General features: G+C 43.3%; 1 protein-coding gene across 1 annotated transcript; it reads left to right on the top strand.

The window, feature by feature from the left end:
• Positions 1–20,374: 20,374 nt before the first annotated feature.
• Positions 20,375–71,666, top strand: LOC122735415 (cysteine and histidine-rich protein 1-like). The gene is given in 6 exon segments (XM_043976957.1): positions 20,375–20,706; positions 20,708–20,798; positions 20,800–21,036; positions 57,915–58,153; positions 61,437–61,648; positions 64,774–71,666. Coding segments are annotated over 6 exon segments (1,212 nt in total). The 5' UTR covers positions 20,375–20,665; the 3' UTR covers positions 65,166–71,666.
• The last annotated feature ends 423 nt before the right edge of the window (positions 71,667–72,089 follow it).

The following is a 72,089-nucleotide window of genomic DNA, read 5'->3' as shown; positions in this document are numbered from 1 at the left end:
ATACAACGGTATAAGAAAGTTCCAAAGGACTCATGATAGAAAAGATTCTCCAAATCCAGAAAGAAAAAAAAAGAACTGTGGGATATAGATGCTGATTGAAACATACTATTTTTTTTTCTTTTTTTTTTTTGGCCAGGCAATGGGGGTTAAGTGACTTGCCCAGGGTCATACAGCTAGTAAGTGTCAAGTGTCTGAGGCTGGATTTGAACTCAGGTACTCCTGAATCCAGGGCCGGTGCTTTATCCACTGTGCCACCTAGCCGCCCCCTATTTTTCTATTTTGAGGTTTTTCCTTATTGCTCTGATTCTTCTCTTATAACATGACTAAAGCAGAAATATGTTTAATGTTATTATATATATATATATACACATAAAAAACCTATATTAAATTACCTGCTGTCTAGGGGAGGGGGGAGAGAGGGAGAAAAATTTGAAATTGGAAATCTTATGTAAACAAATGTTGAAAACTATCTTTACATGTAACTGGAAAAAAATAAAATACTTTTATTTAAAAAAAGGTTATGTATTCCTATTTTATATACCTATATACCCAGGGTTGGGTAAAAATTTCTCTGGTGATAAGAGGTTGTGAACATTACTAATGCAGAAATATTTTTAATGTGATTGAACATCTATAACCTATGTCAGATTGCTTTCTGTCTTGGGGAGGAGGGAGGGAAGGAAGGGAAGGAGAAAAATTTGGAACTAAAAATCTTATGAAAAGAAATGTTGAAAACTATCTTGACATATAACTGGAAATAATAAAATACTTTTATAATTAAAAAATAATAATAAAAAGTCTTACACAATTAAAAAAAAAAAAAAAGAGGTCGTGAGTAGAAAAAGTTTAAGAATCTCTGCTCTATTCCAGTCATGAACTATTGATGGCACCATCATCCATCAGATCACATAGGTTTGACATCTTAGTGTCTTGACTGTACTTGCTTCATCCATATATCCAATCAGTTGCAAATCTCGTAATTTCTTTCTCTACATTTCTTTTTTCTTTTTGGTGAGGCAACTGGGGTTAAGTGACTTGCCCAGGGTCACATAGCTAGTAAGTGTTAAGCGTCTGAGGTCAGATTTGAACTCAGGTCCTCCTGACTTCAGGGCCGATGCTCTATCCACTGTGCCACCTAGCTGGCCCTTCTACATTTCTTATATATGTTCTCTCCATTCATACAGCTACTTCTTTTATTCAGGCTTTCTCACATGGATTATTTATTTATTTATTTATTTATTCATTCATTCATTCATTGAGGGGGCAGCTAGGTGGCGCAGTGGATAAAGCATCAGTCCTGGAGTCAGGAGGGCCTGAGTTCAAATCCGACCTCAGATACTTGATACTTACTAGCTGTGTGACCCTGGGCAAGTCACTTAACCTTCCATGCCCCACAAAAGAAAAAAAAAGAATCTTCATTCATTTATTTTTTTTTTTTTGCAGGGCAGTGAGGGTTAAGTAACTTGCCCAGGGTCACACAGCTAGTAAGTGTCAAGTGTCTGAGGCTGGATTTGAACTCAGGTCCTCCTGAATCCAGAACTGGTGCTTTATTCACTGTGCCACCTTGCTGCCTCCTCACATGGACTATTTAGTTCTTGAATTGTTCTCCCTGCTCAAAGTCTCTTCCCAGTTTAATCCACGTTCCATTTAGCTGCCAAAGTTATTTTAAACCTTAGGTCCCTTCTTTCCCTTCAATAAACTCCAGTGGGTTCATATTGTCTCTAGGATTAAATATTTGCTATAACCAATGGTTCCACATATGAAAGTATAGTATTGGCTAGTGGAGAACCTCTGTTTTTTTGGTGTTACTCTTCAGACCAAAATTAGTACAAGTGGCAGAGAGTCAATCCATATTCTGTTGCATCTCAATTCTCAGAGGCTGCATTGAGTCTATAATCATTTGTGAACAAAAAGTCATGTGCCAACTTTCCTTTTTTTTTATTAAATTTTTTTTTTTTTAGTGAGGCAATTGGGTTTAAGTGACTTGCCCAGAGTCACACAGCTAGTAAGTGTTAAGTCAAATCTGAGGCCAGATTTGAACTCAGGTACTCCTGAATCCAGGGTCAGTGCTCTATCCACTGCACCACCTAGCTGCCCCACTAACTTTCCTTTTGCTATAGTCTTGGCTTATAGCCTTTTCAAGTTAAATAATTTCATCACTATGGTAACTGATCATAATGCCACTTTTGTCCTTAATGAAGGCATCTGACAACATTGCTGAAAACATCATGCTAAAAAGCATAGGAGCTCATAGCCCTGTTTCACTCCACTGGTAACAGGGAAACTGCAAGAGTAGCTTTCTAGGGATGGATGTATAGATGTTGAGGTTGATGTACACAATTGCTAGAGCTAGCTTAGTGTGTGGTAGGCTCTGAAAGAAAGTGTGGGAAAGAAGAGGTATTTAGGCTGCCTACCAAAGTGAAGGTCTACAGAGCTGTTGTGCTGACCTCAATGTTGTATCCTTGTGAAACCTGGACAGTAACCAGCACCTTGCCAGGAAACTGAATTGCTTCCATTTGAATTGTCTTAGGAAGATTCTGAAGATCACCTGACAAGATAAGGTACCAGACACTGAGGTCTTCTCTCTAGTTGAACTGCCAAGTATTCAAACTCTACTACAGAGAGTGCAACTCTGATGGGCTGTGCACCTTGTTCAAATGCCAAAAGTACCTTTGCCTAAAAGACTATTTTATGGAGAACTCACACAAAGCAAGTGTTCATGGAAAGGTCAGAAGAAATGATACAAGCACACTATATCCCTCTGAAGAACTTTGGAATTTTTTATGAGACATGGGAGACACTGGCACAGGACCATCCATCATGGCTTGTCCTACATCAGAGAAGGTATGATAGGTCAAAAGAAACGTGAGATGTAAAAATTTAGAGATGTCTCCCTCCCAAAAGAAGATACAGGCTATTTGTGACAGACCTGTAGTCGAACCTTCTGAGCTCATACTGTTTCTGATCAGCCACAACTGGACACACCGTACGTTGACCCTGAGATAGTGATATCATTTTGGTCTTCTTTGTGAGAAAGACAACAACCAGCATTAAATATAAACAACTTAGTATGGCATTAAAAATTTGTGACAGCCTGGCCCCTTTCTACCTTTTTTGTCTTTTTATACAATATTCCCCTCCATATTCTATACTCTCTTCCTAAAACATAATACTCCCTCTCCAACATCTGGCTTTGCACTGCAGGACACCATGATGCATGTTCTTCTTCCTCATTGCTACCTCTTTGAATCCCTGGCTTCCAATTTGGAACTATGCCCAAAGGGTTATAAAACTGTGCCTGCCCTTTGATTTAAGAAGGGGGGGGCAGGAACCTTTTTGTACAAACAAATTTATAGTAGCTCTTTTTGTGGTGGCTAAGAACTGTGAATCGAGGGAATGCCCATCAATTGGGGAATAGCCAAACAAGTTGTGGCATATGACTGTAATTTTATTGTTCTATAAGAAATGACAAACAGGGTCATTTCAGAAAACACCTGGAAAGGCTTACATGAACTGATGCAAAGTGAAGTGAGCAAAACTAGAAGAACATTGTATACAGTAACAGTAATATTTGATGAACAACTGTGAATGACTTAACTATAGTTATTCTGAGCAATACAATGATGCAAGACAATCCCAAAAGACTCCTGATGAAAGATGCTATCTGCCTCCAGAGAAAGAACTAATGGCCTCTGAATAGACTGAAGAATACTATTTTTTGTTTGTTTGTTTTTTAATTTTGTGGGGCAATGGGGGTTAAGTGACTTGTCCAAGGTCACACAGCTAGTAAGTGTCAAGTGTCTGAGGCCGGATTTGAACTCAGGTACTCCTGAATCCAGGGCTGTTGCTTTATCCACTGCGCCATCTAGCTGCCCCAGGATACTATTTTTCACTTTCTTTCCTTCCTTCTTCTTTCTTTCTTATTTTCACCCACAAAATGACTAATATGGAAATGTGTTTTATATGATTGCAAAACCAAACCAAATGTTAAAAAATTGTTTTTACATGTAATTGGGGGGGGGAATATCATTGGGGGAAAAAAAGAATCCCAGGCTTCTTTCAGGACTTAGCTCAAATGCCATCTTCTATAGAGGAACTTTCCTTGACACTCCACCCACCCATCCACCCTTGCCCCCAATTTTACACTTGAGGAAATTGAATGAAGGTTAAATCACTTACCTAGGGTCACATTGCTAGTAAGTGTTTGAGGTTGGATTTGAACTAAGTTCTTCCCATCTCTAGGCCCAGTACTCTCTATACACTGTGACACTAGCTGCTTCCTATAATTATAGCATGGAATTAAAAAAAAAAAAGGATAATGCCTCATGACTTCAGATGAGATGAAAACATAAAAAGTGGTTGCCAACCTTAGTGGAAAAGCTCAAGCTTTTTCAGGCTTTGATTACTCTCATATGTGATATCTTATAGCATATGTGTAGCCCATGTGGAAAGAACAGCAGGAGTGGAGTCCTAATAGGTAACCAACTCAAATACTGTATGCTGAGTTACTCCAAACTCCTTTATTGGATTATTTTTTTGGGGGGGTGGGCGATAAGGGTTAAGTGACTTGCCCAGGGTCACACAGCTAGTAAGTGTCAAGTGTCTGAGGCTGGATTTGAACTCAGGTCCTCCTGAATCCAGGGCCTGTGCTCTATCCACTGCACCACCTAGCTGCCCTAAAGACATGAAACATGCAGCCCACTTTTTTTTTTTTGGTGGGGCAATGAGGGTTAAGTGACTACCCCAGGGTCACACAGCTAGTAAGTGTCAAGTGTCTGAGGATGGATTTGAACTCAAGTCTTCCTGAATCCAGGGCTGGTGCTTTATCCACTGCACACCTAGTCTGCCTCTATTTAAGCAGCCATCTTGGCCAGCAGTGTGAATAAAGTTCTTTCAATGATAGAGTATACCATGAAGCTTGGGGTCATAGTGTTATGGGGAAATAGGTGGGGGGTTTGGGGTAGGGGTCCTTAGGAATTCCTCTTTAAAGAATTATACCCTCTTGCACACAAATCCAATTAGAATAAAATAATAGTTTATTTAGGGTGCTAGGGAAAGGAAACCAAGAGAGAAATCCTTGGACTTTTTCTCATGGGGAGAAGGCATGGCACAGAGGGGTGCCTCTGAGATACCTATCTCCTCCAGCAGGAGACAGGCAGATACTTTTATAGAGGACTGATGGGGGTGATCATCTGACTGTGGAAAATTCTCTTATTGGGGGAGGATCATTCCCCACTGGTGGTGGCTGGGGGAGTTGGGTGGGGGATGGCTTCGGATCTCTCAAGCCATCTCTCTCCTCCTCATGCCACAAAGGCAGCAGCCACACCTGTTCTTATCTCCCCAGGGGTGGGGGAGACTGGAATGAAGGGTGGTGGTCCTGGAGCTAGCTCAGTCCTGATACAGTGCCACTTATCTCTTTAGGTGTGTCTGTCCTTTAGTTTAATTTATCAAGAAGGTTCCTTGATGTACCCCAGAAAACTTCTGGGGTGCTCTGGGACCATAACAATAGGAAGTCTAGGAACAGAGAAAGTCATTAGGAACTACGAAAAGATACCCAGGCCTGATTTTCAAGTGGCATACCAAGAGAGGTAGTCACCTTAGATGGCGGTGTAATAGTCATCTAATTGGTCTTCCTGCCTTGTCTTTTCTAATTCCACTCTATCCTCATTTAATCACTAAAGATATTTTCGTAAAGTATAGGTCTGTCCATGTCACTTTTTCTAGTCAGTAAACTCCAGTGGCTCCCTAAATACTTTCAGAAGAAAATATAAATATCCTTTGGCATTCAAAGCTCTTTATAGTCTGGCCCTCCCTACAATCTGGCTTTTTAGTCTTCTTACATTTTATCTCCTACACACTCTATGATCCAACAACTTTGGCCTATTTATTGTTCCTTGCACTTCATCTCCCATCTCCATATCTTTGCAATGACTGTCCTACATATGTGGAATGTTCTCTCTCCTAGTTTAGTCATTTTAAGTCATGTCTGACTCTTTGTGACCCCATTTGGAGTTTTCTTACCAAAGACATGGGAGAAGTTTGCCATTTCCTTCTCCATTTCATTTTATAGATGAGGAAACAGAGACAAACAGGGCTAAGTGACTTGTCCTGGTTGCAGAGCTAGTTAAATGTCTGAGGCCAGATTTGAACACCAGAAGATGAGCCTTGCTGACTCCAGGCCTGTTACTCTGACCACTGTGCCACCTAGCTGCACCCCCCTCTCTCCCTTTCTCCTTTTCCCTCTCTCTCCCTCCCTCCCTTCTCTCTTCTCTCTCTCTCTCTTCCTCCTTCCCTTCCCTCCTTCCCTCCCCTTCCCTCTGTCTCTTACTTTCCCTGCCTACCTTCACAACTCAATTCATATTCCATTCTGTAGTAGGTCTTTCCCAGTCTCCTCTCTATCTTATATGCACCTGTTCATCTCAACATTGAATCCCCCTCTTGAAGGCAGGCACTCTTTTTGCCTTTCTTTGTATCTTATACAAAATTCTTCTGGCACAGAAGAACTGCTTAATAAAATTTTTCCCCCATAAAACACATGTTCTTATATTTATTGAGGTATTAAGAAATTATTAATTTCTAAGGATGTAATGAATATCCCCTCAAAAAAACATTGTAACATTAAAATGTTACAAAATCATATATTTCTTCTACTTTTAATAAATCATTATTATTTTTTTGGTTGTTGTTGTTGTTCTTTTGGTGAGGCAATTGGGGTTAAGTGACTTGCCCAGGGTCACACAGCTAGTAAGTGTTAAGTGTCTGAGGCTGGATTTGAACTCAGGTACTCCTGACTCCAGGGCTGGTGCTCTATCTACTGCACCATCTAGCTGCCGCATAACCAACACTTTATTAGTGCATCTATTTTCCCTCAATTCCTCCAGCATTTTTTCATTTTTGAGTTCATACTCAGTTGTTTAATTTGCATTTTTCTAATCAGTAGTGATTTAGAATATTTTTATATGACTATAAATAACTTTGATTTCTTCTTCTGAACACTGCTTGTTCATATCCTTTGACCATTTATAAATTGGGAAATTTGTGTTTAGGCAAATGTAAAGCAGTTTTGGTGATAAGAAGGTCATAAGATGGATAAGTCTTCAGTAGTAAGTGACTGTTGCTGTTGTTTCTGACTCCATTCCTCCCAAGGACTCCCTGCCATGTCTATTAGTCTGTGCCTACTCTTGAATTAAAGTCACCCAGGATTAAAAGCTTGTACTCTTTCAGCACATTGATGATGAATGGCCTGACGGGTCTTCATTAAATTTTTCATTGACTTCATCAGGGTTCATCATGGTGGGAGTATATGCACTGTTGATAGTGGCATGATGCTTTCCTGCAAGTAAGTGACAATTGCATTGTTATGAGCCTGTCATTCACTCATTTTAGTAGGCATACAAGCTTGTTGACTAGATTAGTTTAAAAAATTTTTTTTTAATTCTAACAAACATTTTATTTAAAGTTTTTCGTTCCAAATTCTATCCCTCCTTCCCTTCCTCCCCTCTTCCCTGCCAAGGTGGTAAGCAATCAGAAATAGGTTATGCATGTGCAACTATGTAAAATATTACTATATTAATAATTTTATATAAGAAAACTAGAATAAAATAAAAAGATGAAAGAAAGTGAAAAATACCATGCTTCAGTCTGTGTTCAATCAATATCAGTTCTTTCTTTGGAGATGGCTCCTGTACTTCATCATTAGTCCTTTGGGATTATCCTGGATCATCCATCGTATCGCTGAAAATAGTTGTCATTTACAATTCTTCAAACAATATTGCTGTGTTACTGTGAATAATGTTCTCTTGGTTCTGTTCACTTCACTATACTGTTATATTCTGTTTGTCTTTCCAGGTTTTTCTGAAATCATCCTGCTTGTCATTTTTAAAGCTCAAAAATATTCCATCATAATCATATACCACAGTTTGTTTAGCCATTCCCCAACTGATGGGCATTCCTTTGATTTCCAATTCTTAGCCACCACAAAAAGAACTGTTATAAGTATTTTTTAAACAAATAGGTCTTTTTTTCTTTTTGGGGATGTCTTTGGGATATAAACCTAGCAGTGGTATTTCTGGATCAAAGGGTATGTACAGTTTTATAGCCTTTTGGGCATAGTTCCAAATTGCTCTCCAGAATGGTTGGATCAGTTCACAACTCCACCAACAGTAGATTAGTGTCCAGTTTTCCCACATCCCCTCCAACATCCAACATTTTCCTTTTTTGTCATAGTAGCCACTCTTATAGGTGTGAGGTGGTACCTCACAGTTGTTTTAATTTGCATTTCTTTGATCAATAGTTACTTAGAACATTTTTTCATATGACTATGGATAGCTTTGATTTCTTTGTCTGACAACTTCCTGTTCGTATCCTTTGACCATTTATCAAGTGGGTAAGACTAAATTAGTTCTGATTGCAAAACCAGTTTGTGGTACTCTCATTCATTGGTCACTCCAGAAAAATGTGTATCCAGCTTGACTTTGCTAAGCTGGCTTTCATTTGCCAGTCTTGTTTCATTCAGTGCTGCTATTTTGATGTGATACTTACTGAGTTCTCTTTCAACAAGAGCTGTTTGTTTTTTCTGGTCAACTGGATTTCATGTTGTCCATAACTGTGCACACATTCCATGCACTGATGGTGAGTAGGATCATCTATGCAAAATTTTTTGTACCTTTTTTTGTGTTTTGACCATAGGGTGGTATCTCTGCTTGTTATAGTAAGCAGAACATGGATGGATAAAGCAGACAATTTTGAGGGCACCTTTTCTAGCCCCTTCCTCATGCCAGCATGTAAGCAGTGTGTTCCTTCAAAAAAGCTTCTTAGTTAGCCAGGGGGCTACCAAATCCAACTGCTGCTTCAGTCCAGTGAGAAGACCAAAGGGTTGTAGAGGGTTGTGACTACAGTTTCCAGTGTTACCTCACATGATGTTTTTGTCACTTGCCTACTGCCGCAGGGATCTGAAATAGGTGAAAATGGTTAAATGGTATAGGTATCTTTTCACTCATGGCCGAATTGGATTTAATGAGGCAGAGTTGCACAAAGTCATTGGCTTTACTCTCTTCCAGTCATTGGAGTCCAGTAGCAAAATTAAATCAAGATAACTGGTGTTAGCTCAGAATGCAGTGGATGACCTTAGCATCTTTAAAGTCTAACCAAGCTCCAAGATCTAAGCACTCCACAGTGCCTGTTTCAGCAGCCTTCATAGCTGTTGGAACAAACTGTTCTCATCTGCCCATTCTGCCAGGGGAAGTCTTCATATTTGGGGGGTATACCCCGCCAACTCACCAAAGTGTCTGAAACCCCTTAGTTGTCCTCAATCTGGTTGAGCCCCTCTGCCAAAATGGTTTATTGGGTTGAGGCCGCTATGCATGCTACAGTTTCTTGGAGCCATGGGTGAAAGTTGAGTGAATCAGATGGACACCAAAGGTAGAAAGCAGTGCTGAAAAGTGTTTAGTAATCCTCCCACCAAAGGTACTAGTCTTCCCTGAACACACACTACACTGCTCCTATTTCCCTATTGAGTCAGAATGATTTCTATACCCAACTAAGTGTGATATATAGTCTTCCCTCTTTAAACCAATTCTGATGAGAATGAAGTTGAGCATTGTTCCCTGCCCCTCATTTTCCCCTCTACTGTAAAAGTTCTTCCTTGCATTTCTCTTTTATGTGAGAAAATTTCCCCATTTTACCATTCCCTTCTTCCTTTTCCCCATACATTCCTCTTTTTCATTCATATTTTCGGGTGGGTGGGAATTATTCCAACATAATCAACTCACATTCATGCCTTCTGTCTATGGAGATCCCTAATAATGCTAAAGTTCTTAGTAATTGTATGTAAACAGTTTAGAGATATTAAATCCCTATGATTTCTCTTTTATGTTTACCTTTTTATGTGTAAGGGCCTAAAATTCTAGCTGTGTTGTCTAAAATTTAATGAGTGGTCACCTTAAATTAGAAGCTTTAGGAAGAGTTTAGCCTTTTAAGTATTTATTAAAGTTCATTAGAAGTTAGTGAAGAGAGAGAGAGAGAGGTAAAAATCAAACTTCATCTAACTAAGAGAGCCCAGCATCTGTCCTCCTGCCAAGCCGAGGTCTTGAAATGAAAGGGCCTGCTCCTCAGTGGCTTTTCCCAGAAGCCTCCTGTGAAACAGGAAACAGGGCCATACACACACACACACACACACACACACACACACAAACAGAGCTCCAAGCTAATTGGCTGGTAACACTGATTGACAGGACTCATGGGCAGCAGACATCACTTCTGGATGCCAAAGTCACATGGTTTCTTTTCAGGCCAAAGCTCCCAATGTCCCCCCCAGCAGGGGGTGTCATTCCAATTCTCACATATGCTTCCCTTGAGTCTTGTTTTTGAAAATCTAAATTTCAATTCAGCTCTGGTTTTTTCATCAGGAATGTTTGAAAGTCCTCTATTTCATTAAATGTCCATTCCTTTGAAGAATTTTACTGTTTTGCTGGACAGATTATTCTTGCTTGTAATTCTAGTTCCTTTGCCTTCCAGAAAATCATATTCCAAGCCTTCCATTCCTTTAACATGGTAACTGATAAATCTTGTATGATCTCGACTGTGGCTCCACAATATTTGATGCTTTCTTTATGGCTGCTAGCAATATTTTCTTTGACCTGGGAGCTCTAGAGTCTGGTTATAATATTCCTGGGAGTTTTCATTTTGGGATTTCCTTCAGGTATTGATTTGTGGGTTCTTTTAACTTCTATTTTACCCTCTTGATTTAAGATAGCAGGGAAGTGTTCCTCTATAATTTCTTTCTTTCTTTCTTTTTTCTTTTTTTCTAAGGCAATTGGGGTTAAGTGACTTGCCCAGGGTCACACAGCTAGTAAGTGTCAAGTGTCTGAGGCCGGATTTGAACTCAGGTCTTCCTGAATCCAGGGCCAGTGCTCTATCCACTGCACCACCTAGCTGCCCCTACTGCATTGTCTTAAGCCACTAAAGGATATCATATAATATCTATGCTCTGTACTATATTATTATTACTTGAACATGAGTAAATCACCATTTGTAGTCTATTATACTGAATTAAATCACTTATATCTAAGGGTTGGGAAAATCTCACTCACAGTACTATCTCAAGTTTCAGGCTTTTTCGCACTGTTCTTTTTAGAACTAATTCTGAGGCTTTGGAAGTTTTCAGTGTTTCCAGGGTGGTATGATCTGGGAAGAGGTGTGTTCACTGTTCTCTTGTTCTACACTCTGGTTTTCACCCAGGAAGGGTCCCGATTCCTTGATATTGCAATTGGTACTGAACCTCAGGGTTTCTCCTCCCTTGGGCCCAGAAATAATATTATTCTTTAGAGTCTCTTATCTCTTGGGACAAGAAGTGATACAGTGCTTCAGGGCTTCCACTCCCTCTAACTGCAAGTGCTCCTCTCTGCCCTTAAAATCTGCCACAGAAGTAGGTATAGGCAATGGAGTTGTCAAACATTGTCCAGTCCTTCATTCATTGCAAGTGCAGGATTCCCCAGTAATCTCTTTCTGATTAATTACTGGGTCCTCTTACAATCATTGGCTTTAGAGCTCCTGCTGCTTCTGTCACTACCACATAGTCTCACCACCACTAGTGTTTCATCCACATGGGTTCCAGCCAGCTTCCACCTGTGTCACAGATCTGTCTTTCTATATTGTTTTGGGCTAGAAGAATGTCTCATTCTATCAGCTCTACCACTTCAGAATTCAATTTGAGGCATTATTTTAACATTTTTTTTTGAGGGGAATTTTGATAGATTTCAGCTGAATACTTTCTTTACTCCACCATCTTGGCTCTTCCCTTGCGAGTGTCTCATTCCTTTCCCCAGTTTTTCCTTGACTGTTCTTATCTCTTTAACTCTCCCAGGAATTCTTTTTTTTGTTGTTGTTTTGTTTTTTGATGAGGCAATTGGAGTTAAGTGACTTGTCCAGGGTCACACAGCTAGTAAGTGTCAAGTGTCTGAGGCCAGATTTGAACTCAGGTCCTCCTGACTCCAGGGCCAGTGCTTTATGTACTGTGCCATCTAGCTGCCCCTACTGCATTGTCTTAAGTCACTAAAGGATATCATATAATATCTATGCTCTGTACTATATTATTATTACTTGAACATGAGTAAATCACCATTTGTAGTCTATTATACTGAATTAAATCACTTATATCTAAGGGTTGGGAGCTTAGCAGCTTTTTATGGTCGGGTTTTTTTTTCTGTTTTCTCATTTTTCTAGCCTATTTCCTGACTTTGAACTTTTTATAAAAGTTGGGCTCTGCTCACCTGGTGGTGAGGAGGCACTGTGTTAAGCTTCAGGCTTTTTCATGCTATTGTTTTCTGAGCTAGTTCTGGGGTCTGCAAGTTTTTGGTGCTTCCAAGGTAATGTGATGTGGTGAAAGGTATGGTCACTGCTTTTCTGGTAAGCACTTTGATCTTTCCACAGGGAAGGCTCCTGCTCCCCTGCAGCTGCAAATGCTAGTGCTCCTTTCTGCTTTGGATCTCTAACCAAGGTCACTGCTCCCTTGTGATTGATCAGCCCTGAAACTATGATTCAGAACTGCTAACTGGCAATAGAGTTGCCAATCAGCATCAGTTGCACCCACTACTAGCAAAGGAACCTTTATAATCTCTGTCAGGTTCTTCTACTCCCTTACCATTGCTGGGCTGAAAGTTCCTGAAGCAGCTGCTATTGCTGCTACTACCTCTAAGGCCTACTGCTGATGCTGCAGTAATTGTATCCTTCCCCCACCCATTTTGTGATTGAAGTGTTAATTTTTTTAAATAAACATTTTTTTTTTGTTTTGAGTTCCAAATTCTATCCCTCCCTCCCTCTGTCCCCTCCTCCCTCCCTGAAGTTGTAGGCAATCAGATATAGACTATATATGTGCAATTATGGAAAACATTTCCATGCTTCAGTCATTGTGCATGGCCTCTGGACAGGCTTCCACTCCAGTGTCACAGACTTCTACCAACCTCCTAAGTTGTCTTAGTCGAGAAAAATGTCTCACCCTGATCTTTTGTTAGCTCTACTGCTCCAAACTTTGAGTCATTATTTTAAAGTTGTTTGGAGGGGAATGTTAGAAGAGTTCAGCTGGGTTGTGGCTTCTAATCCACCATTTTAACTCTGTCCCTCTCCATATTTTATCACTTGGGATAATATGGGAGTGATCTGGTTAGAGATATTTTAAGTGTCTCTTTTTTGAAGAGGTGGGGCCATGAGGGCTATGTGACTTGCCCAGGGTCACACAGCTAGTCAGTGTCAAGTGTCTGAGGTCAGATTTGAACTCAGGTCCTCCTGACACCAAAGCCAGTGCTTTATCCACTGCACCACCCAGCTGCCCCCGATATATATCTTGACACTGGACCCAGATGGCTCTGGAGGAGAGAGTGAGGTTTGGTGACTTTACATAGCCCTCCCTCCTTTAAACAAAATTAGCTGCAAGTCAGGACATTACTTCCTGTTGCCATGGTCCTCTTTGGGAAAGAACAATAAGGTAAAGGGGTTGAGGGATGAGTAAAGGATGAATCCAAAGTTGGGAACCTGGGACATTGGAAGAGCATTATAGTGTCTTCAACAAAAATAAGGATGTTTGGAGAAGGGATGGGTTTGGTTTAAATTATATTGTGGACATGCTGAATTTTCTTTTTTCTTTCTTTTTTTTTTTTGCAGGGCAGTGAGGGTTAAGTGACTTGCCCAGGGTCACACAGCTAGTGTCAAGTGTCTGAGGCTGGATTTGAACTCAGGTTCTCCTGAATCCAAGGCTAGTGCTTTATCCACTGAGCCACCTAGTTGCCCCCCATGCTGAATTGTCAATAATTTCAGTAGAGATCTATCTGCTACAATGGTGGGGGACAATTAAAGTAGAAAGGTGATTTTGCTGGGAAATTTTGAGAAATAGAAGAGAGATGAGGGAAATTCTAATGTCTGGTATGAAAATCTCAGTCTTTTTTTTCTTTTTATTTTTTTTCCAATTACATGTAAAGATATTTTTCTGAGTTCCAAATTTTTCTCCCATCTTCCCTCCCTTCCCTCCCCTCTCCCACGGCCAGCAAGCAATCTGATGTAAGTTATACATTACAATCATGTTAAACATATTTCCACATTAGTCATGCTGTAAGAGGATCAGAAGGGGAAAAAAATCGCAAGAAAAAATAAACAAGATTAACAACAACAACAACAAAAAAGAAAATAATATGCTTCAATCTGCATAAAGTTTCCACAGTTCTTTTTCTGGATTTGGAGAGCATTTTCTACCATGTCTTTTGGTAGTGTATTGCTTCGAAGAGTCAAGTCTATCATAGCTGATCACACAATGTTGTTGATACTGTGTACAATGTTCTCCTGGTTCTGCTCATTTCAGTCAGCATCACTTCATGTCTTCTCCAGGTTGAAAACCTCAGTCTTGTAATCTTGAATTTCTTGGACAAGTTCCCTCCTGCATTCCACCTTTCAGCTCCTCCCCTAGGACATCCTGTCAGTCTATCTTCACAGAGGCTCCCTTCCCCTCCAAACACGGGGGGGCGATGATGCGTCGGAACCGAGTCTATGGTTCCTTTTAACCCTCTGTTCTTCGTTTTTTCCTGGCCGGGACCGGCTTCCAGGCGTGCTATGGTAACAGAAGGGCAGGGCCTTCCCGGGAGGTGGAGCTGAGCTAGCTGCCCCCGCCCCAGCTGTCCTTTGGAACTGGGCCTAGGCCGGCAGGTGTTTCCAACTGGGCCGGATTCCCGCGCTTGCTCCCTCTCTCCCAGTGGCCTGAGTTCCTCCCTGTGCTCACTCAGCCCCCATCTAGTTCCTCCAGGCCCCGTCCCAGCACACCTACGCCACCCGGGCAGCCTGCCTGGGACCGCCTACCCCAGCAGCTGGACAGCGCCCGTCCTCTGCCTCCCAGGCTGCTCGCTTCAGCCGGGGCCTGGCTTTTCCAATACCCGCCCCACCCCCCACGGTCCTTTTGGCTCCCTTCCTCCTCTCCCCACGGCACGAGCTGAGGTCGTGTCCAGCATCCTCCAAGCCCCACCACCTGCACATCCATCCTTCTTCCTTGAGCTTCACCAAAGGTAATTTCTGGCTCTGCTTCATTTTTTTCCAAACCCGGTGCTCCCCCATCTAACAACGCTAAGCTTTTTGCTTGCCATTAACATCCCCACCCTGCTTCCTGTATAGCTCGATCTCCTTGGACCAACTACACCCTGCAACCTCCTAGATGTTCCTTATTAGTGTCAACCCCACTTCCTGCCCAGATGTGGCTTCTCCCAGTTTGGCTCATGTTCACTCTTTTCTACTATACACCTTGCTTAGATCACAGATTCTCCCTTAGATTGCTTTGGGACCTAGGTTTCCTTCTTTTCCTTTGAAGGTTGGGCAGAAGGCCCCTTCCTCACCTTCCTTTTCTCTGGCTTCCATGGCAGACAAGCCTGAGGTATGGAGCACGCAGCTCTCCTACCTTGTTCTAGGAGCAGTTTCTCTACACTCTGCTGTGCACACTGCCAGGGTGAGTGGCCCACTATGTGGGGGGTGGAATTTTGAGGAGTTATATCCTTTTACATCATTGGAGGTTATAGAATGCCTTAATGGGAGTACTTGGAAACTAGAGGCTGGGTGGTGGGAGGGCCAAGCGCAATTTCTCTTGACCTTCCAGGCTACAGAGATGTTTGGATCATGTATAGGTTACTCAGCTCCATTTTGGTTTGGCAGTTTAAGTGTGTGAAGAGGATGTGTGACTCGATGTCGATTCTAGTGGAGAAAATTGTCTAAATGATGGTGGATGGGAATAGACAGGAAGTTGAATATAGAGGACCAGCTTCTGGCTCTGCGGCTGCTATATGGCCCTTTCATGTCCCAGTGACCTAATTTTCCCTTTCCTATGTTGCCAGGTGAACCGAGGGGCTGCAGCAGGTTTCCTACCTTCAAGCCCTAGCTGCAGCTGCTGCATTGATCCCAGGCCCCCAGGCAGTACCGATAACCAGACAGGAACCTGGGTGGCCACAGTCATCGGCCTTCCTCTCTTGGCCTTTGATTTCCATTGGGTGAATGGAGATCGTTCTACAGCCAATCTGCTTCTGGGGGGTGGGATGGTCCTGGCCGTGGCTGGGGACTATCTGGGAACAGAAACCCGAGCTGTGGCTGGTCAAGCTGTGGCCACTGGTGGCTGCAGTCACGATCCTCATTGTGTCTGTTTTCACTGTCAATACTTATGGAATGGGTGGGGGTGTGGCCCTAGGCACAGCCAGCCTCATGAGTCGGCTGGAGGAGGAGACTCTGCTGCTATTCCTCCATAAGGAAGATGCGTGCAGATGGGCCCTGGCCGTGGGGAGTTGGGCTTATCGATGGGCTCTGCACACTCAGCACTTGGAGTTGGACTGACCGCTGCCTGGGGCAGATGCAGACAAGACCCCTTCAGCTGCAGATGATTCCTATGGGCACAAACTCTATTCTGAGGATCCCAGTGAGGCTACCTGGACAGGGGCTGGATCCTGTGGGACTTATGCTGGAGGGAAAAAAGTGTGTGGTGGGGGCTACTTGTTCCAGTTAACTCTTGCACTGTGCTCTCATCCACAGCTCTGGGGGCTTGTATGACCAGAAACTCTTGACTAAGTCAGGGAAGTGAGAGAGATTTTTCTCATTATCTGTTGTCATTACTTTCTGGCTGCCTCCTTCCTCCTGTATTTTCTTGCTCTATCCCTCATTGGTTAGGACCTTCTTTTGGGGTTAGCTGCCTAGGTTTCTTCTTTACTGAAGAAATATAGCCCCTATGATTGCTGGAATGTGGCAAGGGATTGGCACACCCTGGACAAGGAAGGAGCCTTTGGAGATGGAGTAGGTGTCCTGCTAGTGAGGGGCTCTGCCCATACTGGGTTTTCTAGAACTATCTTCCTCACACTCTTTTCCTTGGGGCCCCAAGACTTCAGTACTTCCCTATACCAGGGATTGCTGCTTCATTTGGTTGGGGGGGGAGTGGGGAGGGAATGTTGCAACTCTTGGGACCTACCTTCTCATTTTCCTCTTACCAAGGATGGAACATCGGGGACATGAGCTTTATCCAGAGGACACTGTTTTTGGATGGACCTGTATGTGGGGCAGGAAAGGAATCTGCCCCTCTGCCTTTCAGTGACATTTTACTAAATATTGCGCTATTATTAGGGAAATATGAATCTGCCTGTTCTGAAGGTAACCTGGCCCTTCCTGTCCCATTACTCAATCCCCAAATAGATAAGGCCTAACTTCAAACCTGAGGTCAGGGGCAGATAGACTCTAGTCTCTTTTTTTTTGGGGGGGAAGTGAGGGTTAAGTGATTTGCCAGAGTCACACAGCTAGTGTCACGTGTCTGAGGCCGGATTTGAACTCAGGTCCTCCTGAATCCGGGGCCTCAGTGCTTTATCCACTGTGCCACCCCTTAACTGCCCCGCCTCTAGTCTCAACCTGCCTTAGCAGGTGGGGGTGGGAGGGAAGAGAAACATTGGATTTAGAGTGCCCAATCTCCTTCAATAAGAAATCCTTCCTTAGGTGGCCTGAAGCCCCACATTTCCCAGCAGTTCACCACTTAAACACTTGAGGTAAATAGGTTCCCAGTATTGGCATCTATGCCCATTCCAGCAAGGGAACCTACCATATGCCTACTTTGTGAAGGGCCCTCTATTAGGTGGGGAGGTAAAGAGAGAGAAATTGGAGACACTGGTTCTGTCTCCCTGCTCCCTTTCTCTCCTCCCCCAATCCCTGTACTCTCAGCTTATAGCCTAGAAGTGGATGTAAGACATGGATGCACATAACATATCATGCCTTGTGATTAAGGTCTAACCACATCATTCCTCTGCTTGAGAGTGTTCAGTGGGTAAAGACTGCCCGTAAGATAAAATACAAACTCCTTAATTTCTGGCATTATTTCACACTATATGCCTTCATGGATTCTACACTCCAGTCAAATTAGACCCCAAATTCCCATTCCTATTGCATTCCCATAAAGTTCATCTCATGCCAGAAACATCTTCTCAAATCTCCCTGTTGAAGCCCAGGTCACATACCACCTCCCTTATGAAGTCCTGTACCTCAAATTTTCTTGGATACTTTGTCAGGACCTCTCTTCTGTCTCTTTCAAATTCTACATGGCATCACTTATTTGTGTATATGGCACATTCTCCATAGTAGATCTTAAGCTTTTTGAGGGTAAGCTTCCTTTTCCACATTCATCTTTGTACCCCCAATGCCAAGCACTTAAATAGACATTTACTACATTAAAAAAAAATAAAATTAAAGCCTAGAGAAGTGGTATAGACATTAAATTCTATAGGAATAGAGAGAATGGAGGGATTCTTATAGGCTGAAGTATTTAGAGAAGGCTACATGGAGAATTAGGCATTTGAGCTGGGCCTTGAAGAATGGACGGGATTTCACTAGATGATTCCAGACAGAAAGAATGGCAATGAGTAAAGACAAGGAAAACAGGAAAGGGTTTGGAGGGGTGATGTGCAAGACAGTTTGGCTGGAAGGTAGATTAGGATGATTGGTATTTGGGATGAGATTGTGGTGGGCTTTGTAATAGCTCAGGCAGGATATAAGTCCTATTCAGGAACTGGAGACCTTAATGGGGAAGTAGACCCCCCCCCACTTCCTACAGCAGGATTCTTATTCCATCAGTTCACAGAGCACTTTATCCTGTACCTTTTCAATGTACTTCTGTAATACTGTATATTACAATTATAAGTATGATTGTAGGGGCAATCTACATGGTGGATAGAGAGCCAGCCTTGGAACCAGGATGGCTTGAGTCAACATCCTACTTCTGATACATGGTTGCCAAGTCATTCAACCTCTTAATCTTCTAGTCAATTCACTAGGATTATAAATTGCAGAGAAGGTGCTGACAGGTTGGGAGTCATTTGGGAGTCTTCAATTATAATGAAATTACAAATCCTTTTCTTATTCCTAGACATCTTTTCCTCCTACAAGACTGAACTTCACAAGGGAAGGGACCTTATTTATAATTTGTACCCCCATCACAGTCCTCAGCATACAGGCACTTAATATATATTTCATTTATTGAAATGGAAGAAAAGAAGTTACCCTGGCCTAGTACCCATCCATCAGATTTGAGATCCTTATGCCTGGGACCCTCACCCCTTCAGGCTGATGATATCTTTCCTGGCCAGCCAAGCTGGGGGAGGGAAAAAAGATTTTTATTGTTCAGTCATTTTCCGTGGTGTCCGTGCAATCAGTGTTAAAGACACAACCCCTTCCTGGGTTGGCGCTCCCCTCTGATGTTACTTTGGTCATTCCAACATTCCCATGGTTGTACTTAAAACTTAAAGGGAACTTAATTTCAGCTCCCTGCAGAGGGTCTTTAATACAGGCCCTCAGTCTCATCTGCTAACCCCACTCTGGTGCTCTGCCGGGGCGGAGCTCTGCCCCGAGAGATCAGGAAGCTGCATCTCGAAGGCCTCCAGCCAGGGCTTACTAGAAAGGGCTATGAAATGAGGTGAACTCCCCAAAAGTGGCTTAAGGTAAGGTTTGGGATGCGAAAACACGGTTTCCGGAGGAAAGCGATCAGGTCCCGCCCCAGGTCTGTCATTGGGTGGATAAAGGACGTCCCGCCCCAACCGCTAACAGTCCGCCAATAGGAATCAGCAGGAGGTGTAGACCCTCAAGAAGGCGTGGCTTACGCCAGATAGCTTAACTAGAGTTCAAATTTGCACCGGGAGCCCGTCTTCTATTCGGAGCCCGGGAGCTCCTTAGTGTAGCCTCTCTCCAGGTGGTCTGGGAAGGGCTTCCCCGGGGCCATAAGTCTGGGGAGAGAGGAAGGGAGGCAGAGGCAAACACTAGTTTTCCGATAAAGTCAAAGGAGGGCCAGCCCTCCCCTCCCCCAAAGGCTTGGGGAAACAAACCCAAACGTTTGAGAAGCATGCTACGCTACCGGCCTAGGACATCGCCGAGAATAGAGCCCGGGCTGCTTAGGAGCCTCACCTCCAGCATCTGGAAAGTCGGCACAATCCCTTTCTTCTTAAACAGGCCTCTAGCCCGGGGAGTGGAAAACTGTGGGAAGCCAACAACTCTTTACCCCCAGGGTCTCAGAATAGGGGAAGGAAAACTTTTCAGTCCTCGGCCTTCCAGCTCCTTCTAGGTCTCTTCTAGTCTTCTAGCTCTTCATTGGTCCCCACCCCCTCGGGCCCTGCCTCTTCCTGTCCTCTGAGGTAGGGCGGGGCAGGGCCCGGGAGAAAGGGAGAGGGTGGGGTCTATGAGGTTCCCTCCTCCTCGCGCCGATTGGCCACTACAGGACCTCCAGCTCCAGGCCTCGATTAGCCCCCCCCCACCCGCCCCCCTTTCCCCTCCCCCTCCCAAGCGGTGCGCTGATTGGCCGGAATTACCGGGGTCACGTGACGGGCGTCGCCACCACCGCCTCCGCGGGGGGTGGGGGGCGGGTGGGGGAGCGAGCAGTGAAAAACAAAGATGGCGGCCTCGCCGGGTTTGGTGTCTGCATCTGGGTCTACGTCAGCGATTGAGGCGGCGGCGACGGCGGCGGCAGTTTCGAGGAGACGCGCAGGCGGCCGGGCCTGCTGAGGCGGCGGCGGCGGCGGCGCAGCGGCGGCAGCGGCAGCGGCAGGAGCGCGCGGTGCCCCTAACCCCCTCCCCCTCGGGCGGCGGCGGCGGCGGCAGCAGCAGCGACGGGAGCGCGCCCGGCGGCCGCGGCGGGATGTCCGGGACTGAGGAGGCTGGGGGCCCGGCGGCGGCAGCGGGGGATCGCAGGTTCCGGAGCCGGGCCCCCGGGCGCTTCCGCCATGGGCCGTGTCGTGTCCGTACTGGGGGAGGCGGCTGGGCCCGGGCTCCCCAGACGAGGCGGGCCTGCCCGCGGGCCGCCCGCTGCCACTACCCGAGGCCGGCGGCGACCCAGATGCGCCGCCCAAGAAGCGGCTGCGGGCGGCCGAGGCGGAGGCGGCGGCGGCAGCGGCGGCCTCGGCAGCTACGGGTTCGGCGACCGCGGGGAGCGGGAAGCTGGAGGAGCGCCTCTACTCCGTGCTCTGCTGTACCGTCTGCCTGGATCTGCCTAAGGCCTCAGTCTACCAGGTACGGCCGGGGTCCCTTGCAGGGACCTCAGCCCCTCACCCCGGCTCTCCCCCTGCTTCCTTCGGGACTCCGGGCACAAGCACACACCAGAACCCTGACACCGTCCCCCGTCCCCCCTTATTGTTTTCCTTGCCTGTCTCCTAGTCTGTCTTCCAGCCCCCACTACTTTGGGGGATTCCCATACCCTCCTTCCTGCCTGGAAATACCTATACCGCCCATCTACTCGCCAATCCCCACCTTCAGGCATTGTCTTTGGGAACACCTTCACCTCCACTCCTCCCTATCTCCCCCAGTCTGGCTTTTCTTTATCTACTTAGTCTCCCCAGGTTGGACCCCGCCTTCCCCATCATCTGGCTAGGCCACCCTCTCCATATTCTCTTCCCTAGCTGCCCCAAACACACCCCCATTTCACCTTAGGCAACTTAATCTTCTCTTTTCCCTTTCTCCGTTCCACCCTCCCCCCTTTCTTCCTCAGCCTGGATTTCTTATGATTTTCCCATTTCTCCCTCCCCCCTTGATTGTTTTTTATTCTTTCCTCCATTCTGCACCCCACCCCCAGTCCTCCTCTTCTCTTAGTAGTCTGGTCTTCTTTCTCTTGTCCCCTTACAGGCTTCTACCTCCTGACTTCTACCATTTTTGGCACCCCTATCTTGGTCTTTCCATCATTTTTAGGAATCTTATAATATCCTTATTTTTTTTTCCATGGTCTGCTCTACCTCTACCCGTTGGGATTCTGATTCCCTTCTATCCCCTTATCTGATTTCCTGCAGTCCCCCGACCTCTCCCTTCCTTTCCTTGATCCTTATCAGCACCCTCTACTATCTTATCGTCTGTATTATGTCTTTCACCCCAACAAGCATTCATTAAACTACCCTCTATAAGGTCCTGATGATACAAAGAAAAACAGGATGAGGGGAGAAATTACGATGTAAATATAGATTAATAAATATAAAATAATTTCAGCATTGTTCCCCATATTGACTTTGTCACGTGCCACCCCAGTATCAATTTATTCCCTGAATAAACTATCGCGATACTCCAATTCCTACTCTAACTGTCTGCTTTTAAACACTTCTCTCCACTCCATTCCTTACTCTCTCTTTATACCTACTTCCTCAGTAAGTCAGCATCCCTTCCTCCCTCCAAACTTTGCTGACTCTTACTCATGTTAAGGCTTTTTCCCCTAACTCTTCCACTTGATTCACTCCTCTGTGTACTCCATCCAGCCTTCCTTTCTGTATTCTTCTCCCATCTTGTTCTTTAATATCCCTACTGCTTAATCCCTTTTTCCAGTGGGGAGATGCTCCCTCTACACCTGGGAGACATACTGTACACCACCTCCACCCCCATCTCTTAGTGGTGGGGTGGGGCTCTGTAAATGTAAATTCCTTATTGGGAAGGCTGGAAAGTGAAGCAGGACAGAAAAGCATCAAGTAAGGGTCCCTCTTCCCCTTAGGTCAGGGGAGACTATGCCTCTCCCCTTATCTAGTGTCCTCTGTCAGGTTGGTCCTCACCACCCTTGATCTTCCTGTTATTGTGCCAAACGTCCCTTGTGTGACCCTGTAGGGAGAAATAATGCAGCTCATTCACCCTGACCTCCACCCTTGGGGACAGGCATGTCTTTTCCCTCCATGTTTTTCCCTGCCTGATTCACACCGCCCCCCCCCTTTTCCCCAAGGTGGCTTCAGAATCCTTTCACCCAGAATCTATTAGACATTCTCTTGACCCCATTTTACCTTCCAGGCTTCTTACCCCAAGTTACAAAGTCAAAGGCTACCTCATAACACCTGATTGGTTCTTGGATTTATAGGCCTTTTTTTCTCTTCTAGCCAAATCCAGAGTGCCCAACCGAGGCTATCTCTTCCCGAAATCTAATTCCCTAATTCCCTTTCTCTTGTCTTCCAACCCCAACTATATTCCCAGCCTCCTGCTTCCTTTCCCCTGGATTGAGGAATGATAACTTTTCCCCTCTCCCTTCTCTCCTATTTTTCATTCATCCTCTACCTTCCTGGGACAAAACAAAGCAGCCAGATTTAAGTATGGCTCTGATAACGACATCTTCTCTATGCCTACTCTTTTTCCTCTCATAGACTAAGCTCAGTGCACTCTCACCAACCTTAGGGCAATTTGCCCACCCACTCCCATTTGCTGGAGATGGTGCTATCAAGCCTTAGAATCATATGTAGAGAAAAGGACTTTTGGTGGAAGCTAGGGGAATCTGAACACATCTCTTTTCTGGATGGAAAAATATTCATGTATTTATGTGTATCTTCAGCTCCTTAGGAAATAGACTGCTGATTTGGCTCACCTGAGATCTTAGTTAGGGAATACAGCATTTTCTCCACTCCATCCCCTTCTCTCCCTCAATCTGAAAAGCTCTGATTAGATCTGTAGGAATCAGGATTATAATCTGGAAACAGTGAACAGTATTTTGGCCTTGGAGGCTAAGGCTTCTTTTGAAGGTTTGGCTTGCACATGGTGGAAGTGAGATTGGGGGTTGACGGGAGAGGGGGAGATGCTCCTTTTCTTTCTTTTTTTTGTGGGGGTTAAGTGACTTGCCCAGGATAACACAGCTAGTAAGTGTCAAGTATCTGAGGCTGAATTTGAACTCAGGTCTTCTTGAATCCAGGGTTGGTGCTTTATCCACTGTGCCACCTAGCTGCCCCTAGTAAAGTCTTACTATTTTTCTTTTTCTAACAGTGGGCCTATTTTTGAAAGGTTGAGGCTTCTTGGAGACAGGAGGCTCAGGCAAGCATTTCTCCAATCTTAGTGCTAGGATCATGGTGAGACTTTCTGGGGTTTGAGATAATCATCGATCCTTTCTGTGATTATCAACATATTACTTCTCCCATCTAGGCTTTGATATAAATAAACCTGTGTGTGGTTCTTGCTGAATGTTACAGGCCTTCATTGTGCTGGCAGTGTTCTCCCCTAACCTCAGCAGCTGGCCTTATTTGAAGAAGACTTTGAAGCAGAACCTCATTTAAAAAAAAAAAAACATTGTAATGCAAGTTTTGGGGGGTGATTTAGGAGGGTCATTTCGAGATAGTAGGGCAGAAATAGGAAGAATTACAGAGAGGCTTTAGGGATCACCTCTATGGGGCTGAGCCAGCCATCAAAATGCAAAGGTCATTGCTGCAGTGACGTTACACTTTGCTGAGCTGGCCCTAAAAATATCCACCTGGTGTTTTAAGAGGATCCTTCTGTGATTGCCCTGTTTGGGGTGAGAGCAAGTCTGGGCAGCTTCCTCTTTCCTCAGGAGGGAAGGCCATGCTGGCTTTTCACAGCAGCCTTCATGGGGAAAAGCATAATTTGTGTTGACATAATTTGTGAAAAGCATAATAAGTTGTCTAGACACAGGCGAGTTGTGAGTGCTCTTAAAATGGCTACTAACGCTGAAAATAAGGTCTACCATGCTTTTCTTAATGATGCTTCCTTCTCCATGAAGCCCACTCAACCCATAAAGTGGGACTGGAGCTATAAGTAGTTCTGGAATGCTCTTCTGCAAAGGATACTGTAGAATTTCCAGAGAGATTGTCAGGTTTGTAGAAGAGCTAAACATGGGCTGTAACTCACCAAGCTGTAAGTTTGTTCACTGACAACATAGTCTGAAGCTTCTAGGCTGAGAGGTCTTGCTTGTTTAGATTTGACAGCATTGCCCTTAAGGAGGTAAAATGGGAAGAATAGTCCTGAAACAGTCCATGTACCCAGCTTGTTGCTTTTAAGGCTGAGGGGGCACGGACTTCAGGTCAGTGGTCTGTCCTTATAGACTCAGCTGGGTCCTTGACAAGTAGGCAGTTTGAGCAAGTGGCTAGCACCTCTTGGGTCAGACTGGTTAAAACCAGTCTGGCTTGTTTTTTTTTGTAGTATTGGTAACACTTAACTGGTGAGTCTACATTTAAACATTAAAAAATCCAGGACTATGCCAGCCTAACTGCTAGTACGGTTATTCTCTAGAGGCATATGACAGAGTTGGAGCATTGATATTTGCCCTTTTTTGTGCCTCCATAAACATCAGTGTCATTTTACCCATAATGTATGGTGGCCCCCTGCCTTGTAAATTTCTGAAGCTATGCATATTTTTGCTATAAGGTGGGTTTTGGCTCTTGAGATTCTTTACCTTAAGACCAATATATTAGGATGGTCCTGACCATCTCTTCTTTCTTAGTGTTGGAGTCACTTGAACAGCATGAACAAGGAGGCTGATCATTTCAGGACCTTAGAGGAGCTCCAAAGCTAGCCTTATTGTATTTGTACCACTTAGAGGTTTAGGATGACTAGAAGCCAAATTTTGTGCCAAATTTTGGAAATCTCATTTATTCACAAGGAAATACTGCCTTCAGAGGTCACTGGAGATTTGGGAATGAACAAGAAATGAGAGTTCTGTTTAATTTCAAGGGATTGTATTGCGGTGCACCTCAGTCTGCATATTATTTGCACACAGACGTGTTGTGTAATCCCAAATCAGGCAGTAAGGCTGGCCTGTGAATAGCAGGGCCTCGTGAATTGGGCCTCCCTTGGAAGGTGGCAAGTCCTGCCAAAGCTCAGGATGGTAAAAGCATGAGTTGTAAAGTGGGTTGGCATGAGTGTCCTCTGAGTAGCTAGTGTGGAGGATTTGTTTCAGGGGGTTACTAAACTAGATTCACAACTTCAGCTGACTGAGCCAGTGATTTGGGGGAATATATACTGCACATTAGACATACCAAACTAAATTCACATGACCTCTGTTTGCCTATGGTCTGAAGTGAGAGATCTTTATTCAGGGACACTCCAAGCGTCTTTGTTGTTTGTCCTTTGTTCTCAAAGAGGACCATGACATCAGGGTGGTGTCATGACTTGCACTGAATTGGATTTAAGTGAGAGAGGGCTGTGCAAAGTTACCAACCTCATTCTCCTCCAGAGCCATCTGGATACATCGGCAAAATGTTTATCAGGAGGACTGGAGATGGCCCTAGATATTTAAGGCAATTGAGATTAGTGACTTGCACAGGGTCACACAGCTAGTATTTGAGGTCAGATTTGAGCTCAGGTCTTCCCAACTTCAGGGCCAATGCTCTATCTGCTGTGCCACCTAGCTGCCCCTTACGCCAAGTGTCAAACTCAGATGGGCTGTTAGGAGTGGTAGGAAAGTAGGTCTTAATTAATCAAGGGGCATCAGGTAGATTGGTTAGAGTCAGAGGCAAAGACCAATGCAACTGACTGTTGCTCTGGACCTATGTTTTGGACACTGAGTCATCAGTTTTAGAAACCATTTAATGAGTCTGGTACGGATTGACTGGGGCCACTCTGGACTCTGCCTAGAGTGGTTGACTAAGTGAGATACATTCTGGGGGCCATGTGTATTTTGTTCTCAGTACCACTGATACCCCTAAAGTAAGTAGTACTATATAGTAGAAAAAAACCAGTGGATTTGGAGTAGAGGACCTAGGTTCAAATCCTGTTTCTCTCACTTATCTGTTTAACCTGGGGCAAATAATATAATTTAGAGAAGTTTAATTTCCTCTTGTTTAAAATGAGGAAGTTGTATTAGATGACTTCCAAGGTCCTTTCCAACTCTAAGTCTTATGATATAAGACATAAATAAGTCTTATGATAAAGTTTTCTCTCTTCAGCTCTTAGCCCTTTACTTTTTTTTTTTTTTGGTGAGGCAATGGGGGTTAAGTGACTTGCCTAGGGTCACACAGCTAGTAAGTGTTAAGTGTCTGAGGCCAGATTTGAACTCAGCTACTTCTGAATCCAGGGCCAGTGCTTTATCCACTGCGCCACCTAGTTGCCCCTGCTCTTAGCCCTTTAAGTCTTTTTTTTTTTTTTTTTTTTTGGCAGGGCAATGAGGGTTAAGTCTCTTGCCCAGGGTCACACAGCCAGTAAGTGTCAAGTGTCTGAGGCCGGATTTGAACTCAGGTAGTCCTGTATCCTGGGCCGGTGCTTTATCCACTGTGCCACCCAGCTGCCCCAACCCTTTAAGTCTTAATCTCGGTTTTTCAAATAGTCAGCCTGGATGATAAGGATGTGACCACTAATCCTGTAACAAACACTTTTTAAGCTCCCGCTTTGTACAAAGTAAGGGCAGCTAGATGACAGTGGATAGAATGCTGGGCCTCATCTTCCTGAGTTCGAATGTGGCCTCAGACACTTCCTAGTTGTGTGACCCTGGGGAAGTCACTTTACTCTGTTTGCCTTAGTTTTTTTTTTTTTTTTTTTTTTGCGGGGCAATGGGGGGGTTAAGTGACTTGCCCAGGGTCACACAGCTAGTAAGTGTCAAGTGTCTGAGGCCGGATTTGAACTCAGGTACTCCTGAATCCAGGGCTGATGCTTTATCCACTGCGCCACCTAGCTGCCCCCTGCCTTAGTTTCTTCATCTGTAAAATGAGCTGGAGAAGGAAATGGCAAACCACTCCAGTAGCTTTGCCAAGTAATGGGGTCATGAAGAGTTGGACACAACTGGAAAATGACTAAACAAATTGTACAAAGTATTTGTCTAGGAAGACAGTAACCTATGAACGTAGCTAGTATGTTTACTTGGAGTCAAGTGCTGCAATTTTCAGGAAAGCCAGGCCAAGCCAGGCCATACATAGTGCTATGTCTTGATAGAGCTCCAGCCATTAGATGGTACAGGTGATCACACCCCTACCATTAGGGCAGCTACCATCTTACTTGTGGTAGGAGACACCTACACATTTTAAATAATTGCTTCTGTTTGTATTTTTTTTTTTTGCAAGGCAGTGGGGGTTAAGTGACTTGCCCAGGGTCACACAGCTATTAAGTGTCAAGTGTCTGAGGCCAGATTTGAACTCAGGTACTCCTGAATCGAGGGCTGGTGCTTTATCCACTGCGCCACCTAGCTGCCCCTTCTGTTTGTATTTTAACTCTTCAAAGTACTGTCCTGCACATTATTTCATTCTCACAAATGCACTGTAAAAGTGGTTTGTGTGACAGTTGGCATCATCCTTATCATACAGATGAAAGAGCTGTGTGATACTCAGTAAAATTAATTCATTTGACCTGAAAGAGGCTGTGACTTACCCAAGTCGAAAGGACTTTTCACGGGATCTTTCAGTGATCTGTTCCATCTCAATTCAAGAAGCATTTAAAACAAATTATTTTAAACTTAACTCTCAATAAAATGAGCATTTCCATATACAAAGTAGAAAAGAACAGGATTGTTCACAATTTACTTTTTCTTTTAATCAATATAATAAATTTAAAATGGAGCTTTCAAAGTCCTGTTTGTGTTTCCTTCTGGCCTTTCTTTTTTTCCTCTGCATTCTTAAAAATTGCTTCAATGATCCTCTTTACTTTTTCTTTTTTTTTGTAACCCTACTGCTATCCATCTCCCCCTTACCACTTCCTTCCATTGAAGAAAATAATAATTATAGCTACCTATAACAATAAAATAATAACTGACACAATGACTATAGTACTTTAAAATTTGGAAAGCACTTTACAAATATCTCTTTTATCACAACAATCCTATGAAGTAGGTGCTATTACTGTGTCCCCATTTTACAGATGAGGAAACTGAGGCAGACAGATTTAAGTTTAAGTGACTTGCCTAAGGTCATGCAGCTAGTAAGTATCTGAGGATGGATTTAAACTTGGGTCTTTCTGACTCCAGATCCAGGGCTCTGTCCAGTATATCACCTGGCTGCCATTGGGAGGAAAAAGGAAAAAAAAGACTCCTTCAACAAACATTTAGCAAGGACCTGCTTTATACAGAAGTGGTGCTGGAGAAGATGAAAAACACTAACTTAAACCTGGTTCCTGATTCTCATGGAATTTGTCGTTTTGTATATGACACATAATAGATATAACTATAAAATCCAGTAATATAAGAGAGGTGAATGCACTCCACGAAGGTAGGAATGTCATTATTGAGTTGGTGGGAACCTAAGAAGACTTCACAGAGTAGGTAACATTTGACCTGGACTTCAGAGAATAGGTAGGATTTCAACAGATGGAAGGTTGAAATTCCAGGCATAGGAACAGTGTGAGCAAAGGCTTGCAGGCAAGAAAGTATAGTGCATGCAAAGGGACCAGCAAGTAGTCCAGCTTGACTAGAGCACAGAGTACATAGGAGAGAGAGGATAGAAAGACAGTGTATTGCCATATAATGGAAGGCCTTGGATGCCAGGCTGAGGCTTTAAAAATTTTGACACCTAGGCAATAGAGAGTTTTGAGTAGAGGACTAGCATAAACAAATATGCATAAGGAAGATTAGTTTGGCCACAGGTGAAGAGAGGAGTAGAAGCCAAATTTCCCCAAAGCCACTAAAAGATAGCCTGAAAAGATATACCTGAAAAGATGTGCCCATCCCTGCAATACAAGCTGGGTTATTTGTGTGTGCCCTGTCCTTTACATTTAGTCATCGTTGTCATAGACCTCACTTTATCTAGGGAATTAAGTATGGGATTGTCAGATCTATTAGAAACTGAAAAAGCCAGTTAGAATGGTTAAGATAAGTTCTCTCACCATCCAGACCCTCCTGGTATTTATCTGGAATGCTATAGTCATCTGGAATTTCCTTGCATATTCTTCAGGGGGAGCTTTAAATGGAGTTGAACCAAGGATTATTGGCAAATTTATTTTTTAAAAAATCGAGTACAAGATTAGGCAGATGTAAAGTTGCTATTCTTCCCGGAAAGGTGGAAATAGTCAGATCACACAATCTTCCCAGGGAAAAAGAGGCTCCTTACACTCCCTAAGGAATTACTAGGTTACCTTCTTCTGCCTGTTTGGTCTTCTTTCCAAATGCATATGTTCACATGATTTCATGTAAATTTTTTAAAAAGTCATGTATATTTTTATTTATAGTTTTGAGTTCCAATTTTTATCCCTCTTTCCCCTCCCTTAAGCAATCAGATATGGGTTATACATGTACAATTATGTAAAACGTTACCATATTAGTAATTTTGTACAAAAAGACTTGAATAAAAGAAAAAATGAAAGAAAATGAAAAATAGCATGCTTCAGTCTGTGTTCCAACAATATCAGTTCTTTCTTTGGAGGTGGATAGTATATTTTGCCAATAGTCCTTTGGGACTGTCTTGGATCATTGTATTGTTGAGAATAGTTGTCATTCACAGTTCTTCATCAAACAATATTGCTGTTTCTGTGCACAGTGTTCTCTTGGTTCTGCTTCATGTAAAATTCATTCATGTAAAATTCACATAAAGAAATTAAAAACTTCAAAGCTGGGACTTGGCCCAAAGCATCTTCTTTAATCACATTTGGTTCTATTAAATCACTGTCAGAAATAGTGGTAGAGGGGCAGCTAGATGGCACAGTGGATAAAGCACCGGCCCTGGATTCAGAAGGACCTGAGTTCAAATCCAGCCTCAGACACTTGATACTTACTAGCTGTGTGACCCTGGGCAAGAAACTTAACCCCCATTGCCCCACAGAAATAAATAAAAATAGAAATAGTGGTATACCCAGTGAGGGTGTTCTGCTTTGACAGTTTACATGTGGATGTTTTTTTGTTTGTTTTTTGGGGGCAGTGAGGGTTAAGTGACTTTCCCAAGGTCACACAGCTAGTAAGTGTCAAGTGTCTGAGGCTGGATTTTACCTCAGGTCTTCCTGAATCCAGGGCTGGTGTTTTATCCACTGCGCCATCTAGCTGCCCCCATGGGTGTTTTTAAAAATACTCCTGTCCACCTATTAGTTGATCCATATTTCTATTTGTACAACTGGAAGGTTAGAGCTAAGTATGGTATCTTTTTAGAAATACCAGATAAGCCCAGTACAAATTGACTAGCTTTTTTGGTTTAATCATAGGAGACAAAGGTTGAAGATTAGTTTGTTTTTACCAAACTTAAGGAAATCTGAAGATGTGTTCATTGTAACCCTCTATAGGACCCCACCCTGAGTTACTTTAGAGAAATTATACTAACTGGAGACACCTAGCCACACTTCCTTCAGAAAATGAATACCACTTTCTGTAGTATACTGACCATGCATTGTTATTGTTGTAGACCATAGTCAACTCATTCTCATTTCCCTCTCATACCCAAATTGAACAGTAAACTTTCCCGCTAGTCGAAGGAAAGTAGAATGCTATCTGCTTGATCCAACCCATAGCTAGTGACTAGTGGCAAACTTGATAGTCTCTCCTCTTGAGGACAGGTTAGCTAGTCTTTTTTTTTTCTTTTCTTTTTTTTGCAAGGCAGTGAAAGTTAAGTGACTTGCCCAGGGTCACACAGCTAATAAGTGTCAAGTGTTTGAGGCTGGATTTGAACTCGGGTCCTCCTGAATCCAGGGCCGGTGCTTTATCCATTGTTCCACCTAGTTGCCCCCAAGGTTAGCTAGTCTTAATTTTCATTTTGTGGATGAGGCTTCTTTACCTCTCTAAGGTAAAGATCACACAGGTAGTTAAATAGCAGAATCTGAATCTGAATCCAGTGCTCTCTCTCTCTCTCTGCCACCTAGCTGCCCCATCACTCTTAATACCTTTGATAACCCTACTTCATTCAGCACCTGTTTACTCTGTACTCATCATGTAGAAGATGCCGCCTAGGTTATAATAACTTCCTGGAATGCATAGTATACTATGAGATACAGTCCCTAGACTTAGAAAGTTCATTCTATCTGGGACTCCATTCTGGCCAGATTTGGGCATAGAATATTTGGGCTCAGCCCCTTCTCAGGTAGTTACAGGGATCTAAATGGGCCAGACCTGTGTGCTGGGGGAAATAAGATAGTTCTTTGTATTTAGCAATCTTCCTAAAACATCAGGGTACTGGGGCAGCTAGGTGGTGCAGTGGATAGAGCACTGGGCCTGGATTTAGGAGGACCTGAGTTCAAATCCAGCCTCAGACACTTAATACTTACTAGTTGTGTGACCCTGGGCAAGTCACTTAACCCCAGTTGCCTCACCAAAAAAACCCCAAACCATCAGGGTACTGAAGTGTGAGCAGTATGTGTACAGAGAGTTTGTCCTCTGCAGGTAAAATTTGCTCTTTGGAATTTAGCTTGGGCTTTGAAAAGAGCTGGCTCTGTGAGTCAGCCAGCGTGCTAGTTCTGTTTACTGTACACAGATGGCTTTTAAGGAAAACTCCAAAGTTGGTCAATGTTTTAAGATTTTGAATTTCGACAAATTTTCCAGATGGGCATTGAGGCACTTTCTCCATGGTGTCTAAAGCACTATGCTAGGTCATTCTCTTTCAGCCCAGTTGACCAAGTTGGGTGCCACTAACTCTAAGGGTCACTATAGAACCATCACCTGTGCTTTAGTAAGAGTTCTCAGTGGGTCTCTCTGGAAGCTTTCTGGAGACTGCAAGGCACACATTAAAGGTTATATCTTGAATAAATTTGCCTTATTTTCCTGAAAAAAAAAAAAGGTTATATCTTACCCACCTCTCCTCCCTCCCTAATCCCCCCCCCCCGGGGGGGGGCAGTGCAGTCTTAAAACAATCCCCCAACCTCATTGTAAAGCCTCTTTCATCAAAGCCTCTGACTCTGTAGGAAGGTTCCTTTATGTATGGGGGTGAAGGGTGCAGAAGGGCATCACACAGCTGGCCAGCTGGTTTTTCTCTTGCTAATGTTATACTTAAAGTTTTAATCATAATGTTCAAGGAATTCAGTTTTGGTTCCTATGGCAACTGCACCTTGTTTTCCTGCATAGGTTTAATTTTGCTGCATATAACTAAAAAATAGCATATTACAGATTCTTTGGGAACCTTTGCTTTGCTTTGTATTCAAGCAGCTCCACTTTTGGGCAGTGGAGCTGGGGGCTGAGCTGGGCTCATGGAGATCATTTGAGTTGCCATTTTTAGATTCAGAAACATGGGACAAAGAAGCCTTTGGGAGAAGGTACATTTTATTTTATTTTTTAATAATAAACATTTTTATTTATAGTTTTGAGTTCCAAATTTATCCCTCTTTCCTTCCATTCCCTCTCCCCTTTCTGAGGTGGTAAGCAATCAGATATGGGTTATACATGTGCAATTATGTAAAACATTACCATATTAGTAATCTTGTACAAGAAAACTTGAATAAAAGAAAAAAGAAAGTGAAAAATAGCATGCTTCAGTCTCTGTTCAATCAATATCAATTCTTTGGAGGTGGATAGTATGTTTCATCATTTGTCCTGTGGGATTGTCTTGGATCATTGTATTGTTGAGATTTCCTTTTGTAAATATCCCAACATTTAAAAACCCTAATACAAGAAAGGTAGAAGTTTTGGGAATTTCTGATGAAAGAACAGGAATTTGTTTTTGTTAGCATTTTTATTTTTAAGTCCAAATAAATTTTGTGTATACATATACATAACACATCTATTTAAACAATATATGTATATATGTAACACAATGCCTCTGTTGAAAGGAGCGAATGGATTCCAGTCCTAAAGCACTTAGGGCTGGTTTTGGCTTAACAAAACTCAGTTGTTACCTTTTCCCCTTGTCTACCAATTCAACAATTCCTCAGGATTCTCCTTCCTCCCTCCCCCTCTTCCCCAAAGGGTCACCTATTGCAAGATATGTATCAATCACACTTATTTTTTCAATAATGCTCATGTTCCTAAGAGATTGCTTAGGAAATTAAGGCCTATTCTCTCCCCCCCACCTCCCCAGCAATGGGGGTTAAGTGACTTGCCCAGGGTCACACAGCTAGTTAAGTGTCAAATGTCTGAGGCTGGATTTGACCTCAGGTCCTCCTGAATCCAAGGCCAATGCTTTATCCACTGTGCTACCTAGCTGCCCCCCCATTCATTTAAAAAATTCAGAACTTAAAACACCAAAATGATTATTTCCATATATGAGGTAAAACATAAAAAAGGTTTGATAATGTTACTTTGTTCCCCCCCAACACTGAAAGGAATATAAAATCCTTGTGTCAGATATGCATAGCCAAACAATATAAATTCCTTTGTTGACTAGATCCAAGTATGTATGTATGTATGATTCTGCACCTTGAGTTTATCGTCTCTCTTTCTGTCAGGAGGGTAGGTATCATGTTTCATCACCAGCCTTCTACAATTATTTTTGATCATTGCATTGGCCAGTTTCTAGTCTTGTGTTAAAGAAAATGCTCTTTTGGTTCTGCTTACTTTACTCTGCTTCAGTTTATATGTTATTCCAGGTTTGTCTGAACTGTTCCTTTCATCACTTCTTACTGCACAATAGAAATCCATTACATTCAAATACTATGATTTCTTCAGCCATTCCCTGCTTAATGGGCAGACCCTGTTTCTGGTTCTTTGGGACTACATAAAGAACTGATGTTTCTTTTTTCTTTGATCTCTTTAGGGGATTGGCCTAGTGGTGGTATCACTGAGTCAAAGATTAGGCATAGTTTAGTGATTGGAGGGGGTGGGGTATAGTTCCAAATTGTTTTCCACGGAACATTTTGGTTTTTGACGATGGTTTGATTAAAAGCTGGAAGAGACCTTAAAGAACATCCAGCTCAACTCCCTGATTACAGATAAGGAATCTGTGGCCTAGGGATGGTCAGTGACTAGCTTATGGTACAAATTAACTGAGGCAAGATTTAAACCTAGATCCTCTGCCAGAGCTAGTGATCTTCCACTTTACTGTGATTCATCTCCTGGGAAATATTGTTAGCAGAGAAAGAATCACAGACAAGCATGACGGTTTTGAAAGTTACATATTAAATTTATTATGTACTTGAAGAGTAACCTCTTAATAGATATTTGCAGTTTCATAGACAAGCCTGCCCTTCCATATACTGTGTATGTGGAAATGCTCATTTTGTTGGGTGTTAAATTCAGAATTTTTACAGAATACTGGGCAGGAAGAGCTTTAAGGAAGCAACTGTTGCATTGGACTGAGATGAACATTTACTTGGAGTTTGGGAAGAGAGTTTAATGTTGGAGGGAGAGGGGTGGGCCGTGACATATATCCTCTAGAGGCCTAGCTTGACCCATAGGCTACTGCTGACTCCACATAAGGGTACAGTTAGTTCCAGCACAACACACAGTTCATAGCAGGCATGACATGGCAGGTTGAAACTGACTCCTTACAGCCGCAGAATTTAGTGATCAAGTTGTAAGGGAGTCCCACTGCAGTCTCTGTCCTAACATAGCCACCTGTTCCTTCGTTTTCTTTCAAAGCTTTTCATATGGCCAGTGATCTAGACCTGACAGGTTGCTCTGCTGGTGTTGGGTTGGTGAATTGGCATGCTGAGTGTTACAAGATGTCCTTTCAGCTGTAAGCCCTGGAATTAAAACAGATACTGTTTGGGGGCCCTGAGTTAGATTCATAGCTCTATCTTGCAGAAATGCAGAAAGTTTGTGTGCTAGACCAAGGGCATCCTTCCATAGTCCTGATGATGGACCTCTAGGGTGTTTATTTTTGGTCAGTGACAAGAGAAAAGCAGTAATCAGACTGGGCTTGTGTGCTGCTAATCCTCTGCTGCTGATGTTCTGAAGTGTCTATCTTCCTAACATTCATCCCTCCTGGCCCAAGTCTTCTATCCAGGAAGACCAAACAAGGAACAGAGAGGCCTTTTTTCTGCTTAATGTTCCCAGGCAAATAGAAAGCCATTGTCTTTGGCAGTTCATTGCCAAGAAGAAATGGGCTATTTTTAGGAGGGAATGTTTGTTGCAATTCCCTGGGTAACAACCTAGCCTGATGTTCTCAGTGGAGGGAAGAAGCCTGGCACCCTTGTTGTCACTGACTAGTCAGTTCTGCACTGACATTCAACTGGCCTTGGTGTCCTTGTTCTTGGGTTTGGTCAAATGGTTTCTATGGCCTTTGGTTGGCTGCTGAAACAGGCTAGGTTGCACTTGGATCTGTGGTCCAAAGAACATGGCTGATTTGTCTGGAATATATTGCCCCCTTTCAGTGTTACAGGGTCTTGAATACAAATAGGAGTATACCACGATCATTGGTATTACATCTGAGTCAGAGTGGGGAAGCCTATAAGCCTAGGCCCACTTGCTCTACTCCTGAGGCCAAGTTAATCTCCCTTGTGGCCTGGGTTTCACCACTTTTGTAGGCTATTGCCTTTAGTGGATTCTTGAAGTAGGTGTGGCACTCATTCTTCCAATTTAGATTTCTGAGAGCTCCCAAGACTTCTATAGGACTCTGTTTATTAATGCCTAAGGAAGGGGAAATAGGAAGGCAGGCTGCTGCCCAGGTAAGTGGGCTTGATTGGCTGGCTGGGCTGTCTTAGAGCATCCTGAGTTTGGGGCTTCATGTATATGCCAGGAGCAAATGAATACAGAAGTCCTTACACCAAGCAGCTCCGCTGTGTGTGGGTGCCCTGTGTAGAGTGAGGAGACTTAGACTAAACAAATCTGCTGGCCATTGTTGCCTGTCATTTCTTTGGAAAGGGGGGAAGGGGGAGGGGAATTGGAGCTGTCTGGAGGAACTAGAACCTGTACATACGCAAATGAAATTGTTAATTTTTAAAAGTATTGGGGCAGCTAGATGGCACAGTGGATAAAGCACCGGCCCTGGAGTCAGGATAACCTGAGTTCAAATCCGGCCTCAGACACTTAACACTAGCTGTGTGACCCTGGGCAAGTCACTTAACCCCAATAGCCTCACCAAAAAAAAAAAATTAAAAGTATTGAAGGTAGTATAGTGGAAGGAATACTAGGTTCATTGGAGAGACCTGGATTCTGGTCCCAGCTCCATCAGTTTAACCAGTTATATGACTATGGGCAACACTGCTCCCTTCCCACCTCTCCAGTCTTTTTACACTTTACTTCCCTCCATACGCTGTAACATCCAGCTGTACTGGCTTATTTGCTATTCTTAGGACACAGCATTCCATCTCCTAATTTTATGTTTTAGCACTGGCTGCTCCCATGCTTGGAATGCTACTTCTCATAATCTCTACCTCTTAGCTTCCCTGGCTTCTTTCAAAACAGCTCAAATCTTACCCTCTACTGGATGTTTTTCCCAGTTTCCCCACCCTATTCCCTTCCCTTCCTTCCTTCTGAGGAACTTCCCATCTAGTTTTATATCTATGTTGATGCTTCTCAAATCTGCCTTTCCTTCTCCATTCTCTCTGCTGATTAGTAATCTCACATTTCCGGCTGCTCAAACTGGACATCTAATAGACACCTTAAATTCATTATGTTCAAAACAGTACTACTTATCTTTCCCCTTAAACCCTGCCCCTTCCTGCCGTCCCTATTGTTTCCTTCTATAGAAGGCAATACCATCTTCCTGTTTCCTCAGGTTTGGAACCTAATGGGATTCCTCACTATCTCTCATCCTCTGTATACACATTGTTGCCAAGACCTTTCTATTTCACCTTTGCAACATCTCTTGAGTATGCCCCCTTCTTTCCTCTGACGATGCCCTCATGACTTCACACTTGGAATATCACAATAGCCTGCTGGTGCCATCTGCCTGCCTCAAGTCTCTCCCTGCTCTACTCTATCCTCCATTCATCCATTAAAATAAATTTCCTAAAGCTGAAGTCTGATAATGTCATGGACACCTCCACCCCCAGTAAACACCAGTGATTTACTACTGTCTCCATAATCAAATACAAAATACTATGGCATTCAGAGCCCTTCGTAACCTAGCCCTCTCCTACCTTTCTAGTCTTCCAATCCCTTACTTCTAAGTACTTCTTTGAATCAGTGCCACTGGCCTCCTGGTAAGCATAAGATACTCCCATCTCTTGACTCTGGGCATTTTTTCTGGCTGTCCCTCATGCTTTCTCTCCTCCATTTGGACAACTGATGTTCCTGGCTTCTTTTAAGTTCCAACAAAAATACCTTCTTTAACAGGAAACTTTCCCTCACCCCACCCCCTTTTAATTCCAGTGCCTTCCCTCTATTATTTCCTGTTTATCCCGGATATAGCTTGCTCTGTGTGTATGTGTTTGTATTTGCTTGTTGTTGCCACCATTAGATTGTAAGCTCCTTGAGGGCAGGACATGTTTGGGGGGTTTTTTTGTTTGCAGTTTAGCATAGTGCCTGGCACATAGGAAACGCTTGATAAATGTTGATTGATTGATTGATCTAGTATGTATGCAGCTATTTACAAGTTGTCTCCCCTATTGTGAGTTGTTTGTAGATGGAGACCATTTTGCCCCTCTTTATTTCTCCAGCGTTCAGAACAGTGCCTGGCAGATGTTTATCTGTGTGGATGACTTGTATCCCCTGACTATTTTCTGAGTTTCAACCTCATATCACCAAGTTGCCTACTGTTCATTTCACACTGGATATCCTAGAAACTTAACTCAGTATGTCCAAAATTTTGTTATCTTCATTATCTTCTCCTTCCCCAAACCTCCCCTCTTCCAGACTTTTCTAATTCTTTCAATGGCACCACCGTCTAAGTCTCCCAAGACCATAACCAGGACATTATACTGGACTTCTCACTCTTCTTTACTCCACATAACCAATCCATTGCTAGATGTTGCTGTTCCTATCTTCACATCTCTTGTATCAAATCCCTTATCTCCATTCATATAGCTACCAATTTAGCTGTCACCTACATTAATGCAACAGCCTAATTGGTCTCCCTGCCTCAAGTCTATTCTACATACAACTGCCAAAGTGATTTTTAAGTGTAGATCTGACCATGTCAGTCCCCTGCTCAGTCAATTCAAATGTCTTATTGCCTCCAGGATTAAGCATAAACGCCTCTATTTAACCTTGTCAGTAGCTTTTAATGTTCTTTCCCTCTTATTTTATGTATTTTTTTTTTTTGCGGGGCAGTGAGAGTTAAGTAACTTGCCCAGGGTCACACAGCTAGTAAGTGTCAAAGTGTCTGAAGCCAGATTTGAACTCAGGTCCTCCTGAATCCAGGGCTGGTGCTTTATCTACTGTGCCACCTAACTTGCCCCCTTCTGTTTAACCTTAAAAACCCTATACAACCAGGTCCAGTTTATTTTTCCAGACTCATTAAAGATTACTTTCCTTCCCATACTCAAGCCAAAAATGGCCTTTTCTCTTTTCCTCACTCAGTGGCATTCCCATCTCCATGAGGGATGGTTGGCCCTCATACCTTGAATACATTGTCTCACCTTTGCCTCAGAATTCCTTTCTTCCTTTAAGAACCTGAAGCCTTTCCTCATCTCCAACTGCTAGTGTCTTCCTTTCTTTTCTTTTTTGTTTGTTTGTTTTGTTTTTAGAAAGGCTTTGAATGCCAGAAAGATTTTTTAAAGTGAGGCAATTGGGGTTAAGTGACTTGCCCAGGGTCACACAGCTAGTAAGTGTTAAGTGTCTGAGGTCGGGTTTGAAATCAGATCCTCCTGAATCCAGGGCTGGTGCTCTATCCACTGCGCCACCTAGCTGCCCCTGTGCCTTCCTTTCTAAGCTACCTTATACTTGTTACTTTGCATCTGTTTGTATTTTTTGGGTTTTTTTATGCTATATATGTCTATACATATATACACATACACACACACACATTCTTTCTTTTGGTGAGGCAATTGGGGTTAAGTGATACACATTCTTTCTTTTGGTGAGGCAATTGGGGTTAAGTGATTTGCCCAGGGTCTCACAGCTAGTAAATGTCAAGTGTCTGAGGCTGGATTTGAACTCAGGTCCTCCTGAATCCAGGGCCGGAGTTTTATCTGCTGCGCCACTGAGCTGCCCCCATATATATTCTTTTTAAAAAATATTTTTATTTTATCTTTTAAAAAATTAACAAGCACTTAATTTTCTTTCCTTCCTACCTTTCCCCTATCCCCATTGAAAAGAGAGAGAGGATAACAAAGTTCTTGGAACAAAAATGCCTAGTAAAACAAAATGAATTCCCATGTTGGCCATGTCCAAAAATGTGTCTCATTCTGTAGCTTGAGTCCATTATCTCTCATCAAGAGATGGGTAGAATGTTTCTTTATTGTTCCTCAAGAATTATGATGGTCATTTCATTGATTAGAGTCAAGTCAAAATTGTTTGTCTTTACATTGTTCTTGTTTTATCAGTTGGGCTCTTAGTTGTGCTCACTTCCTTTCTTCATCAGGTCATACAAATTGTCCTAAGTTTCTCTGAAACCATCCCTGTCACCATTTCTTACTACATAGAAGTATTCTATTATATACATGGAATATCATTCCCTAATTGACAAGCAACACCTTAGCTTCCAGGTTTTTGCCATCACAAAAAGTGCTACTATAAGTAGTTTTTGTACATATGGGTCCTTTTCCTCTTTCTTTGATCTCTTGGGGATATAACATCTAATAAGTGATATCACTTGGTCAAAGATTATAGCAGTTTAGTCACTTTGGGGGCATAGTTCCAAACTGTTTTCAATGAATTCACAATTACATTAAAATTGCATTAAAGTGTGTGTGTGTGTGTGTGTGTGTGTGTGTGTTTTCCATCAGTCCCTCCATCATTGTCATTTTCCTTTTTTGCTATCTTTACCATTCATTTGATGGATATGGAACCCCAGACCTTAATTTGCATTTTAAAATTATTAGTAATTTGAAACATTTTTACATAGTATTGTTGATAGCTTGTATTTTTGCCTCTGAAAACTGCCTACTCATATCCTTCGACCATTTATCAACTGGAGAATGGCTCTTTATTCTTACAGAATTGGATCAGTTCCATATATATCTTCAATGTGAGAAAATTTTTCAGAGAAAATTGTTGCAAAGATTTTTTTCAGTTAATGGCTTTCCTTCTAATTTAGCACCATTAATTTTGTTTGTGGGAAAAATTTATGTAATCAAAATTCTCTGATCTCTACTCCTTACACAGTCACAAAATCTTTTCCTATCCATAGTTTGACAGACAATTTCTTCTTTGCTCCACTAATTTCTTTATAATATGATCTTTCATATCTAAGTCATGTATCCATTTGGACCTCACCTTGGTATGTAGTGAGGTGTTTGTCTAAGCCTAAATTCTGCTTATATTCTAATAATGTAACAAACTCAGTATGTCAGCATGGCATGGATACTAGCCAAAATAGCTAGCTAATATAGCTATCCAAAAAGTTGACTTTATTTTAGAATGCCTTAAAAAAAAAAAGAGGCATTGTGTCCAGAACAAAGAAGGTTATGGCCCTTGATCAAAAATGCCCCTGGGATATTGTTTAAATTTCTAGACACCACATTTTAAGAAGATAATAAACTGAGATATAACAAGAGGAGAGCAACCAAGATGGTGAGAAAATCGATTGTCATGTAAGTCATATCATAGAAGAATCTGTTAAAAGAACTGGGAAATATTTAGTTGGGTGAAGAGAAGACCCGGAAAGGAGACATGGTAGTTTCCCTAAAATTCCCTTCAACTTTTTGAAGGGTTACTGGGTGAAATAGGGATTAGATTTTCCTTTACTGGACCTAACAGATAGAGAAGAATCAGGAGCCCACAGGGAACTTAGAGTCTAGGGGCAGATATAATGAGATACAGATCATGGTAATGAATTCAAGGATTAACAAGAAAATGTAATAAAACAGGTGGATGTTGTTCAGTTGTTTTTCAGTCTTCTCTGAAACCTTATGACCCCATTTGGGGTTTTCTTGGCAGAGATACTGGAGTGGTTGGCCATTTCCTTCTCTGGCTCATTGTACAGGGAAGGAAACGGAGGCAAATAGGGTTAAGTGACTTGCCCTGGATCACACAACTAGCAAGTGTCTGAAGCAAGATCTGAACTCAAGAAGATGAATTTTCCTTATTCCAGGTCAGGCACTCTTCACTGTGTCACCTAGCTGCCCCAAATAAAACAGGTATAGTGTTTTAATGAGTGCAGTTTATTATGCAGGAAGTTGATTAAGGTATTTACTCAACAGAGAGCCCCTCAGTCACTTAATCAAAGTGCACTTACTCCTGTTTTATGTTAAATTCTAACCAACTTGTCTCGGTTCTCAGCCCACCACAATTTAGAAGTGGTGACTTAGAAATTAGGTAGAGGTTGTTACATTCACTGACAACAGCAGGAAAAGGATACCACGATAGGAAAGAGATAGCAATACTACCAGGAAAACACAAGAATTTTTTTTTAATTAATAAAGTATTTTATTTTTTCCCCGTTACATATAAAGATGGTTCTCAACTTTTGTTTATACAGGCTTTCCAATTTCAGATTTTTCTCCCTCCCTCCCCCCTCCCCTAGACAGCAGGTAATCTGATATAGGTTTTTATATATACACACACACATATATACATATATATGTGTATATATGTATGTCTATATGTATATATACACACATAATAACATTAATCCTATTTCTGCATTAGTCATGTTATAAGAGAAGAATCAGAGCAATGATGAAAAACCTCAAAATAGAAAAAACAACAGCACCAAAAACAAAAGAAATGGTATGGTTCATTCAGCATCTATACTCCACAGTTCTTTCTTTTTTTTTTTTGGCGGGGCAATTGGGGTTAAGTGACTTGCCCAGGGTCACACAGCTAGTAAGTGTCAAGTGTCTGAGGCCGGATTTGAACTCAGGTACTCTTAAATCCAGGGCCGATGCTTTATCCACTGCGCCACCTAGCCGCCCCCCCACAGTTCTTTTTTAACACAAGAATTTTTAAAATCCAGCAGACTAGAGCCATTCTGTATCCAGGTTATAAATAGTATATCATCTCTCATTGGCACAGTAACGGTTGTTCATGACCAAGAATGAGTAACTTTAGAACGTCTCTTGAAGCTTAGGGAGATTATTTTTTTTTTCTCTTTAGAATTTTATTTTGGGTGGCAGCTAGATGGTGCAGTGGTTAAAGCACCGGCCCTGGATTCAGGAGTACCTGAGTTCAAATCCGGCCTCAGACACTTGACACTTACTAGCTGTGTGACCCTGGGCAAGTCACTTAACCCCCATTGCCTAAAAAAAAAGAATTTTATTTTTCCAAATTACACGTAAAAACAAATTTTGAAATCAATTTTTTTTAAACTTTGTGTTCCAACTTCTCTTCCTCCCTCCCTCCCCACCCCACCCCCCAAGAACTCAGGGGATATTATTTTAGGCAGATTTCCTTGTTAAAATTTTATAGTCTTCATATTTAAAGGGGTAGGGTAGATTCATTTATCTAGAAAGCTAACAAAGTTATCTCTGACAGTGTTAAGTATACATTAATGGGACAATGTTGATCTCTATTAAAATCCCAGAATTTCATAACCAAAAGGAGTCTTAGATGGTTTATTTAGCCTAACCTATAACTGAGCAGGAACCCCCTCTACATTCTCCAGAACAAATGGAAATCCAAGCCAAAAATTATCTTTTGAAGAAGACTGTAATTTCTGAATAGCCCTATTTGTTAAATAAATGTGGCTTTAGAGACCATGGTATATTGGAAAGAACACTGAATTTGGTTAGGAGAGACCTGCGTTCAAAGACCACCTTCCACAGTTACTAGTATGACTAAGGGCAAGTGACTTAATAGCCCTTAACCTGTTTCTTCACCTTTAAAGTGGGTAGTAAGAACTATTAGGGAGAAAATCCTATATGTAAAACACTTCGCAGCCGTTATTATGCTCCACATAAATATCATTTATATGACTCTGTGTGTATCCGTAACATATCTGGATAGGGAACTTTCCAGGAAGGAAACTATCAACTCAGATCAACAACTATTCTGCAAAGTAGTCTTAGAAAACTATCAGGATTTTTTCAATGTATTGATTGGTTTTCCTGTGTTTTTTTTTCTCCTATTTTTGGGGGGCTGGGGGGGCCCAGGGCAATGAGGATTAAGTGACTTGCCCAGGGTCACACAGCTTGTAAGTGTCAAGTGTCTGAGGTCAGATTTGAACTCAGGTCCTCCTAAATCCAGGGCTGGTGCTTTATTTTTTTTTTTCTCTTAAAAAATCTTTTTATATGGACTTTGGGACAGTTGTAAGGAGAGATACAGGGACAACTTTAGACTGAGTAAAAACAAAAGATAACCATAAAATTTTATTTTATTTTTTAGAGGAAATTACCTTGAGACTGAGAAATTAAGTGACATGCCCAGGATCATAAAGCCAGTATATGTCATATCTGAGATTTGAACACCTTTCTTGTTCTTAACAAAAACAATAACAACAATAATATCGAACCTGAATCTGCCTCCCTTTACCTTGTATCCAAAACTGCTAGTTCTTTTCTCTGGGGCTAAGCAGATGAATCTGAATCATGTGATAGATAGCAGTTCAGATTCCTCTACCTCTCTTTGATGTTCTTTCCCAGTTCTCTCCTTCTCTTTATCTCTGTCTCTCTCCCAACACACACACACACACACACACACACACACACACACACACACACACACAGGTTAGATAAGTGATGGTGTGATTTTTGTTCAGGTCTTCGTTTTGTCATATGTCATGGGGTAAGTTTAGTGTCTGAGCTTCAGTCTCTTCCTAATGGAAATGATAATTCTCCTTATTTCATAAGGTGATTATGATGATCATTATGTAAGGACTTTGTAAAGTCTTATAGAAATGTTAGCTGTTATTATTTAATATTAGTCATTATTAAATAGGAATAATTTCTGTCTTGAAAAGGCATTACCAGTGTCTTAGAGGATCCTTTGGGTGAGTGGAATAGCACTCAGAGCCCTTTTCATTGGCTTGCTGGAGTTTTGTCTGGGATACTAGGAGCTGTGCATAGTGAATGTTGGGAACATAGGATCTCTCTAAATTTGGTAGGTGCTTAGCACACAAAGCCTCTTTTACACATACGAACCCTGAGCACAGAGCCCTACCCATAGATGCTTCCAGAGCAGGATTTCCCTCATGTTTAGTAGATGTCCACCGCACAAGGCTCATATATAATTCACCTCAAAGTACAGGGCCTTCCTCTACCCTTGTTAAAGGCTGAGTGAAGAATACCTACACCACATAGCTCACCTTCCCTGGCCCTTAGCTTTTTCTTTTTCTTTTTTCTCTCTTTCTCAGAAGCCCGGTAGTGGCTCCTTAAGGTCCTTAAGACCTTGAAATTGTTTAGGTCCTGGTAAAAGGAACAAAGTGAGTTTGTGTCCTCTCCAGAGTGCCAAAGCCAAATGGCTCAGCTCCTCCAGGGCATAGGCCATGTCTGTGGTGTATAGTGGCATGGTAGGAGCATGGTTGTGGTAATGGTGGCCAGCATGTGCAGGAAAGCCCCGTCTCTTGGAGGTGGGAGTCCTTTAAGTGCCAAGCTCAAGTATGGACAATGAACGTCATTGCTGCTGTGGGGAGCTTGTGTAAGGTGAGCTGGGAGAAAGGGCTCTGCTGTTTTCCTTCTGCTGCTCTGTAGGCTGCCTAGTAAGATTCCCAGAGTATTAGAGTAGTGAGGTCATTCACTTTACACTCAGACTCCATTCATGGAGATAGAATCACGTGCACATACACTCTGTCATGATTGGCTATGGTGAGCTTTAAAGCAGATTGGTTGTTGGGGGTGGGGAGGAGAAAGGAAAGAAATGTGTGTATGTCTGTACTCTGAGGCCACGTTCATTCTGCCCTGAGATGTAATCTTGCATGTTTTTGGAGCTGCTGATCTCTTGGAAAATACTCTGTTTTTTTGGTGGCAGTTGTGAGGAATAGGAAAAAAGGTTTTTGGTTTTTTTTTTCAGGAATTATAGAGAAGTCAGGTAACATAAGGATGTTTTTGCTCAGAGGCTTTTCTGGCATTTCAGAGTTCTGCCTAGTTTGTGAACCTTTTCTCAGCCAGAGTATCCCAGTCTGGGGGCAGCTAGGTGGTGCAGTGGATAAAGCATAGGCTCTGGATTCAGGAGGACCTGAGTTCAAATCTGGCCTAAGACACTTGACACTTACTAGCTGTGTGACCCTGGGCAAGTCACTTTAACCCTCATTGCCCTGCAAAAAACCCCAAAAGAACCAAACCAAAAAAACTCCCAAAACAAAAAAAATAGAGTATCCCAGTCTGAATTCTGTTTCCAACAGCATCATGAGTACTTTCAGCATCATGGGAAAATCGGGATCTCTTGCAGTTTAATTTTCTGGACAACAAGAGTTTGCTCCTTTTAGTTTCATTATTCTAACCACTTTTATTATATTTGAACCTTTCTCAAACACACTACATACTTCCCTGCTTTATTTTTTTTTGGTTTTTTTTTTTTTAGGTCAGGCAATTGGGGTTAAGTGACTTGCCCAGGGTCACACAGCTAGTTTCCCTGCTTTATTAATCAGAGTGCTGAATGTCATTTACTTTCTTCCTTCATTTTTTTGATTATTATTTGCTCTCTTCACCTCCCTCTGCATACCTAGTGAACCCAGGCTTGGGGATTTTTGATTGTCTGGTTTTTAGAGTTTTCTGGTTTTAGTCACTAGCTTTTGCCATCTGGCTTCTTCCTGCTGTCTGTATATCTGCCTCCTCCCTTTCCTAATTAGTTGCTTTTGATCTGCCTAAGGAAGCTTTTTAGGATTATATGTAAAACCTGTGTCTCCTGAGTGAGGACTTGGGCAACTGCCTTAGGAGATAGTATAATTTAATCTTTTTATTTTATACATGAGGAAACAGCTCGGAAGTGGTGACCTCATGTCTCTCAAGTATTTAAAGACGAGCTAATTGTAATAACGCCTGTATTTTGGGAGTGACCTTGATAATTAATGCTAGCTACTCCCAAGGTCTCTACCTACTAAACATCTGGAATTTAGGCCCACCTGCTCTGCAGTTTTGTGTCTCCTATGGGGTTGTTTTGTTCTCCTTGGCCCCAGAGAGGCCACAGTTAAGGACATTAGGTAAAAGTTGCAAAGATTAGTAGAGTTTAGGCTCCTTATAAGGGAAAAAGGTTCCCAAGAAGTATAGCTGCCTTTAGAGATAGAGGGCTCAGATTCAGTTTCTTTAAGGAAGTTGGGTAGCTACTTGCTGGAGATATTGCTATATGGGATTCTTCAGATGGGGGTCAGACTGGATGAAATCCAATTTCCCTTCTGATCACTTCTGTGATTTGCTCAAGGTTATCCAGATAGTGCCAACTATAGAATCCAGGTCTGCTCACTCCTAGAGCAGTACATGTTCTCCAGCTGGACTTAAAGAGCTTGGAATCTTTGTTTCCATTGAAGGGGGCTTCTATTTAAACTTCTTTTCCTTTTAGTTTCTCACATCCTTTTGCATCCTGGATAAGGGAAGCTGTTTTGTAGCTGAATTCCCAATAGAAACTGTTGGTGGCATAGTGGATAGAGCCTTGGACCTAGAGTCAGAACTGATTTAAAATCCATATTAGGAGGGGCAGCTAGGTGGCACAATGGATAGAGCACTGGCCCTGGATTCAGGAGGATCTGAGTTCAAATATGACCTCAGACACTTGACACTAGCTGTGTGACCATGGGCAAGTCACGTAACCCCAATTGCCTCACCCCCCCCCCAAATCCATGTTAGGGGGTTTGACATATCATATCCAAATGAAACCCATACTTATGAACAGTGTGTAATCTTGGACAACTCACTTAATCTCTACCTCTGTCAATCAATAACTTTTTTTTTTTTTTGCGGGGCAATGGGTGTTAAGTAACTTGCCCAGGGTCATATAGCTAGTAAGTGTCAAGTGTCTGAGGCTGGATTTGAACTCAGGTCCTCCTGAATCCAGGGCTGGTGCTTTATCTACTGCACCACCTAGCTGCCCCAATCAATAACCTTTTTAAAAAACATCTGCTATTTGTCAGGTACTGTACTCAAGAGCCAGGGATACAAAAAGAAGCAAAAGACAGTCCTTGCCCTTAAGGGGCTCACAATCTAATGGGGGATACAGCATGCAAACAAATATAAAAAAGATACCTACATTATAAATAGGAAATAATTAGCAGAGAGAAAGCACTAGAATTAAAGAGGGGTTGGCAAAAGCTGTTTCTTTTTTTTTTTTTTAAGTGAGGCAATTGGGGTTAAGTGACTTGCCCAGGGTCACACAGCTAGTAAGTGTTAAGTGTCTGAGGCCTAATTTGAACTCAGGTCCTCCTGACTCCAGGGCCGGTGCTCTATCCACTGCGCCACCTAGCTGCCCCTAGCAAAAGCTTCTTGTAAAATATGAGATTTTAGTTGGGGCTTAAAAGAAGTCAGGGAATTGAGGAAGGGAGAGCATTCTAGGATTGGGAGGCAGAAGAAATGCCCAGAGCCAAGAGATGTTGTTTGTGGAACAACAAGGAGGCCAATGTCACTGGATCCCATGTTGGGGAGTAGGGTATAAGGAGACTGAAAAGGTAGGAAGGTGCTGGCTTATGAAGGGCTTTGATACCAAAGAGGATTTTGCATTTGATCCAGGAGATGATAGGGAGCCACTGGAGTTTATTGAGGAGACATAATCTTTCCCATTCTTTAGTAGATAAATAAAGGATGGGTATTGGGGAAAGACTTGGTAGGCAGACCCCACCACTAGACTATTGTTGTTGGGTTTTTTGTTGTTGTTGGGCAGGGCACTGAGGGTTAAATTGCCCAGGGTCACACAGCTAGTAAGTGTCAAGTGTCTGAGGCTGGATTTGAACTCAGGTCTCCTAAATCCAGGGCCGGTGCTTTATGCACTGTGCCACCTAGCTGCCCCTCCCCACTAGACTAGTGTAATAATCTAGGCATGAGTTGATGAGAGCCTACACCAGAGTGGTATCAGTGGCTGAGGAGAGAAGGGCATGTATTCAAGTATACCTGCCTCAGTTACCTCATAAGGAGATATGGGACCTACCTCCAAGAGGTTATTATGAGGATAAAATGAGATAGTATTTGTAAAGCTTTTTGCAAACCTTAAAACACTATATTAATACTATCACTGGGGACTTACTAGATTGTCATTTTTCTCGGTTGTGAGACTGCTATTCTGAATAGAAATTCAGCTCAATAAATGTTAAGTACCTGCTGTATCCTAGTTACTGTGCTAGATGCTAGGAATATAAAAGACAAAAGCAGCCCCTGTCCTCAAGGAGTTTACATTCTGCTTGGGGTACCTGGATGGCTGGTAGGGGATGACAACAAGTACAAAGTTTAGGAACTAGAAAAAAGCACAAAATATAGAGTCCTTTCAGTTTTGACAACTGAACAAATCTGGAAAGGCTTGTTAGAAGACCTACTGGGTTCTGCATAATGATTCCTACTTGGAACTGGAGTCATCATTGACACTGAGCTCTTGAGGGCAGGAGACCTTTCATATTTCCCTTGGCACACACTGGACACATAGTAGGCACAGCATTAAGATTGGTTGAATGAGTGTGAAGTTGGAGTCCTATCCAGCTAGACAGAACTTCATTGTTTATTTAAATGTTATTCTTTCTTAGTGCCAAGCACAGTGATGAAGGTACTTTTTTATCATATTCCATGAATTGAAAGGGTATTTGGCTCCCAGAAAGTCTGGCCTAAGATATTTTTACCAAATATTTTATGAACTGAGACACAAGGAAAATGAAAACTTTGGCAAGGGTTGTGTTGTTGAATAAGCTATCCCCCAAATCTTTCCAACTTCTGCTGGGGAAACTGATTACAAGACAGAAGAGACCCAGGCTGTTGATTTTTATTTCCATTTCTGTTTTGAGCTCCAGAAGAAAGTGAGGAAGTCTCCTTGGCACAGTATCTTCACATTTAAGTGGCTTAAGTGTGCAGTAGTCTGGTGTGACTACCAAAATGCAGGGCACCTTTTCTTGGATCCTTTCCTATTGTGACCTTGAATGTTTCATGCCTATACATCTGTGAGTAATTTGTTTTTACTTTGGTTTTGAGCATTCTCATTTCTAGTGGGGTTCTTATAAATCAGATCTCCAGAGCCCTGAATAGGTCTATTATATAATGGGGAGTGTTGAGCTCCATAGAATTGGGGGAAGAAACTAGGCTTCCTCATGTATTTTTCCCCCAAGCCCCTCCCAGACATTGTTAGAGAGAGAGAGAGAGAATCCTGAATTGCTCATTACTTTTAAAGGAAGGAATTATGAAGTGTGCAGTGCTGTTAGTTGGGGACTAATGAGAGTCACAGAAGGAACAGGTTGGGATGCTCAGATCTAGGACACGGTGTTTGAACTGCCAAGAGACAGACAGACTCCACTGAGCTCATTTTGTATAATGGGCTTGGTGTTTATACATACCTTCAGTGCTGTGGAACAGGTGCAGCCAGGACACTGGGTTAACCAAGGGAAGATAATTTAAAATCTAGGTCAGGAAAAGCAAACCCACATGAAGCCTGTGTTTGCTTAACACAGAAGTAAATTTCCATAGATTACAGTTGTGTAGATTTGTGTGCAGGCTTAGTAATTTGGCACCTTGGGAGGAGCTAGTTGTATTGGGCCAATATTCTCTCTGTATAAGCTGTCTTCAACATTACTTGCAGGCTGAGAGACATTAATTATATTAGTTTGTCTTTGATATTTTTCTTCTTCACCTGAAGCTTTGCTTGTTTTCATGTATTGCACATTGAAGAAGGTTTTTGTGGAGAATGCTAGATAGATGAGCTTTTGCATTTTGCTTGCTTGTGTCATGGAAAGCCAGGAAGGGGTGTTTTTACCTTCTCATGTATACCTTGGGAATAAAATTTAAGCATCAGCATAATTCAGTCCTTGACTAAATAAGAACTTCATTGATTTAATCATTGCTCTCAATAAAGGCAGTCATAAATTTCTTTTTAAAAAATACTTGTAATGGAAATAACTGCAGAGCATAAGTTCTGAATTTTCTTTTCCTATTACCAAACTACCCCTCATATTATAGAACTCTTCTTCTCTTATCTCTTCTGTTTTCTTGCAGTCATAGAAGTCTAGCTTTTCCCCTGAACACAGTATGTTCTCATTCCCCTTTCTCACACATATGAGACCAGGAGGGGGATTAGGCATGGTTTTTTTCTCTTTACATACTTCTAAGCCCTTTAGGATCTCTCCCCACCACTTTTATTCATTTACCTCTCCTCCTTTGAAGTCTATTTGATCTGAATGTGACTCTCTTCAGATCCGAGTGGCTTTTATCTGTTGGGTCCCACATGTCAATTCTCCCATGTTTCCCAAATAAAATATCATCTGTAAAGTGCTTAGCATAATACCTGGCACATAGTAGGCATTTAATAAATTCTTGTTTTCTTCCCCTTCCCCTTCTTAGAGTTTTGTACTTATCTCAGGGTTTTCCCCTATATCTCAAACCCTGCCTTTATGCTTGGTGTCTTTAACTTCCAAGTTGTTGCCCCCTCAAATGCTCTTGCTTTCCATTTTATCCCTCCTCAGCTTCTGATGGTCTGCACCTTCACTTTACCATAGCCACCCCAAGGATAGTCATGTCCTTGATCTTATGACTCACAAGCATTCAGCCTTCACAGTCCAGGACCATGAAATCCCTTTTATCTGACTCAGACCCCTTGTTCTTCAAGCTCTCTGTGCCCATTCTCTGGCAACTTCCTATCACTCCACCTCTCCCTTAATTCCCAGGCTACCACCTTTGCCTCACTTATTTCCCTTTAAAATCTCAACCCCTAGGGGCAGCTAGGTGGTGCAGTGGATAGAGTACCGGCCCTGGACTCAAGAGGACCTGAGTTCAAATCCTACCTCAGACACTTAACACTTACTAGCTGTGTGACCCTGGGCAAGTCACTTAACCCCAATTGCCTCACCCCCCCCAAAAAAAAAATCTCAACCCTTAACCAGTTCAACTTTGCACTGCCTGATCCTTGAATCTCTTATCCCACTGAACTTTCATGGTTATCCCATCCCTTTCCAGACTCTAACCTCAGATTACTGCTACCATCTTTTTGCCTTTTCTGCTTACTCCTATTTGTGTGCTTCTGGGAGAAATCACACAACTATATTGATTGTATCTGCTACACATTTGTTATCTAGTCTTAACTGAAATCTGCATAGTTACACCCTAATGGACTGTATCTCTGGGCTTTTCCAAACCTTCTCTTAAGCCTCCATTCTTCCCCTCGTCTCCCATCCCAACAGAGCACCTCACATCATACTTTACAGGAAAAAATCAGGGCTTTCTGCCAAGAGCTTTTTTCTTCTCCAGTTCCGTATTTGAAATAATCTCAGAAGCATTTCCAGTGTATTCCTTTGCTCCAGACTCAGAAGATAAGGTGTCCCAATTCCCTGGGAATGCCCTGTCCCTTAGAGGAGCTTGCTTCTTTCTTTCTCATTCTTTCTCTTCTTTTGCACTGCCTTATTTGCTACCTGTAGATATTTTCAGATCTTCCCCATCCTTAAATAAAGCAACCTTCACTTGGCCTTACTGTCCCTTCAAGCTAGCCTCCTGTATCTCTCCTCCTTTCATAGCCAAGCTTCTAGAAAAAGCTGTCGATTTTCCATTGCCTCCAATTTCTTACCTACTTGTAATTTGACATAGGATCCCCACCAATTAACCACTCTCTCCAAAGTTACTAGTGAGCTCTTTATTATGATTAAATCCACGGCCTTCTCAGCCCTCGTACATCTTGGCTTTTCTGCAACTTTTGGCATTATTGACCTTAGGCTCTTTCTGGAGACTCCCTCTTCCCTGGGTTTTGGGCACTGCTCTGTTGTGGTTTTCAGCCTAGGAAGCTAGGGACTAGAGTGAAGAAGACCTGACTTTCTATATGGCAGTAGACATTATCCATGTGATCCTAGGCAAGTCACTTGCTCTCAGGGTGGCTGTGAGGGTCAAATGAGATACTGTCTGCAAAGCTTTAGCCCAGTTCCTGGCACAAAGTAAGTGCCTAATAAGTGCTTGTTTTCTTCCTTCCTTCTTTTTCTTCCTGTTTGTCAGGTTCAGTTCTTCATGATCTCCTTTAAGGCTCATCGACCTGTTCTTGTTCCCATTTGTGGGTGTACTCCAGGGCGCTCTTTGAAATCCTCAGGGTGATCTCATCAGCTCCCTTGGATTCAGCTATCATCTCTATACTGATGACTCCCAAATCCCAGTCCTTAACTTCATCCTGAGCTCCAGTACTATATCTCCAGTGGCTTCCTGGATAGCTGTCTTGGTTAATAAATGTTTATTGATTGATTGATCTCTACTTGGACTTTCCCATAGGTATCCAAAACAACTTCTTACCTTCCCCAACTTCTCTGTTTCTGTTGATGGCACCTCTATTTTTCTAGTCCCCTAAGGCTCAGAACCTTGGAGTCATCACCAGCTCTTTTTTTATAGCACCCCTCTCTACCACATTCAGTCACTTCTCCAATAAAAAGCCAGCTTGTTCAGCACAAGAGCTATTTTGGCATCATCTTATACGTGGGGGTTGTGGCAGGCTTTGGGAAAGCTGACCTGTAATGTAACCTTGATGGGGAGTTGTTGGTGAGGGACTCCATCTGCCAATACAGAGCCACAGCTGTCTTAAGCCCTCACTGAGAGGTTAAGTGACTGACTAGCCCAGGGTCATGTAAACCAAGCAGATCCTACAGATCTTGAGGACAGGAGTGGTTTCATTTTTTGTTTTTTATCCCTGCTGCCTAGCACAGTATCTGGTAGGTAATAGCTGAATTGAAGCCAGGATTGCCAGGTGTGGAATGAGAATCTTGAGGAGTTGTAAGTTCTTTTCCAGCAAAGATTCCAGGAGCTGCTTGGCTCATGGCCAGAGCCCCAGAGAGCAACAGGTTCAAGAATGGCCCAGCTTTGGACAGACTTGAGAGTTAATGAGAGCTGCACAGATGAGAATAAAGAAAAGTTAGCAAAGGGGCCAGAGGAATTCACTCCCTCCAAACTCCTTTATAGATCAAAGATAAGCTAGTCTGAGGAAATGCAGATACTTTTACCAAGGTTGGGAGTGGAATTCAGACTACAGAAGGCACAGGATATGAACCTCAAACATTCAAGGAGACCGGGTCTAGAAATTCAGCCCCCTTCCTTTATCTTTTTTTGGGGGGGGGGCAGTGGGGGTCAAGTGACTTGCCCAGGGTCACACAGCTAGTTAAGTGTCAAATGTCTGAGGCCGGATTTGAACTCAGGTACTCCTGAATTCAGGGCCGGCGCTTTAACCACTGCGCCATCTAGCTGCCCAGCCCCCTTCCTTTATGAAAAACAAGACTTTCTGGGGACATCTGTACTAACAAGCCTTCCTTGGCTACTATATGCAAAGCACTATGCTGGCTACTAAGGATACAAATACAAATTCTGCCCTCAAGGAACTTACTTTTCTTCCTTCCTCCCTTCCTCCCTCCCTCCCTTTCTCCCTCCCTTTCTCCCTCCCTCCCTTTCTCCCTCCCTTCTAGCAATGAGGGTTAAGTGACTTGCCCAGGGTCACACAGCTAGTAAGTGTCAAGTGTCTGAGGCCAGATTTGAACTCAGGTCCTCCTGAATCCAGGGCCAGTGCTTTATCCACTACACCACCCACCTGCCCCCCACCCCCATTTTGTATTTTATTCTAAAAGCACTTGGGAGCCACTGCAGCTTCTTGAGCAAAAGAGTGGTTTGGCACAACCTGCTTTAGGAATATCAGTTTGGCAGGTGTGAATAATGGTTGCACGTATGCATGAGCTTTAACACTCCCTGTGTGCTCTATAATTTCATTTGTTTTCATACCCTTCTACATACAAACTAGTAGCCAGTAATTTTTGTTGTTTGGTTAATATGAGTAGCAAATCTGAGTGGAAAGCAGCTATATCCTACTATCTCACTGGAAGGTCCAAACCTAATCATTCTCCCTGGAATTCAAAAGCACTTTAGAGGTATTTTGTGATAGTATTTTCAGATCAGCTCAAGTTGATAATTAGAAAGATTTTCAAGTCAGGAAAAATCTGGGAATGGGAGTCCTTTTCCTGTGTACTAATTTTTTTTTTTTTACACCACTTCCTTATGGGTTTCCTGTTCTATCACTCTTGTTTGTTTGTTTGTTTTTTTGGTGGGGCAGTGAGGGTTAAGTGACTTGCCCATGGTCACACAGCTAGTAAGTGTCAAGTGTCTGAGATCAAATTTGAACTCATGTCCTCTTGAATCCAGGGCCGGTGCTTTATCCACTGCGCCACCTAGCTACCCCTGTTCTATCACTCTTTTTTTTTTTTGGTGAGCAGTTGGGATTAAGTGACTTGCCCAGGGTCACACAGCTAGTAAGTGTTAAGTGTCTGAGGCAGGATTTGAACTCAGGTCCTCCTGAATCCAGGGCCGGTGCTCTATCCACTATGCCATCTAGCTGCCCCTCTATCACTCTTACAGTGATCAGTGCATAAGGGAATGATACCATTGCCCTCCAGTTTAGTGGGTGGAGATTTACAACAGAGGACACTCTATACTGTCGGCCTTAACCTGTGGTATCTTTTTTTTTTTTTTTTCTGACCTGTGGTATCTTTTAGGTGCCTCTCAGCCCTTTTTGGCCTTACTGAACCTTAACCACCTGTGCATATCTTCTTATCACTATTAACACTATGCATCTATTACGCAGTTAAGTAACTGAAGCATTTTTCACTGACACATGTTTTGTAGTGTTGTATGAGCTAGCAAAAGGTTCTTTTAAGAAATAAGGATGGGGATAAATAAGGATAAGGGAGGGAGTGTGTGGTATATTTGTAGACAGACATCAAGATGAAGGCAAAGAGATTACCCCAGAGCCCAGGGGAAATTTTCTGCAAGAGAGGTGGAAACCTGCATAATTACGTGGTTCTGTTGAAGTGCCAGGCACAAAAAGAAAGGTGAAAGTATCTGATAGCCTGCTTACTTGGGCCAGATCTCAGGTACCTTTCCCTTCTCCAGCCAGGGGCCTCTTACTTTCAGAGGTATTTAGTTCTGTTTATTTTACTGGGACTATGTAACTCTTGATGGGGAGTTCTTTTACTGACATCCTCTGTCCCCATGATACTTCTCTGTGCCAGGCTGCTTTGGGAGGGACCAGCTGTTAGAAGGATTTATTTTTGGTTGTTTGCAAAGAGGGTGGCAGGGTAGTGATGTGAGTGAACCTACCACACTTAAAAGGAACATTATGCTAAATAAATTAAAAACAGAATAAAACCTCAGTAGTCATTTGGGCTTTAAAAGTCAGATTCATTTGAACTGTAGCTGCCCCTCAGCTATCTCTTGCTATTTCCCACTTGTTGGCTGTCATTGAAACCATTTCAGGTTTCCTCAGCTGCCTAATAAGTTTTCTGGCTAATAATAAAGCAGTAGAAAGTTGCCCAGGACAGAAGTTATCAAGCCAGTCAGCTTTTCCTGATGAAGAAGCTGGAAGCCTTTGGATCAGCTATGGGATTCCAGTGAGCCAGACTATTCCTGTCTATTCCTGTTGAGTTGAAGGGAATGTAGGAGATCCTTCCATATGACACCTTTTGTTGGGGAGTCAAAAGGGAGGGAAGAATAGAAGTGGGAAACATCGTTGGAGAAAGGAACTAAAATTCTATGTCAATTGCACCAAGAAATGCAGGCTTGGTAGCCAACTTGGGTTGCCTTTGTTTTAGTCTTCATCATTTAGCTCATATATACATAGGCTGAGGTTCAGCGAAATGTCTTTTATGTATTATGAGTTGTCTTTTTTATAAAACTCACAAAATACCCTTTCAATAGTAAAAGGCCCAGTTCAAATCCTGTACAGTACCTATAGAAAAATCTAGCTCAAGAATAGAATACCATATACGCCACAACTTGGCAATTTATTTCTGTTCCAGTTGTTCTTTTGGAATTACTTTCTTAGAAGTCCCCAGTAACTTGACCACCAAATATAAGATTTTTTTTTAGCATCCTTTACCACTGCTGATCACTGTTTGCTTCTGAAGTTGTTGTCTTCAGAGATATTACACTATCTTTAATAATAGTAACACATTTATTTAGTAATTCTTAAGTTGCCAAAAATTTTTTCCTCATAACAACCCTGTGAGATGGATGCTGTGAGCATTATTATCCCCATTTTATAGACAAAGAAATCGAGGGACTGACAGACTTGAGTGACTAGCTTGTGATCTAACAGCTTTAAGTATTATATGAGGATCAATTGAAAAAACTGGAGATATTTAATTTGGAGAAAAATAGACTCAGGTGGTATAATTGTCTTTAGGTATTCTAAGGACTCTCATGAGGGGAAAGGGGTTATATTTTTATTACATGACTTCATGGATAGAAGTTACAAAAAAGCAGATTTTGGCTTTTGACATAAGGAAAACTTCCTCACTTTTAGAACTCTCTTGAAATAGAAGAGGTTGCTTCGGGGGCGAGTAGGGTTCTTTCTTTACCCTAAAGCTCTTCAAGCAAAGACTATGTGACTACTTGTTGGTTATGTTGTAAAGGGGATGATTTTTCAGTTATTAGTAAGACTACGTTGTCTCCTAAGTCCCTTCTGCTTCTCAAATTCTGTCATTTGCCCAAAGGTGGCTCGGCAGAGTTTGTTGGCCTTGTTGAGGGAATCTTCCTTAAAAATGACATGGTTAGAACTCTTTTGGGGGACCAATTGGCTAAAGAAAGGGGGTTCTTTTCAAGAGACAGTCTTACTTTTGTGTAAGGCTGTAGGCAGTGCATGTGCCTTGGAAGAAACTGGACTCCCATAGGTATAGCAATTTGGGTGAAGAGTTTTATTTCAACCTTTGTTCTATTTCCTAGGCAGTCAGATCATTTGGGGCAGAAAATTCTTCATAAGGAATCAATAAGTATTAATTATCGGCTATCTGTCAGCAACATATAGGTGCCTGACATATAGCAGACCCTTACAAATACATATTAATACAAATAGAATGAAACAATCCCTATCAAGGGGAATCTTGTTTAGAAGGGGAATTCTAACAGGGGAATCAAGTTTAGACGAGCCTGTCTCTTTGCTTACTTTACTAAAAAAAAGTACTATTTTTGTTTTTGAGAAAACTTAATGAGTAAAGAAGCCAATGCCTTAAAGCCTGCCCATTCATACCTGGGGACCATGGCCTCTTCACTAATGGCCGCTTACTTAATTGCTGGCAGATAGCCTAAGAGGAAGTAAACATCCCCTGGAGTCACTCTACTGAATGAAGACAGTCATGTTGTACCTGTCTTTTGAGACTGCCCTTTCCACAGTAGTGCCCTCTGAGCCCACACCAGCCTGAATCAGGCCACAATGCTGGTTTTTGTGCTGGTTTGGTTCCTCTGGGCACACTGGGGCTTCGTGGGAGGAGTTGGAGGAAGCGCTTGCGCGCATGCATTTGTGTATGGGTACCCACCAGGTCTATGAAGCTCCATTTCCCTTTCCTTCTTCACAGTGTACTAATGGTCACTTGATGTGCGCTGGCTGTTTTATCCACCTACTAGCAGATGCCCGGCTGAAGGAGGAACAGGCCACATGCCCCAATTGTCGTTGTGAGATCAGTAAGAGCCTCTGCTGCCGAAACCTGGCTGTGGAAAAAGCAGTGAGTGAGCTGCCGTCAGAGTGCGGCTTCTGCATGCGCCAGTTCCCCCGCTCCCTCCTGGAGAGGCATCAGAAAGAGGAGTGCCAGGACAGGTAAAGCGCCCCCGGTGGCTGCTCTCCGCCCCTCCCTTCCTACCTTCCTACCCCTTTGCAGGAAGTCACAGCCCTATTGGAGATGGGCTCTCTCAGTTCCCTGGCTTTGCCACTTATTAGCTGACCTTGGGAAAGTCACTCTACATCGGATGCTCAGTCTCTTCACCTGTAAAATGGAGAAGAACTTAAATGCTTCACTTCCTAGAGCTGTTGTGAGGAAAGACTTTGTAACCTTAAGATGTTAGAATTATTTTTGTTGTTCTTCTGCAGTGGTGAACTCTGGCAATATTGACCGGGCACCCCATGAAAGCTAGGATGTTTCTTTCCCCCCCATCTCTCCAAGAAAGAGCCCCATAGGGCAACTTCTCACCCCTGTGCTTAGGCCCTGTTGCCCTCCTAGGGAGTCTAACTTGATCTCTACTAGGTTTGCTAGGTTTTCTTGGTTTTTATTTAAGATAGGTGATGATATTCAGACAAGTGTGGCTCTGAAGCTTGGTAGTTGGCCTTATAGCAGTATTGAGGCAACTAGAGTCCTGGGCCCTGGCAGTGAAAAGGCTGCTAACTGAGTCACTTCTGGAACCCAGCCGGTGGTCAACTTGCCTTTCCAAGTGGGAAAGTTGGCAGTGATTTTGAGATATTGAGGATTGCCTTTTCTACCTGGATAGACCATGTCTGATTTGACCAAGCAAAGCATTCCCAAAAGGCCAAGATCTGCCCCAAATTCTTCCCAATGATTGACATAGTCCTTTGTAGAAGATGTGCCCCCATCTTCCACCATCTGTTCTTGCACTCATGAGGGCACCTTTTCTGAGAATGCTAGTTGGGGAAACCTCTGTAATGGCACCAAATTCTTGTCAGAAAAAGTGGGATCCATGTGTCCTTGATTAAGTGCCATTGGCTTAGTGCCTGAAGGTTTGCTTAAGTTCCTGTAGTGTTTCTTAGGATATGATGCTAGAGGTGGGATAGAAAGACTTCAGAAGATCATGTGCCGCTCGTTCATTATTAGCCAAGCCAGTCTCAGAGTAAGAGAAGAGAGAAGAGGAGGCTACTGCACTTTTCCCAAATGTCATGACACAAATCTTCCTTGATTCCCACTGACACTCATCCTCCTTCAGTTCTGGCTGCTTTGAGATATTTGGCCTTGGTTTTCCTGGTTACTAAAGTACTTTTGGTGTTTTTTGTATTTTTTTTTCCCCAGGTGTGGGAAGAGTTTGAGATCTCCTGAGAGAGGGTTACATGGATGGACAGAACGAGTGTCCTCTTGTCAGGGTTTTGGTCTCAACATAGGTCTACTCTACTGGAAATCAGCCTGGCTTCCCTGGAGCCACTGTGGCATGGTTAGGATTAGGTAAAAAAAGAAGGGTAGGGAGAGCTTGGTTATCTCCAAGTTGGTGAAAAATGTGAATGATTTTAATTCCTTGCTCTCCCCATGCATGGCCTTCTGGCTTAATGGTCCCAGAATGATATTTCTGCAAGGAGCAAGGTGATGCTTCTGAAGAAGCAGACAGAAGCTAACATCCTTGGATCCTGCCCTGGGGATGAGATAGACCTGGGGCCTGTAGCCAGATCTCTAATTCTTTAATCAAGGTTTAAGGCCCAGAAGCAGAACAGAACTTGTCGCAGCTTGGGCATCACAGAGGAATTTTAAAACTCCAAAAGAAGCTTGATGACTCGGTGAACCTTCTGAGGGTGACTGGCAGGAAATCCTAAAGCCTACCTTCAGAGTGAAGGTTGGGCAAGTGACCCAGTTCAGAAATTGGTGGAACAGTCTTTTACCCATACTTATCCCAGCTCTTTCTTGTGTCATAGATGAAACAGGTCTGGTTCATCTCCCTATTTCCTTCATCCAACTGTGTCTGACCTTCTCTACTAAGCAAGCCTTTGATCAATAGACAAAGCTTTAGTTTTCAGTTATTGAATTATCTTCTGGGTGTCCTTCTATACTCTTGATACATCCTGCCTGGGTCTCCAGTCTTGTCTTTCCCTTGGAGAAGAAGAATCCCAACAGGGAAGTGGCCCAAAGGCTCCACTTGTGAACCAAACCTAAGCATTTGGTGGGCTGGGAGAAGAGGGTTTCAGGGGAGCTGGCAAGAAATCTCAGTTTTTGATTAGATGGGATTCTGATTCTGGGGTGACTGTTGCTTAACCCCTGCTGCAAAGCAGTAGGCCTATAGTCTAGTCATGACCTACTCTACATTGGTTCTGGGATAGACAGCTAGCTAGCTTGTCACAAATTCTGTTATCTTTCCTAGATCAGAAGTCAAGGAGATACTTTTGTGGGCTTTGACTTATGTGTTCTTGCAAGTCACCAAAAAAAGCCCTATTAAGGTCAACCTATATGCCCCGCTTGGCCTTTCTTGATCTCTTTTCAACAGTAGAACTGACAAATAGGGTTTAGGAAACTGTGAGTGCCCTACTGACTGAATGAAAATGCTTTTCTTTTGCTACCCTACCCATTCTTATCCCTTCCCCAAACCAGTTTGATTCCTTTCCAGACTTAGGGATGTGGGTCTTAACTGGGGCAGTCCTGACCAGTAGATCCAGGTCAAAGTCCTTCCCAGCCTGAAGCACCTTGGAGAGAGACCCAATTTCACTGGGTAGGGCTCATGCTCCTGATGGTCTGGCTTGGCTTCTCTCCATGCTTCCTTCCTTCCTTCCCCTTGCCCTAATCTAGCTTAACTGTTTCAGGACTTCAGTTTAAAGCCTGTTAGTATGGGGTTGTCTGTCAAATTTCCCTTTAGAAAAGAGGGCCATGGCCCCATCCCATGCCACCTCTTTGCCTAGTTCATCAAGGACTTTGAAACTGGGAACACTGATTGGGGGGCTTAGGACTATATGCACACAGTAGGACTTAAATCACTTGTTGAACTGAACTTGAGATTTCAAACAGTGCTAGGTAGTTTTTCTTAACCAGAAAAGCCTTCATTACATTCTGGAGTGCAAAAGCAAAGTATTAGTTTAGTATGCTTATGTGAGTAGTACATGAAGGTGGAAGGATATAGAAAAAACAGATGATCATTTGTGTGTGCTATGAATCTAGGGCTCTGTGTTGACTAAACCTTAGTGCCAAGATTTGAGGCTGGTGCTGACTGCCTAGGGCAGCACAAATTCAGGATTCTTCACGGCATATGCCCATGGGTCCCAGGTGACACTGCTGGGGTAGGGCCAGGTCCTGTACTCTGCCCTAGGGCCTGCAAGATCTTTGGTTATGCCCTCTTTGTGCATGCTTTATGTCCAGAGTCTCCAGCGATGCACATGTGCATGTGTGTCATCTTTCTGGCAGGGTCACGCAATGCAAATACAAACGCATCGGTTGCCCGTGGCAGGGCCCCTTCCACGAGCTGACTGTGCATGAAGCAGAGTGCACACATCCCACCAAGACTGGCAATGAACTAATGGAGATTCTGGATGAGATGGACCAAACCCACAAGAAAGAGATGCAGCTATACAACAGCATCTTCAGCCTGCTCAGCTTTGAGAAGATCGGCTACACAGGTAATCATCTGAGAGGCTGTGAGGGGCCCTGGGAACTCCTCTTCATCTGAACATTTCCTTAAGTATATTTTGTTATGTATTTAATCCATGGCCCTTCTTTTCATAAAAAGCCTCACAGTGACTGTCTGCAGTCATTGTATTGTGTGTGCACTTGTAGTCCACTCTGACATGGGAATGTAGTTCAGCTCTAGGTATTCCTCTCTTCTCAATGAAGATTGAGTGTCGGTAGAGGGATGGTCTAGAAGCATTGAATAGAATGGCATGTTAAGGGAGGGGGAGGTGAATAGGGCCATGTGTCCAGGGTGATGGGGGAATTTGAAGCTGTTCAGGCTCCTTGGAGAACAGGATTTATGTGTGCTGGGCTGGGCTGGGCTGGGCTGTGATGTGGTGTGGCATGATGTGGTGTGGTGTGGTCATCCCTTTGTTGGAGGTAAGGCAGTAGATGCAACCACTTCCAAAGTACATAAGACCAAGGAGAACTTAGAATCTGAAATCCAGGAAACTGTTGCTGTGACCCTTTTTGTCTTCTCAAAAGTCCAAGTGACATCTGACAGTGTGCTTGCTGACAGACACTCCTTGTCTGCCTTCCTGGCTAGGATCCTGTGCTTCAAGAGAATCCCCTGACCTAAGTGGGTGTTACAAGTCCTTTCCTTGCCGGCGGCCTGGCCCTGGGAGGGGGAAGTATGTGATAGGTCTCTTCCAAATTCATCTCATGTGAGTTTTCTCCCTTGTGTTGAAAGGTTAGGGAAGAACCATAGCAAGGTTCATCTTCAGGTTGGCTATGTGCAGTGGCCCAACCTTGAGCCTGTTCTCTCCTTCTTTAGTTAGGTACCTAGGATCTTTGGCTTAGGTTCTGATTAACCCCAAGGGCAAAGAATCAAGGGGCAAAAAGCCTTGGGGTGTGGGCTGATGGGAGGATTGGGGAAGAGTGATTAAAAGGGATTGGCAAACAGCATTGCCCCACATGCCTTATCCTGGACAGACAAGGATGTGCTATTGACCCAGGTAAGTTGTCTGTTGCCTATCTCACTGATAGTCTTTCACAACTCTTGTAGATCTCTTTGGTCAGTGTATTAGGTTAGATAATATAGATCTGAACTAAAAAAAATGTATGGGTGTGGGTCTGAGTTGAGATGGGATAGGGCACCTAATTTTTTGTTACTCAGAAATGACTGACCCTTGGGGCTGAGATGAGAAGTTCCTTGGGGGCCCTGGAGTTTCTTGTCCTCCGGAGAAGAACAGCAAGGCATCCTTGTTCTCAGGCAATTAATAAGCAATGCATTGTAAAAAGCTGTCAAAAAATGTCTCCCTTTTAGAAGATTCAGACACCAGACTTAGCTGTGAAACACAGTTCATCTGTCCTAGGTGCTGCTGAGACAGAACGGTAACAGACAGAGCTGTTAAATACTAGCTGGCTGGATCTCGTTGGATCTTTGGCCTAAAAGCGGGACTTTAACAGGCAGCAGTGCCGTACTACATGGGGTCTGAACGTGCTGGGGCAGCCAGTGCCATTGTGGGAATCCCAGGCCCTGGCCTCACACAAGAGTCCCTGTCTTGGCACCAAGTGCAGGGCTGCACCTGAGAGAAGAGACTTGTTTCCCAAGGTGCTGGGGGCTGGCTTGGGCTGTGCTCTGTGGTGGAATCCCAAATTAAGGACTATGCTCTCTATCACTAGGCATCTTTGGGGATTTGAGGGGTGGGAATGAGCCAGGGCTGTTAACCATATCCTATGCAGTCTGTGGGGCTGGAAGCCAGATTAGGACCGCCCTCCTGCCCCTTATGGAGGTTTGCACTTTGTGATGAGACAGATGCTAGAGAAGTATGTGGTTTATGATTGATTCCAGGAAAATGCTGATGTTAGTCCTAGGTTAATATGATAAATTGTGTGTGGCTTGAAATAACTGGTCAACCTTACTACACAAATATGTTGTGCTCGCTCAATTCTCTCTCATAGAAAATGTTGGAAAATATGTACCTCTGTATGAATTGCACAATAAGGCTGTATATGTAGCTGTGCTTTGAGATTTCTTGGTATGTAAAGACTTATTAACTCATGGAAACTACCTGCTTGATCCAGAGTGATAGCTTGAGAACATTGGCTATGCCCTCTGGTGGAACTGGCTGGCTAAGGGTTTCCTGGACTGAGCCAAGAGGACTTTGTCTGGAAAGGTTTGGTTAGTTGTACTTGATTTACTAGTCTCTTTGCAAATCTGAGCCCAGAGTAGCTCAACCCAATGTATTGTTTTCTTTATACATAATCTATACATGTATCTCATCTGGCATTCTCTGTACCCTGCTGAAAACGGACGGTCTGTATTTCCCTTGCCCTGCCCTCTGGTTTGCTCTGCGGCGATGCCAAGTCTGTGCCTTACCTTGTTGACAGCTGTGTATCCAAATCCAAATAAAATGCACATTGTTCTCAGAACCGTATCCTGTCTGTGTGTTCTGCTTGTTTTCCACCCCTCTTCCAGTGTGGGCACACACACCCAGTGAGTTAGTCTTCCAAAGCCATAACTGGTGCCAGTTGCCAACTCTAGGAGCTCCCTCTCCCCACTCCCTACCCCACTCCCACCCCCACCCCTCCCTGAACCCATCCAGTGCCTGGCAGAGCCCTGTATGTAGATCAGAAGAATTTTTGCTCAAAACTTTACAATTTCAGGATGCTTCTAGATAGCAGCCCAATTAAAGGATAAAAATTACTAGGATAGGTTGGACCTGCTAAGGAATGACTACTTGGGGTATGTGATATGTCATTATCTAGCTCCTGGTATATACCACAGAGTGGTTTACTGTTTACCTCTTGCAACCTGTTGTCTCTCCTCGGCTGATTTTAATTAACCATGTTTGTATTTTATCTTATTTCCCCCCCAAAGCTTATGCATCTGAAAATCTTCCTGTAGTTAACTTGTCATTTAAAAATTAAAGTGCATTGAGTTTCTTCTCGGTAAGTCACATTCTTCCTGAGACTAACCCTGCTTCGAGCGGTTGGACCCCTTCGGTCTTCATCCGTTCTGAGGAAGGCTCCACACGGTAGCCCCAGGTAATGTGAGCTGGTTGTCCACCCTGCCTGTGGCCCTCAATAACTTTCTGGTCTTTCTTCCCCATCCCTCTCTGTGCCATTGCAGAAGTTCAGTTCCGCCCGTACCGTACCGATGACTTCATCACACGCCTCTACTACGAGACACCGAGGTTCACCGTGCTGAGCCAAACGTGGGTCCTGAAGGCGCGGGTGAACGACTCGGAGAGGAACCCCAACCTGTCCTGTAAGCGCACCCTCTCCTTTCAGCTCATCCTGAAGAGCAAGATCAGCTCCCCCATGGAGTGCTCCTTCCTCCTGCTCAAGGGGCCCTATGACGACGTGAAAATCAACCCTGTGATCTATCACTTTGTCTTTACCAATGAGAACAACGAGACCGACTACGTGCCACTCCCCATCATAGACTCTGTGGAGTGTAACAAACTGCTGGCCGCCAAGAACATCAACCTACGGCTCTTTATATTCCAGATACAGAAATAGGCAGGGCTGGGGTAATGCTGGCAAGCTCAAGGAGAAAGAAAGCACCACTGAACCGTACTTACCTCGTCTGGGCAGCCTGCACCAGTTGTGATTTCACAGTATAATCGGATCATTTTAGAAAAAAGGAGGGAGGAAACAAAAACAAAACAAAAAACCAACCCAGACCAATTGGAACAACGTCTGCATGCGTATGCAACAGTGTAAGCAGCCACAGCCTGCCTTCTCTCTTCCCCTCTCCTAGATACCCTGGGCCAGGGCCTTCCCCAACCAATGGCCTGCCCAGCTGCCCCCGCAGGCCAGGTCAGTGGGGAGCTAGACAGCAGTGGAGACCTCTGTGGTGCCGCCCTCGTCTGCCAGGGAACGTGGGAAACAGCAGTTGTCCCCTGTTACTCTGTTACGTTGTGGCAGAGCGGTGTTGGCTTGTTCATGGTTAAGTGCACAATTTCCAGATGCATGGGGGCTCAGGGGACCCTGGCTGACTTTAGACAGCATATTTGATTGAAATTAAAAAGGCAACATTGTTTCCTATTTTTTTCTTTTGTTTGGGTGGAGAAGTCTAGCTCTGGTTTAACATTTGAGAATACTATTTTCTTTGATTTTATGCAGTCACATGGGGAATTGGAAAAGGAAGAAAGCTGTCCGATTTCCTTCCCCTTTTTTATCTACTTATCCACAGGAAAGACCAATGGGAATGTTATGGTATCGTTGAGAAACCTATCTAGGTTGAAGCCCAAGTTTCTGGGGATGGGGGCAGGATGATGGGGAATGAGGGAATGAGGGAAGTCCTTATGTAAGGAATACACCATCCCATGCCATCCACCTCTCAGGTATCTGGGAAGTAGACAGAGATGGAAGGGCTGCTTTAAGCTGTCTGATGTGTGAAGCTGGGCCCTCTTCATCTTCTCCCCTTTTCCTCCCCTCCCTCTCCCCCAAGGTGTCCTGAGGCCTTTGGGAGAAACCAGCTTAAGGGTAAAGGGAGCTAACTTCAGACTGAGGGTTGATGGAATATGATGTGACTTCTAGACCTAGATCCCTGGGGCGAGTTTTTGTTCATTCCTAGCACAGAATTCTCATGCTTTTAACTGGGTTCCCAGGGCATTATCTTCAGGTTAATATTTATGGCACATGGGAATAAGCTGTTTGCTTCTCTCTTTCTCTCCCCTCCCAGCCCCACTCCAGCTCCTTCAGGGTCCCCAGAAACCTGCACTCAAAATAATGGAATTCTCATTCGTTTTTGTATTATGTTCAATCATGAAAAAAAAAGGAATACCATGGGCCACAACAAATTTTCATGTTCTTTACCCTGCCTCCCACTCCTATCCCTACCCACTTGCCAAATATAGCCCAGGCTGCAATTCTCACTGAGACAGGATGATGCCTTTGGGGCTCAACAGACATTTTCGGAATGCAGGGTGAAATTCTGTCTCTTCCCAGAAAAAAAAAGAAATTAACCTCTTTACTGGCTCTTCTAGCAATTATGCAATTTTCCAGTGTGAGAAAGAATATATTTTATATATTAAGTCTCTGGCATGTTTGTGGACAGGCCCAGCATAGCCGTTCACCAAACTGTGAAGAGTTCTACAGGGATATTTGCTCAACACTGTTTAGCAAAGTGAAGCATGTGACTTAGTTGTGGAGGGAAACTGTACTATGGAATTATGGCTAGTAGATGGTGTCTAAGGTCAGCTTATCCCCATCACATTGGCCACATTGGGACATAGTTTTGTGCTGTGTCTGTGGAATAACTGGATCAATCCAATTGTACATCATGTAAAACCCACTATGAGACTCGGATATTTGTGGCTTCTAGTAAGCTCCAAGGAAAGCCCTCTCTCCTTTGGGTTTTACCTAGATTTCAGTTGTCTCTCCCCCAGTCTGGCATGGTTACATTTTCTCCTGTTGTGACCAGTGGCAAACTGGTGAAGCTTGTGTGTCAGTGACCCTCAGGAGGTAAAGGCAACATAGTCTTTTAGAGTAAGCCCTAGGGTGATTTGTAAGTGGTTTCCAAAAATTGTCTTGTTGACCCATGGGTGAGTTTTAGGTTTTGCTAGCGATGGGTATGAAGGTGTAGGTGTGTGCATGTTTGCGTGCGTGCGTGTATATGAGAGAGAGAGAGAGAATGAATATATATGGGGGCGGTGTAAGGAGAGAGGTACAATGTTTATCTGACAAAGCTCTGTGTGTGTGTGTGTGTGTGTGTGTGTGTGCATGCACACGCGCGTGTGCATGAGCTCACGTGTGGTCTTCGGTAAAGTGGCATGGTCGAAAGGGCAAGTATGGGGATAGCCTCTCTGCTTTCTGCTCTCCCAATCCCACTCCCTGCTCTCAGCACCCCCTGAAAGCTGTCTGGAGACTGCATACCAACAACAGTTTCTCCTTCCCCCAGCCCCCTCCCCTCCTCTAGAAGAGTGTTACCCATGATAGCTTTTTTGTTGATCACATACCAAAGAACCACATCTCCTTCAGTACTCCTTTTCTTTCCTCTCTTCTCAAAACCTGCTTGAGACTAGGCCCACTCTTTCAGCATCATGTACTTTGCAGAACTAAGCCAGATTCCACCCCACTTATCCATTTGATAAGGAGGAGTGGCCAAGGGGGTAGCGAATTAACCAGAGCATGGGTCCTTTGCAGAGATGTGGCAACTGTCTTTGTAGATTGGGGTCTTACGATCAACTTCCTGTGCTATGCTTGCTTTTGTTCTCAGTCCTTTCAAGGACTAGATAGGAAGCTAGACACGTGGAACCTCTCAGGACCTCGCCAGCTTATGGGGTGCTATTTGAGAACTGCTGACCTCAAGAATCATTTATTCTGTTCAGAGGCTCTGGAGGAAGAGCAGCAGGTCTTTCTTAGATTTGAAGATGATGAAGTTAGGAGGCTGGATGCCAAGAGCCTAGACCTCAGAGAATGATGGTCAGGCTAACCACACACCAGAATCCTTGCTCCTGCTCCTTCAAATATAGATCTACTTTCCTGACCCCTTCTTGGCAGTAGGATCTTGGTGTGAAACACTCTGTATACTGTCAGGCTCAGTTATTTTTCTAGCTAAGATAGGACCTTCGTTCCTGCAATGTACCTAGGTCATCTGTGATGAAATTGATCAGTGTTTGCTGCCAACTGAGTCAGGGCTTTTCTAGGGCCCTGACTGGGTGGAGTTCCATGTGGGATCGAGGAAATTCCTTCACCCTGAGCACCCAAGGATCATCTGAGCTGCCCCTTCCCCCTTCTCTCCCCACCTTTGCTTTTAGGAAAGAAATCTAATCTCTCACATCTGCATCCTCAGGTTCCCATGGGACTTCTGGTAATGAATATTAAGGTTTCATTGAGTTCCAAGCATCTCCAGGAGGAAGCATAGGTGAAAGGAGCTTCCATCAGGTGTGAAGGAATGTGATTGACATCTAGGTGACAGGCTTTCTGCTGTGTAAATACGACAACATTCAGAGAAGGTGAAATAGATAGAGCTTATCCTATGAGGCTGAGGAAGGGCAGAGAGAAGACCATTTTTCTGGGGCTGTGCTCCCTATCTCCCCTCTCACCCTGAGGAAATATCAAAGGGAATGAGGCCTGAGATGTTGCAGGGGAAGAGATTTGCAAGTGAATTTTTAAAAACACTTCCTTGAACAAGGCCAGGGTGCATGCACTGGGTACATGAAAGCCCAGGCTTTTAGTTTTTAAAGTAAAAAAATTCTGTTTAGGTAAGTTTCTGGTTTTGCCCATAACACCCCTCACCCTCTTCCCCGACCCCATATACCTCCCTTTCTTCCTTCTGCAAAGAAGGAATTCCCCAAACCTTTAGCATTGTCCTACTATACCATCAGATACTCAGGTAAAATCCAGTGTTAACCCAGCTGCTAATTCGAATGGGCTAATTTCAGGTGGCATAAAGGTGGGTATATGGGTATGTTTGGATATGCGATGTTGTGTGTGTGTGTTTGTATGTGCTGTTAATGATGGGGAGGCCATTCTCACAAGCTAACATCCCAAGAAGTGCTTTCTATTAACAATTGGCCACCTGCTTTACCATAAAAGGGGGTGGGGAGGGAGGCAGAATCTTTGGAGTTTCCAGGTGGGGAGCAGCCATCCTTTGATGAGGAACAGCCATACGGTCCTTTCGCTATTCTTGAGTGTTGTCTCTACCCTTCCCTCCACCCTGACCTCTTCAAGTATGACTGGCTCAGCTCCTGTGTTGTATAGGCGGACATCGCTGGTTGAGTTAGTGAATTCTTGTTGACTTTTCAGGCATAACTCTTGTCAGACTTTGTGCCAAGTCATCTTTTTGGTTAAATCTTGTGAGGGGCAAAAGGAGAGTAGTGGGTGGGTAGAGAACTAATCATGGATGGGACTAGGAATTGGAGGGGTAGGGAAATGTGTAGCCTCACTGCAGTCTGCACTGGCCTCTCTCATGATGGCACTCTTTCTCTAGTTTCTTGAATGACCGTTATATGTATTTCAAAACACCTGATGGAAAAAAGATCTGTCCTCTTTGTGTTTCAGCAGATTTTCTTGAGAGCTGTTATGCCTTCTGGGTTTTTTTGAGGATTAAGAAGCTCTATCTAGGAAAAAATGGGAACACATGACAGATCTTCTTGTGATAACTAGACAAGTCTTCAGTGCTGTTGTTGTTACTGTTAACTTATGTGTGCATGGGGAGTGGCAGGTGGGAGAATGGTGATGAAACCAACTGTGATCCCAACATTTTCATTGTCAGCACTAAGAGCTGATAAAATTACAGTATGAGTCAAGGGAGGATGGTCATAGTGGTTAAGTGGGTGGCTTCTGTGTAGGGAGAGTGAAGTTGATAATCCAGAGGAAATCTAGCTAGTTCCCTTCTTCACCCGGTCCCTTCATTGAACTAAGAAAGTTGTACTAGGACTCTGTTCCAATGAGTCTTATCACCTTGAACCTAGGTGATAAATGGTGCCCTCATCCCTGACCTTCCACATTGTAGGTATTTCTTACTATGTGCCTTGACAGTCCACCAGAATTCTAGCAAGTGGGCAAGGGAGATGGCCAGTTAGACTGGACAGGGTGGCATCCCCAGTAGCATGATGAAGGCATCACTATCTCCTCCCATCCTTAACAGGGTGGGCTGTCTTTGTGGTGTCTGATAATATCCTCTCATGGGAACAGCTCGAAGTCTGTGTCTTTGTGTGTATCTGTGTGTGTCTACGTGTTTTAGCTTCCAGAAGGACCTGCTGTGTGTGATAAAGAGAGGGGGACCAGTGTTCCCTGTTCTTTGCCACTCCCCCTCCCCATCCTTACCCTAGTTCATGAGCAGCACAACTTTCCTTTCCACAGAGAACCCTGAGTATGTTGCCTAGAACCTCCTGTTGAGGGTGAGGGCAGAATCCTAGATTTGGTTGAGCTGGAGGAGCAGAGGGGATCTGGACTGAGGTTGGGAGTGAGCCCAGGGTGAGAAAGTCTGGAAGATGTTACCTCAGTAGGAAAGAAGGCGATTTCCAGGAGACTTGTCTGGTTGGTTTTGTTTTTTAAATGCTTTGCCAAACTGGCACTGATGACAGGAAGTACTTTTCTAGTCTCTAGACAGCCAAGGCCCCTTCTATTGGAAGGTATGTGTGTGAGTGTGTGTGCACACCTGTCCGTCAGTAATGGTCCAAAAGAGAATTGTAAATAAATCATGATGTTTTTACATAGCCTTTCTCCCATAGTCACCAAACAGTCCCTGCTCCCTCCCTTTTCCTCTTGCACTCCCCAGTATTCTCCTCTGGTTTCCCTAGGCCCCCATGGCCCTTATAATGTTCATACACAGCAGCTGAGCCTTACCGCCTGGTTCTGAACTGGGCATCTTGAAAGATTGTAGCAAGTGTCTCGTGCCCCATTGGGAGACGGGCAGATCACAAACCTCCTTGCAGTATTCACTGTGGGTAATTTATTTAACTAGTGAATGTAGATTAAAGTAATTAAAACGAAGAGAAACTAATGCTTTGTCTGCGGGATCATGTGTCCTCCTTGTATCCTTAACCTGATTTTTAATTTGTCGTCTTGTTCTTTTGAGGCTCTCTTCTGAGGGCCTAGTAGAGAGCCATTGGTATGGGGGAGGGGATCAGGGATAGTTTTGGCAAAGTGGATACAGGGAGAAGAGCTGACCGAGGAAACTCTGGAAATCTTAAGTCCAGATGGAAGGGTGGGGGGTATCTTTAGGAGACATGTACTGAGTACTGGACACAGTGACTCCAGAGGTGGGGGAGGAGGCTTGGGGCTGGGGTTTTATTAGGGGCTCAGCCATCCATCTCTTCCCCTTCCCTTCCCTTCCCTTCCTCTCCCTCCTTTCTTCCCCCCTTCTCCCATCTTCCCCTTCCACAAGCACTACATCCTTTGATTCACTTAAAATGAGAAATTTACAAAAATAATAATTTTTAAACAAAGCAAGAGAAAAGTGTTTTTAACGCTGTTGGGAATGATTCATTATGTTACTTTTGTGGTCTGCGTTCTGTTTGGATATTTTCTGTATGTAACTGTAGTTTAAAAAAAATTGCCAAACTATGCTTTGTCTGTGTTTCCTTAAAGTGGGTAGGGCTGGGGATGGGGAGGGATTGCCCTCCTGGGATTGGATTTCTGCTTGTTCTTTTCCAACATCTTCACTTCACTCAGGAAACGGTCCCGCTTTTCCTGTGTGAATATTAATTTGATATCCTTGTTTCAGCTGGGACCCACAAAAGCTGAGCGAGCTTATACTAATCTTGGTCTGGTTTCCCCAGTCTTCATGGTAACAGAAGCATTTCTCACGTTAAAATACCTTTATCTCTTTTAATTTTTGATATAATATCTGTTTCATAGATGAGAAAACAAGTTTACAAAGGTTAAGCAAATTGACTTGTAGTCAGATGGTTAGTGGAGTTAGGACTAGAACCCAAATTGAAATTATGGAATCTCAATTGGAAAGGACCTTAGAAGAGACTTTTTACT

The sequence above is a fragment of the Dromiciops gliroides genome, chromosome 1 (genome assembly GCF_019393635.1).
Source record: "Dromiciops gliroides isolate mDroGli1 chromosome 1, mDroGli1.pri, whole genome shotgun sequence".
In the NCBI taxonomy this organism is placed as follows: domain Eukaryota; kingdom Metazoa; phylum Chordata; class Mammalia; order Microbiotheria; family Microbiotheriidae; genus Dromiciops; species Dromiciops gliroides.
This window is presented reverse-complemented; position numbering and strand designations above follow the sequence as displayed.